Source organism: Dermacentor silvarum, chromosome 8 (assembly GCF_013339745.2).
Source record: "Dermacentor silvarum isolate Dsil-2018 chromosome 8, BIME_Dsil_1.4, whole genome shotgun sequence".
Classification (NCBI taxonomy): domain Eukaryota; kingdom Metazoa; phylum Arthropoda; class Arachnida; order Ixodida; family Ixodidae; genus Dermacentor; species Dermacentor silvarum.
In genome coordinates this window covers 127,199,936-127,272,024 of record NC_051161.1, presented here as the reverse complement: position 1 = coordinate 127,272,024, position 72,089 = coordinate 127,199,936, and the positions used below count along the sequence as shown (strand labels likewise).

The following is a 72,089-nucleotide window of genomic DNA, read 5'->3' as shown; positions in this document are numbered from 1 at the left end:
GTCAACCAGGATAGGGTGGCTAGAAGGGGAGGTGTGAATACCGGCGGCGCAAGCGTGACCCCTCAGCGCACCGATGCCGCAGGGCGGCGCTGTTGACCGAGGCGCGGGAAGGCACGCAACCGAAATGAGCGCATCGCCAGCCTCGGGTATCGCGCGTTGTCTGCGAGCGTCATGGAATATACGTCTTTATCCATGAAATCAACGTTTTATCAGCCCACATCACTACTCCTGTGAGATTTTATGGGCCCAGTTCGCATTGCGTCGATAGATTCAAACGCGTTTTTTTTTTTTTTTTGTCCTCCAGATCAGAATCATAGGGGCTGGGGGCTCTGGAATAATTTCGACCACTTCGGGTTCTTTAACGCGCACTCACACCTTACGGCACACAGGTGCCTTGCACTTCGACTCCCTCAAAATGCGACCGTCGTCCTCGAGGTCAGCAGTAATCACCCTATGCGTGCCGTACGTACGACCTGTAAACTGCAGTCATTACCCGATTACTTCTCGACGTACAAACCACTTTGTGCCAGCGCTTGAAGACGTGTAGCATGTCCTTTCGACGCTCAAATAAGCAATTTACTATGATTTCAGACAGCAACAGATCTGGTCATAAAATAGTTTATTTAAGTGAGGAAAACAACTATGGGAAAATTTGATCTACAACACGCAATATTTCAGTGCTTTTAGTTTATTCTCAGTGCCCTGCTGAATGACACCTTTAAGCAAAAAATGAATCCTTGTTACGCAATAAAAACGTACAACTGATGCTGTCAGGGCAGCAGAATGCTCTAGGCAACCAATTTTGGCACATCACCAATTGATCGACTGCATAAACTTTGCCACAGCTTTGGCATGCAAACGAGTGAGTTTGTTTTCAATAAGGGCATTAATTGACCAGCTTGTAGAATGGTTCTGATAGACTGATAGATATAAAAGGCCCCCAAAGTCCCTTCTGTTTGTTCTTTAGATTCCACAACGGTTTCGTTGTGAAGCTGCCCAGCCAAGTAGATGCTACAGCTGGCAATTGTCCTTCTCCAATGAAGAACACTACCATTTTGGTTAACACAACAGGCGCAGCATTTCGTTCAATGCAAACTCTGCAGTCCAGTAACGAGCAATGTTTTGTTTAAACTTTTGCAGTGACCACAGTTCCAAAGGTCGCTTAAGCTCGATAATGAACAATTCTTCTGCGACTGGACTGGGCATTCCATCCCGCTGTATATTTACAGCCTCCACGTCTGCCGGTGGGCATGCATTCCCCCGTCTTGTCAATAGACAAGCGCCGCTTCTCTTGTAAGATAATAATAATAATAATACTTTATTCGTACTCAGAGAGTCGAATATGTAGTCCAGGCATACAGGGTCATAGTAGGCGGAACTGCCTATACCGGAGTGGTTTGCGTCCCGAACCTGGAACCCGTGGAGCGTGTGAGACATCTCTTCTTTTTCTTTCTTTCGTCAGAGTCCTGCTAATGTATTTTGGCAAGTTCGGAAGTACTGTGGGCACGGCATCTTCTGAGAGGGCAGGAATGTGACGTGGTATCAAGACTGCAGTTCCATTAATAAAGTCGCGAACGATAAACCTAAGGAAACAAAAAAAAAAAAAAGGCGGTGGTGATCAGATTGAGCTAGCGTGAAAGGCCTCGTGAATAATACTAGGATGGCAATTGGCAATGCCACGACGACGCTGTGCAACACGCTATGTATCGCGAGAAACACCACAAACAAGGCGACGAGACCAAAACTGACGGCGAAGGCACGGAGGCGAGGCGAGACCGGCAGGCCGGCGCGGCTATGCTTCCCGCGCCGCGAGCGGTAGCGCCATATTTCCCCTGGTGGCATCGGTGCGCAAGGGGGTCACGCGCGCCTGCAGGAAAGCGCCGCCGGTATTCACACCTCCCCTTCTAGCCACCCTAACCAGGACAACTGCTAGCCACACTCAAAAGGCCCCGACTTGCACTGCCCTTTGAATTTTCCACACGCTGCGCAAGCCAAAATCATTCCATGGTGATGCTTTCGAGAAAGTCTGGTTGGAGCAGTTGCTAGATTGAACTATTGACGTGACCGCAACCTGTACTGCACAACATCTACTTCGTGGCTCCGCAACGTCTTTATCAGTCACCAGAACTGGGCGCGACTTGGTTTGAAACTATATGGAGCTTCCTTGGCGACCTGGCAGGAGTATATGGTAGGCGAATGCGCGACACCTAGGGCAGTTTAGAACGATATAAATGACCAGAAGAAGCCTTCAACTCCAGTAGTCACGTGCCTACTCAAAAAGAATAGAAACAGGTCATCAACATTGTCGACTCAGTCACAAATAACAAAAGCGGTGAATACACGTCGCAATATTGTATATGCAATTTCGGGAGGTTAAATAAAAGCGCTGGCAGGAAACTTTCTCGTACTTTGTCCTGCGTGGAAGGATTGCTATGCTAGCAATGATTTACTGCTCCACGAAACATCTTTGAGAGCGCTGACAGAGGGCTGGTTTCGCATGAAATGGATACAATGGCTTTAAGCGCTCGTTCATATACTTGTGGCTCAGCTAACGTTAGCCAAGCTGCTCGTTATGACATAGGTATGACAATCGAATACCGTAGGTCTTGAAATTGTATCTTGCACCGTGTTTCTTTTATTCTATCTTTTTGCTGGAGAGCTGCGCTAACGTTAGCTGGGACGCCCTACAGAAACATGGCGTGAGGGATGTTAACCCTAAACGTTGACTGATACTTTTTTGCGCGCTGCTTCACGTAGCGTCCGAGGTGACCTGGATTGACGTCTTGTTCGTGAATTGCAATCACTGCAAAGTCCTGAAAAAAAGAGGAGGTGAGTACACATATACTTCTACCAATGTCAGCGCAGCTGGCAACCTAGGTTGATTGCACTGAACCGCTCAACATTTTGCATGTGGTTAGATATAATACTCCAGTTCGACAGATTCATGTGTAGAAGGTGAGATAGAGGAATAGGCCATGCGTGCAGTCTTTTAATATATCGACGTCCCTGTGTCAACCTAATGTGCTGCACTGAGACCGATACACCAGTTCAGAGTGTGCCTCTGTATAAACAATTGCTGTAATAGGAGAATGCCTCCGCTTGAACCACATAACTGCTCTTGTACCAATCAAGTGGCAGATGTGCACATTTACTTTAAGCAGGCTTCATTTTCGAGTGGTAGTTTCAGCGTAACGTCAGGCACTAATGGATAGCGACAACACGACGACCCTGCATGAGGTGGCATAGCCAGAATTTTTGGGGGGAGGTGGCACTCACTAGACCGGGGACGGGAAAGCGACGGAGGGGGGGGGGGGGGAGAGGCTTGGCAGGCCGCATACCAAGCCAAAAGGTTGAAGGGGCGGGGGGGGGGGAGGGGGAGTGTGAGGCACGTGGCCATGGTGTGCCCCCCTCCTTCCACCCCTGTCTACGCCACTTATTTCATGTCTGAAGTTAAGCTAAGATTAAACATCGTTATGTAAGTTTGCCCGGTATTATTTTGTCCGTTATAAACCCCTTCCGAACCTTCGTACAAGAGTGTACTAAACCGCGGTACCTGCTAGAAGATGCTTCGTCGCATACGCTGCACGCCGGCAGAAACGTCCCCCGCGCGTAATTGTCCTGGATGCCGGTTCAATAAAAAGACCCTAAAAGTAAAACGTGTTTCGACTTCTTTGCTGCTTGGCTAGAAGCCCCCGTTTCAGAAATTTCCTCCAGGCGAATCGCGCTAATTTGGCCTTGGAACATAGTCTCATAGACACACACTGCCAGTTTTTGCCAGCAGCTTCAGCTTCGAGCGAACTTTCTAAGTCTTGAGTGGAGACGGGACATGCCGGGCCTCCTGCGCGTAGCGAGGTCCCGAAAGCGACATAACCTAATCGAGACAGCGGGCACTAGAAGGAGATTATAATGTTATGGGGAAAGTCGGAAGAGAGGGGCGACCTGGAGGAAACCTGCGCAAGGACGAGGAAAAAGCATTTCGCATATCGTTAGCATGTGTGAGATGCCCATGCGTACTAAGCCTTAAAAAATAAATAAAGGGTCAACCAAGTATTGACGCTAAAACGACAAGGTCGACGTACATGCTGGTTCAAATGATTCGACAAATAAATATAGACTATTTCTTCTATTCGATTTTTCATGTTCATTATTCCCTCATGTCATACCTTATTCGTATCGTATCTTACGCGCAGATTCTTTTTTTTTTTTTTTTACCAAGAGGCCACGTGGGCCGATCCCGGAGAATGTATAGTCTGTGGTGCAATGTGGTAATGTTTCGACTATATTGGCACTAATTAAGACCGTGCAGTTCATTTGATCTAATACGTGACTAATTCTCGCTTCTTGCAGGCTCCGTCGTAGTCGCCTTCCAGACACCATTTCGTCGCGCCAGCCCAGCTTAGTCCAAACAAACTCAGTCCATTTCTCAGATGTGTGCCGTATGGCGGCTTTTCCTCAGCATCTCTACATCTGCGGCGGTGCACCCTTTACAGGGGCATCACAATGTTGGTAGTTAGCGAGTATATTGGCGCTAAATACGCCAGCACAGATCATTTTACCTACTACGCGACAAGTTCTAGCTTCTCATCTCGTCGAGAACTGCATTTTGGTACATTTTTCGACTCAGTACGACACTCTGGAGGTGCGAAAAGGTCGGTTTTTTTTCTGTAAGTGGTAAACAAGATACCCATACACAGATACACCAAACCCGTCTGTAGTCAGATAAAAAGACCTTGACTTCAATACATGTTTCGCAGGAACTAGGTCTCATGCACATGCGTGCCACACCAGATGCGTGCCACACCAGATAGAACTGTGGGAAAAGAGAAAACCTGGTTGTTAAACGATGTGAAGTGTGAAACCGCTATCATAATAGTACAATTATGATTGGTTGACTCTTTTTAACACACTAAAACAACAGTGGGGCTATGAAAAATCACGTAGAGGGGAGGGCTGAGGATCAGTTTTCACCACCTCTATTTTCCAAGGATTCATTTACTCTCCTTTCATCGAATTCTTATCATCCTTGGCCCAAATTGCCGATATGGGGATAGTACGGGGTTCTGCTTCATGCCAATCAGTAACTCAGGGCAAAAACAATATAGAAAGCATTAGAATCGTTTGAAAATATGGCAGTTTGAGTACTTGAACGTGTACTTAAATCTAAGTATGCGAGAGTCTGTGCATGCTATGTTTATGTTGAGTCGGTTGAGATCTGGGAGGGGAGGAAGACTGCGGGAGTAAGGTGGTTACAGTCTTCAAGACCCTCGCCTCCCCCCCTCCCCCTCCCCTTACATTTCTGTGCGTCAGTGGACCGGAATTAGTTTGCATACCATGATACTACAACCGCAAAGGTACGGGAAGGGATGGCAACAAGCGCTTGTATTCGCCCCTTCTTCTCGGTTTGTACTTCGTTGTACGATAGCACATACAGACCAACAATTCCGCCTACATTTCCTTCCTTTTTTTTTCTACAGTTGCCGACACACAGTGTTCCCTGTGGGTGCGCCCGGCGTCTCTGCGGCGAGGCGTGCCTCAGTACTGCCATTTCGTGTACGACCTGCTCTGCGGTTCTTCTCCGAAGTACTGGATATCGGACGCCGGGTGCCTCTATGAAGACTCCAAGGTGGCCTACTGATAATCCAACGGCATCGATAAGTGGCCAACCGCCGCGGAGGAGCTGAATGGCGACGACGAGACTTTTGCCAACTGCTACGTGAACTTGGCTACGGGTTCTAAAGACAGCCTTGGAATTTCTTTAAGTCCCAGTGCGTTGCATATTTCTGTGCGATCGCGGGCTATCACGCGCACTAGGGAGTGCGCTTTCGTATGGCAACTACGTGTATTCCTGTTATTGCATTGCAAATAAAGCCCAAATCCATTGAGAATATGAGGCTTCACGTCCTATAAGAACGCATGGATTACGGGGGACGCCAATGTGGGGGGCTGTGGATCAATTGCGACCACCTGAGGCTCTTGCACCTAAGTTTATGCACACGTTCACTTGTTTGCATTCCACCTCCATGAGAACGCGGCCGCCGCGGCCGAGAATCGACCTCACGACCTCGAACAGCCCAAAGCTATATAAATGTAAGAACGATTGCTAGGTGGCAATGAAGAAAAGTGAAAATGTATTGAATGGCTCGCGGGTCCCCTCAGTCCCCAGTTGTTGAGGAGCACCTGACCAAGGCGGTGGTCAGACCTGCGACGCGGCAGAGGGTGCTAAGAATCTCTGGGTCCGGTCAGGCCGCCACTGGAAACTGAACCTGGAAACGTTCAACACGGGCACCCTCACGAGTGAGGGTAGCTTAACAGTGCTGTTTGAAGAATTATCAGGCATTGCCTGGGACATTATTGGACTTAGTGAGGTTAGAAGAACTGGTGAGGCTTGTACAGTGCTGACTAACGGCCACGTTCTCTGCTACAGAGGTCTTCCAGGTAGGAGAGAATTCGGGGTATGATTTCTAGTACATAAGGACATAGCAGGCAACATTGATGAATTCTACAGCATTATTTCGTCGTTATAAATCTGAATAGGAGGTATAGAATTAAGGTAGTACAAGCCTACGCCCCAAACTCCAGTCACGATGATGAAGAAATAGAACAGTTATGTGAAGATGTTGAATCAGCGATGAGAAAGGTGCAAACTCAGTATACTGTACTTATAGGCGACTTCAATGCAAAACTGGGGAAAAATCAGGCTGGTGAGCAAGCAATTGGCAACTACGCATTGATTCTAGGAACTCTAGAGGAGAGATGTTGGTAGACTTCGTGGAAAGGAATGGGCTCCGAATAATGAATACCTTCTTCAGGAAGCGCAGCAAGAGCAAGTGGACCTAGAAAATATCTAATGAAGAAACAAGGAATGAAATAGATTTCATACTCTCTTCCGATCCCAGCATCGTGCAGGATGTAGAAGTGTTAGGTAGAGTAAAGTGCAGTGACCATAGGTTAGTGAGGGCTAGGATTTCTCTTAATTTGAAGAGAGAAAGAGTAAAATTAGCCAAGAAGAAACCGGCCAACCTAGACGCAGTAATGATAAAAGCAGACCAATTTAGGCTGGTGCTCGCAACCAAATATGCAGCTTTAGAACAGGAAGATAACGACAACATAGAGGCAATAAATGAAACCATAACTATAGGCTGATCTCAGAAGCAGCAATTGAAGTGGGAGGTAAGGCACCAAGGCAACCAGTAGGTAAGCTCTCCCAAGTAACAAAGGACCTAATAAAAAAACGGCAAGACATGAAACTATCAAACTCAAGAGATCAGATAGAATTCGCTGAACTGTCGAAACTGATCAACAAGAAGAAAGTAAGGGATATCCGAAATTACAATGTGGAAAACGTTGAGGAAGCAGTAAAATATGGACGCGGCATGAAATCAGTGAGAACAAAACTTGGCATAGGACAAGGAAAAATGTGTGCACTGAAAGATAAGCACGGTAATATTATCAGCAATTTCGATGGCCTAGTAAAAGCATCAGAAGAATTCTATACTGATCAGTACAGGGCCCAGAGGAGCCAAGCTACCTTCATTCGAAGTAGTGATGAACAGGATACAGAGGTTCCTTCTATAACTAGCGATGAAGTTAGAAGGGCCTTGCAAAACATGACCAGGGGAAAAGCTGCCGGAGAAGATGGAATAACAGTCGATTTAATCAAAGATGAAGAAGATGTCATGCTTGAAAAGCTTGCGGCCCCTTATACGCAATGCCTCACGACTTCAAGTCTACCAGAAAGCTGGAAGAACACCAACATTATACTCATTAATAAGAAGGGAGACGTTAAAAAGTAAAAAAAATCATAGACCCATTAGCTTGCTTTCAGTATTGTATAAAGTATGTGCCATGATAACTTCCAATAGAATCAGGGCAACACATGACTTCCGCCAACCAAGAGAACAAGGCTGACTTTAGGAAGGGATATTCTACGATTGATCATATCCATGTCATCAATCAGGTAATCGAGAAATGTGCGGAGTAGAATCAAGCTCTCTAATGGCTGACATAGATTATGAAAAGAATGAGAAGAAACGGAACCAAGGGGCCCGATTTTTATTAATCATAACATATATATATATATATATATATATATATATATATATATATATATATATAGAAACTTTATTTGGTTGGAAAATATTTGAAGTATAGCGGTGGTCGGAGCCCCTCAGTCCAGGGCCCCACTGGCCTCTGCCGCCTGCCTGACCTGGCTAATTAAGGACTTTTGTCCTGCCAAGTCGGAACGGGCGAGCTGTGCCTCCCACTGCTCCATTGAGATATTATTAGTGGGCCTATGAGGGTGCTTACTACACTCCCAGGTCACATGTATTAGTGTAGGTATGCCACCGCACCAAGGGCATGTGGCCCTATAGCGGGTGGGATACATGGCATTTAGCAGTTTTAGATGGGGGAATACCCCGGTCTGTATTTTGCGCCAATCGGCGGCCTCTTCCCCGCTAAGTTGTGGGTGAGGCGGCGGGTATTTTCTGCGGACTCCGCGCTGATGAGCAAGGATGTCTTTTGCATTTAAATTGATGGGATTTTGTGAGGGATAGTGTGAGGGGTTGGGGTTCGAAGAGGACGCCATCGCTCGGTTAGTAGACGCTCGAGCTAAAGCGTTAGCCTGTTCGTTCCCCTGTACCCCCGAATGTCCCGGGCACCAGAGTAGGCGATGGCGGTGGTTGAACGATTTGGGGATTATCGCGAGGCTAGCCGCAGTCACGTGCCCCTTAAGAAACATGCAACATGTCTCCCGGGAGTCAGTGACCACGACTGAGTCCCTTTCCGAACGCTCCGCGTGAGCGAGCGCGATCGCCACTGCTAACATTTCGGCTGAGGTGGGGGAGCCCGCCGTGGTCGACGCGGTAATTTGCTGCTGGCTGATCGCGTTCACGACTGCCAGGGCGTACCTCCTTTGGTAGCGCTGCCCGGTAGCCTCTGCATACGCAGCTGCGTCCGTGTAGTACGTATTGTACCTAGCGTTATTGGAGTACATCGATTGAATATGTTGTGCGCGTGCTTTGCGCCTTTCCTTGTTGTACTCGGGATGCATATTCTTGGGAATTGGAGCTACTGTAATTTTGGATCTCACCGAAGGAGGGAGAGGTATGGCCTCTTCGGTGAGATGAATCGGGTATGCTGGGATATTAAGTCGTGCCAATATTGCCCTACCAGTTTTTGTGAAGCTGAGGCGCTCCCTCTGTCGCATCAGAGTGGCCTGCCTCAGTTCGTCGAAAGTTGTGTACTCCCAAAGCTAGCATGCGCTCCGTGGAGGTAGATTTAGGCAGGCCCAGAGCCGCCTTGAAAGCTGTTCGAATTATCGTGTTGGCCTGCCTCTCCTCTTCCCTGTTCAGGATTTGGTAGGGCAAGCCATATGTGATTCGACTAATCACTAAGGCCTGTACGAGCCTTAGGGTATCGATTTCTCGCATTCCCGCCTTTCTATACGTCACTCGACGTATCATTTGGGCTATGTTGTGGGTTGCGGATTTGATGGTTTTGAGCGTCTGTGCTGCTCTCCCGTCGCTCTGAAGCCACAAACCCAGGACTCGCATCGTAGGTACCTCTCGGACCTTTTGGCCCTCAACCACAATGTTAATCGACCCTCTGGATTTGTAGCCTTTCGCGTGTATCCGGATGACCTCGGATTTTTCGGGCGCGCACTTCAGCCCGCTCGTTCGGGAAAATTTCTCCACCGCTAATACCGCGGTTTGGAGCGTGTATTCTTTTTCCCCTAGGGAACCTCTGCTCGCCCACAGCGTGATATCGTCAGCGTAAAGCGTGCAACCTAGGTCGGGTATCCGATCGAGATCGCGCGCGAGGCGACACATCGCCATGTTGAAGAGCAGAGGAGATATTATCGCTCCTTGAGGGGTTCCTTTGCTCGGCATTTTAAATATCTGCGATGTGATTTGGCCAATACTGATGCTGGCCTCGCGGTTGGAAAGAAATGCCCTAATGTAATTGTAGGTGCGCTCACCACAACCCGAACGTTCGAGTTCCTCGAGTATTGCGCCGTGAGAGACATTGTCGAAGGCTCCTTTGAGGTCTAGTGCTAGGACTAGTCTCTCGTCACCGTACGGAATATTGGTTAGAATCTCGTCCCTTAGTAGGAGGAACGCGTCTTGACACGATAAACCTGTGCGAAATCCTATCATGGAGTCTGGGAACCAGCTCCGCTCTTCCAGGTATCGCTGTAGTCTGCTGTGGATCACCCTCTCATAGAGCTTACCGAGGCAGGACGTGAGCGATACCGGCCGGAGGGTATCAATCGAGGGATTCTTTTTCGGTTTGGGGATCATGATTATTTTAGCCAATTTCCATTCTTGGGGCAAATCTCCCTTGGCCCAGTACTCGCTATTGAAAACCTTTGTTATTTTCGCTAGGCCCACCGAATCCATGTTTCGAATCATTGAATTTGTGATTGTGTCTGGGCCCGGTGCCGAGTTTTTAACTGCGGCTTGCGCCGCTTCGTACACTTCCGCGTACGTTATTTCTTCGTCTAATTTAGGGTTGGCCTCTCCCGCGTATGGTCTCGCCGTGTAGGGTGATGCCGTCGCGGGTGAGGGTCCTATGTATTTGTTCTGAAGGACGTCGACTAGTTCTTGATCTGTACCCTCGAAATTGTCTGCTATAATTTGGAGCTTCTTGTTATTCTCAGTACGTGTGCTCATTGGGTCTAGCATACTCCGGAGTATTCGCCACGTACTGGCCGTTCCCAGTGTCCCAGATAGGTTTCCGCAGAAGGTCGCCCACTCGTTTTTAGCTAGCTCGTTGGCGTGGCCTTGGGCTTGCTCTGCCAATAGAGCGATGCGTTGTCTTAGGTGTTTGTTTAGGCGCTGTCTTTTCCACCTCTTCACGAGTTTCCGCCTCTCTTCCCATAAGCTGACTAGGTGAGAGTCTATCACCGGCGCCTCCGCTGTGCGCTCTATGGCATTGGTGGTGTCCCCGTGCACTTGTTGAAGGAATTTAGTCCATTCCCGCATGTTGGTCGGGGCGGTATCTGAATCCTCCTGTGCCCTCTGGAGTTTTCTATAACGAGGCCAATCGGTTAGCTTGGTGGTTCCTATTGTTCTACGTATGATGGGTGTGGAGAGCGCTATTCTGATTATGTCATGATCGCTTCCCAGGTTTTCGTCGAGGGAAACCCATTGTACGTCTCTGACATTAATTGTATATGCACGGTCGGGCGCCGTGTCTCTGCTCACGCTGTTACCCGTGCGCGTCGGTTTGCCAATTTGATTGATTGCCGGTAAGCACAAGGCTGTGGCGGTACGCTCGAGTAGGAACCCTTTGGGCGATGTTTTCGCGTATCCCCATAGTATATGGGGCGCGTTAAAGTCCCCCACTATCACCGCCTTATCCCTGGTGCCCGTTAAATCTTTTGTTGCCGAGAGAATTTGTGGTAGATCGTCCCCTTTGCTTTTGGGAGGACTGTACAAGTTTGTGATTATTGTGTGTGCTTTACTTCGTTTCTTTGGCATCAGACTGATAACTATGGAATGAGTATCTCCCTCAATTTGTGGAAGTGTTAATAATTGAGCGTTTATAGACTTGCTCACCAGCGTGGCGACCTTCGAATTTTGGGGATCGCTCAGGGTGTAGTATCCCTGCATTTTGGCCGGCTTGGCTCCGACCTCCTGCAGACATATCACGTCCGGAGCGATTTCGAAGTTTTTGATAAACTGTCGGAGCGCTGCCGCTTTCCTGGAGAAGGAGCGGCAGTTCCATTGCCAGATCTCCAATTGTTCTGAATTTGTTATTCGTTGTGGTTTCCTAGTTTGATTAGCCATGTTGCCCAATCTTGTTTTATGCCCGTGACGTTTCCGCGTCCGAGCTATCAGATTCTGTTATGCAGTGGCTTATTTTAGCTTTTGCCGAACCCGCCCCAATCGCAATTGCGCGTTTTTTGGTCGGAACAGCCTTCGTGGCTGCCTTAAGTTGTTCTGCCACAAATACCTTATGTTTTTCAAAATCATTCGTGCATAGCTGCTGAAATTCCATTAGTTTTTGATTGACTAACGTCATCATGTCGTGCATGAATATTTTAGGTTTTCCGTTATCATTGTTTGGATTTGCACTGTTGTTGTCTGCTCGTTATTTGCGATTGAAGTTGTCGGAGACGGCGCGGAGCCCGAGGTTATGTCTGTCGCCGCGTTCGTTTCGGCTATTTCTTTAGTCTGACGCGGCGTTTCCAGCTGTTCTATTTTGTTATTTAGTCGCGCCTCTAACTCTGACATCTGCTTCTCTAGTGACTTTCGTTTGCGTTCTTCTTCTAAGAGCTGTTCTCTAAGGCGCGCGTTTTCCTTTTCCAATTTCTGAATGCGTTTATCATTTTCGCCAGTGTTTTGTTTTGGAGCAGTGGGAGAAACAATCCTCGCCCAGCTCACCTGCTGTTTTTTAGGCAGTGGCGAATTCGACCGCTGCGAAGCCCTGGAGCCTGAGGGGTCCCTTGAAGGGGTACTGCTCTTCGCTGTGCCTCTTTGTGACGATCTGGATCTCGATCGGCGTCGATAGAGGTCCTCCTCCTCCGTCGACTCGAACCAGCGCCCCGGTGCCTTTTTGGTCCTCTGTTCCGACCGCTCCCGCGATCGAGACTGGTGAGTCGTCTTCCCGCGCTTGGCGGCAATCAGTTTGTTCGGGCACCGACGGGTCTCGTGCCCCGCCTCCCTGCACACGGCGCACTTTACTTCACATTCATGTCCTTGTGGTGGTGGATTTTCGAGTCCGCAGCCCCGGCATATGTTCTTGGGGTTCGGACACACGTCCGAGCGGTGTCCCTCTTGCATGCACTCCAGGCACATTTGGACTGTAGGCCTGTACTCCGTACACCGCATTTCTACTCCATGTAGTACACGCATTTGGGGCGCGTGCCGCCCGAGAAGGTGAGGAGAGCGGTGTTTGAACTTCCAAGCATTCGGGCCCTTTCGATGGTCACTCCTTGGGTCCTTACTCGCAGGTGTTGCTGGAGATCTGCTGATTCGGTGTGTGCTGGAAATCCGTGCACCACCCCTTTGTAGCTATCATCTGGATCCGCTACGTACACGTTGAAGGGGTGTTGTTTGCCGCGCAGCTCCATGCATGTTATTCGACGAATGACGTCCGCCACTTCCAGTGAGGGTGTGGAGACGATGATGATATTCGTCCCCTCTCGGATTCGCAGTATGAAGTCCTCTCCGGTAATTTTTCATTGGTTCGGTCCGCTTCCTGGGATTATCGACCCGGTAGAGCGAATAATCGCTTGTGGTATTTCTGTTTTCAGGTATTCCTTGAGCATTAGTCCTTTGTGGGGTTTCAGTATTATTTTTATGTCATTCTTCGGTAATGGTGGTAGGGGCTTCCCCCTCGCCGGGCGCATGTTGCGACGACCAATGCCCGTTTCGCTGTTTTGCCCGTCTCCTTTCGCGCCGCCAGCTGATGGCCCTCCATTAATGTTATTCTTGGTGGAAGCCTTTTCCTTGTCATTGTGCTTGGCAGCCTCTCGCTGTCGCCGCGATAGAACTAACTGCCAGCCGTCCGTCGCCTGGTTGTGGGCGGCGATCCCCTGGCTTTTGCTAGTCCCCGCTTCGGAAATTCGTCTTGTGTCCCCGTTTTCGTCCGCGTTGTTATTCGGATGCGGGGGGGTTATTTGGAGATCCATATCTTCTGATGAAGTCATCTCCTACGCTCGGTAGGGGCGATCCGGGTATTAGCAAGTGGGGCGGTCGCTCACGCGTTAAGCCTATCAAGGCCTAACGGGGCTTCCGCCGCTTCGAATTTTCAAAGTCGCGCGGGATGACGAAATAATCACTCACGGACTTGAACTTGGTCTTGAAACGCAGCTTTGGTCGAGTGGAATCCGATGGGATACTCGAGGCAGGTGCACTTGACGAGCTTTCGGCTAAAACGTTGATAGTCGGCGGAGCCCATATGAATGAGCGCGTTCTGCCGGAACTTCGTCTTCGTCTCCTTAATCATAACATAATAAGCCAACAAACATTGACACCAAGAACAACATAGGGGAAATTACTTCCACACAATAATTGAATTAAAGAAATGATAAATTAATGGAAATGAAAACGGATGAAAAAACAACTGTCCGCAGGTGTGGAACGAACCCACGTCTTCGCATTACGCGTGCGATGCTCTCACCATTGAGCTACCGCGGAACTGTTTTCCCATCCGCTTTCTGAGGTATTTATGTTTTACAACTAGAACTAACTCTGGGAGTGTTAGCCAGTGCCACCACTCACAAGCCTAAGGGCGGATGTGGAACGTGCTTTCTGCCGCAGGCGTCACGAGCACGTGATCTTTTTGGGTGATGGCAACTGGTCAATAAACCTACATATGCTCCCTGAAGGCATCAATGTTGCCGGATTCGAGCCCTCGTTATGTGCGGTTGCCTAATATCGTGATTGCACATCAAGCGTCTGTAGTTGAGGCTATGCTCTCCGGACAAATCACAGCACACCCCTAATCGACAGCTTCCTTTTCCGGGCGTCTGCTGGGGAAAATCTGACCAGGGGAAAAGCTGCTGGAGAATATGGAATAACAGTTGATTTAATCAAAGTAGGAGAAGATATCATGCTTGAAAAGCTTGCGGCCCTTTATACGCCATGCCTCACAACTTCAAGTGTACCAGAGAGCTGGAAGAATGCCAACATTATACTCATCCATAAGAAGGGAGACGTTAATAGACCCACTTGCTTGCTTTCAGTATTGTATGAAATATTCACCAAGATAATTTCCAATAGAATCAGGGCAACACTTGAGCCAACTAAGAGAACAGGCTGGCTTCAGGAAGGGATATTCTACGATGGATCATATCCATGTCATCAATCAGGTAATCGAGAAATCTGCGGAGTACAATCAACCTCTCTATATGGCTTTCATAGATTAGGAAAAATCATTTGATTCAGTAGAGATACCAGTAGTCATAGAGACATTGCGTAATAAAGGAGTACAGGAGGCATACGTGAATATCTTGGCAAATCTCTACAAGGATTGCACAGCAACCTTGGTTCTCCACAAGAAAAGTAGAAAGTTACCTATCAAGAAAGGGGTCGGGCAAGGAGACACAATCTCTCCAATGCTATTCACTGCATGCCTAGAAGAAGTATTCAAGCTCTTACACTGGGAAAGCTTAGGAGTGAGGATCAACGGTGAATATCTCAGCAACCTCTGATTTGCTGATGACATTGTCGTATTCAGCAACAATGGAGACGAATTACAGCAAATGATTGAGGACCTTAACCGAGAAAGTGTAAGAGTGGGGTTGAAGATTAATATGCAGAAGACAAAGATAATGTTCAATAGCCTGGCAAAGGAAGCAAGAATTCAGGATCGCCAATCAGCCTCTACAGTCTCTAAGGAGTACGTTTATCTAGGTCAATTACTCACAGGGGACCCTGATCACGAGAAAGAAATTTACAGAAGAATAAAATTGGCTTGGAGTGCATACGGCAGACATTGCCAAATCCTGACTGGGAGCTTAATACTGTCGTTGAAAAGAAAAGTGCACGATCATTGCCTTCTACCGGTGCTAACATATGAGGCAGAAACTTGGAGGTTAACAAAGAAGCTCGAGAACAAGTTAAGGACCGCACTAAGAGCGATGGAACGAAAGTCTTAGGACTAACGTTAAGACACAGGAAGAGAGCGGTGTGGATCAGAGAACAAACGGGGATAGCCGATATTCTAGTTAACATTAAGCGGAAGAAATGGAGCTGGGCACGCCATGTAATGCGTAGGATGGATAACCGGTGCACCATTAGGGTTACAGAATGGATACCAAGAGAAGAGAAGCGCAGTCGAGGTCGGCAGAAAACCAGATGGGATGATGAAGTTAGGAAATTTGCAGGCGCAAGTTGGAATACGCTAGCGCAAGACAGGGGTAATTGGATATCGCAGGGAGAGGCCTTCGTCCTGCAGTGGACATAAAATATAGGCTGATGGTGATGAATTTTGCGTTCGCAAGTTGGCATGTTTAATGGACGGCACGCGACTTGGGCGCCATGAACGTACATTGAACGCATGAATTAAAAGGGTATAATTTTGTTTACAGAGTTGATTTTTACCATTGTCGTGCTCAGAACGTCATACGGCCCACCGTTGCCGGACGCCCTTCGATTTTCCTGGATGAATATGTGTGAGAGCACATTATCCAGAAGCATATCAAATGGTCGATATCACATGTAATTGGCTACGCACTTATGCATTTTCCCACGGACATCTAGGTCCTCATTCAGGGCCCCCAATAAACGCAATCACCACGTAGTGTTATAGACCATTCCTAAATCATAAAAAGCAGAGGGACAGTACTGTTTGTGTAGAATTGCATCACGTATGTCGTGCTCCAGTTGGGCTAGGTCATCAGTTGCTGACAACATTTTTTCTTATCCACATTAAGGAATGTATATCGTAAGTTTTTTTTTTCTTTCAGTGGCAAATTTCAGTCTCGTATTCATAATGCGTTCGTACGACCGACGCGCAGACTCTCGCTTGGCCGCGCGACGCGCTTCAAGATGAGCGGCTTCTTCTTCGGGTGTCGGTCGTCCCATGTCAAGGCTACATGTAGTCTCCACAGAGTCAACGAGAGCTCTGCCGCCGTCACTGCGGTTTGGAGCTTTATCTCCCCGGTGACGTCACGGCCAAGCTGCACCTCCACACTTCCCGGGGCGTGACTGGTCGAAACCTGCCGAGCCGCCGCCAGAGGCGCCTGCTGCAGCCACGGACACCGCGCGCGTTCGGCGCGAACGCTGGGAAACCGGGAAACGCGAACAGCGTCGGCAGCAGCTCTGCGCGTTGCCTCGTTGGTGCTGCTACAATTTCTTTCTTTCTCTTTCTCTCTCGCTCTCATTTTCTCCTTCTCTCTCCCGACCATAGCGGGCGCGCGCGCATGCTCTCCTTCCCTCCTTAACGTTCCATGTCAAGACAGCATGTGCACGGCAGAGAGAGGAGGCGGAGCTCACTCCGCTCCGCGAGGTGTTTGCAAGGCAACGCTCTCACTCGGCGACGGGGTTTCTTTGGATTCAGCAGATACATTACGCCCGGCTTAAATAGCTCCGCTATTAAAAAGGTGCTAACGCCGCAGTAAGACCTGGAATGGGCATGCCGCATGCTTGGACAATGTGATATATAGAACAAGCGAATCCATAACCAAACATCTAGCACGACTTAGGACGTTCGCGGAGTCCCCAGAGGTTCATTCGAAAACTCGACAAGTGGGATCCACACTGTACAACTTTATTATTCATTTTAAACAGCACCTAACAAACGGACAAGGAAGAACACAGGACGAGCGCTGATTCTGTGCTCTTCTTTGTCCGTGATTTTTGGCACTGTTAGAAGAGGAATGATCCGTAGTATAGCTCGCGCACAAGCCCTTCTGAGACAATTTTATTCGTTGGCGAAGCATCCTCCAACGAAAGAGGTAGTCGCTCAATGTACCTACAGATAACACACTGAACGCCTGTAAAAGTAAACACCACAACCTGTTCCGTAGCAGAAGAGTACCCACGCTGTTGGTCTCGTCATGTTTCGTAACTAGTCATTGCTGCTAAACCACAGCTTAGAACTACAGTTAGGTATTCTGTAAGTGAACTCCTAGTGGAAAGGCCCATTTCGTCAGCTGCTGAAGTGCTGATTGGCTGGGGGTGCCTGTTTCTTTGTCACGCGTACCGCAGCCCAGTTAATCACAAATTCCGCAGCAGACAAAATGTACATGTAAACCAGGTGTACACTTACAGAAAAAGTAGCCTAGAGCCAAAGATATGTGCACGCAATCCTCGTGCAAACGGTTTATTCTGTGCTGTTTTGCGTCCAAGGGGCTGTCCTAGCGAGATATTTGTCGTCTTGAACTCCTTTAGCCCAATTTCGCACCAACGTTGAGGCAGCTGGAGTCCGAGACCTGGTACTTTGGCGATGTCCCGCAGAGCAGGTCGTAGAGAAAGTGGCAATGCTGGGGCACGCCATGCCGGAGGGAGGATTCTCGCACCGAAATCAGACATTTGGAGCCTGCGAAGTGGAGTGGGATAATTTAGGTCAAACAGTCGTCTGTTTTGAGCTTCCAGTCATATTTAAAGACAGATGATCTTGCCATTAAAAACTGGCAAGACAACAACTTAGGGTAGGATTCCAAGTTTTATTCGATTCTCTCACGTCCGTTGTACTGAGTGGTTCCAGCGCGACTAAATAGGACATAACACACAAAACAGACACTCGACGTACGCAGACGTTAACCTAATTGTTTGTTATAGGAACCTCACGCCTGCTTTGTATGCAAAAGAGGCGAACAAATCATTGAAAGACTTCGTCAAAATTACCATGCAAAAACTGCATTTTCATGTGACGATCAGACACAATGGACGCATACGCACACATCTGTCCTTAGGTGAGCTGTCTGAAAAATATTCGACATTTCTTTCTGAAACCGAACTTCTGCAGCTCGAAAATACAGGACAGAGTATAAGACAATTCGTGTAGGACCTTCGCCTAGCGCAAGTGCGTTATTGAAGTGATTGAACTTCTCAAAGTAAAATACGTGAGAAAATTTGTAAAGTACGACTCACACACAACCTCCAGACAAGATATCATCATCATCATCATCATCATCAGCCTATTTTATGTCCACTGCAGGACGAAGGCCTCTCCCTGCGATCTCCAATTACCCCTGTCTTGCGCTAGCTGATTCCAATTTGCGCCTGCGAATTTCCTAACTTCATCATCCCATCTGGTTTTCTGCCAAGAGAAGGGAAGTGCAGTCGAGGTCGGCAGACAAGATATTATCGGATTGTAATTCGAATATACGAGAAAAGACAATTCTTTTACGCGGAAACTCAAACACAAGGCCTTCCAGCTGCCGTGTTTTTTTTTTTTTTTTTGACGTTCCGCCTGGCGCAAGTGCGTTATTAAACTAATTGAATTTATCAAAGTAATATGTGTCAGAAAATTCCTAAATTACGACTAACATATAACCTACAGACATGACAGCATCGGATTGTGGTTCGAATATACGAGAAAACATAATTACATTACGCGGAAACTTAAACACAAACGCCCTTTCCAACTGCCGTTTTTTGGGTGATCGAGCACGCCACGAAATATGCCTACCAGCTAGAGGCTTAAAGCTTCGCTGTAAAAGAAAAGGAAAGGCGCGGTGAATTCGTGCGCGCACGTGAACGTGACGCTGAGGCGGACCGTTTACAGAGGTATCTGCAGCCTTGTGGATCAAGAATGCCTCATTAAGACAAAAAAAAACCGCATTATCAACTTTGTTTTTCCTTCATATTTCTTATATATTATTATCTCACCAATAAATCTAGATTTTAAATCCAATAAACCGAGATCCAGATCTGATTCCAGAAAGAAATGTCGTATGTCAGTGTCGTGTAGGTTTAAGGCCATTACTATGTCCTGGGGCGCTATAACGTAAAGCTATTCCAAACTTTTCTATGGACGTCTTGCGCTGGAGTTTGAGGTATAGTAGCGGCGCCTGGTGGCGGCGAAAAACGTCATCTGGGTAGTACCAGCTTGGGTAGTGCTGAGCACTCGCTGTGGCGAAGCACGTTTCGAGCCCGGGTTTTGCGTCGATTCACGCTTTTTTCTGCCCTGTTTGGAGCGTGAAAAGGCTCGTCACTTCTCACAGACCACGCCGACCACGCTGCGAGCTGGCCGCAGCCTATAGTTTAACGAAAACGGACTCTCCGTGTGCCGTGGGACGTAATGCTGGAAGAGGAAGTCATCGCGACGCCCATCCGGAGCTATAGTTCAGCCTCGAAAAAGCGTCACTGTCCTTACGGCTGCGTCGTGGGATGCCATGAGCAAGAAGGCCTGAATCCCAACATCAGATTCTATCGTTTTCCTTCAAGGCCTCACGCTGCGGAGCGTCGGGCGTGCTGGACAACTTCATTACCCCACTATGAGCAGCACAGGTTTGAGAGTTAAATGGGCTCATCCTTGACCTCAAGCCAGCACGTTGAGGCAGCGCATCAAGGAAGTATTGATTAGAGCACATCGATGTTCGAGCACTGTCATTAAAAGCTACATCAAGCGAGCAGCGCACGAGCTCGCAGCGCATCGCGATTCGCACGCAGTACGTTACTGCGAGCTCATATGCATTGCATCAGTTATTTATCAGTTGCTAAAGGGACAGATGGCCGTTACTACAGTGCAGACATGGCTACTTGTTTAGCGGCATGCAGTCAACAAATATTGCAGGAGGCCCGCCATTTCGCGGCATGGTGAAGGAGCGCTGCCTTCGCGGCGCGTACGATCGTGCGCTCGAGCAGTTCCGTACACATGATGTCTGCTTATCGCTGCTGTGAATTCATTTATAGCAAGCATTTCCTCGCATTTGTGCGCCTGAATCTAGTAGCGTGCAAACCTTACCTGAACTTCAACTTCGTACGTGACTCGCTTCACTTGCGATTGACACCGCGCTAAAACTTCGCAGCTTATTTCTTGAACGGCGTACACGTATAATGCGTTGCATAATTTCTTGCCTTTACGCAGCGTGCCACCCCTGAAAAAATCTTCGGCGCCCGATATTCGCTGCAAGCCGTGGTACAACACAACCGAAAGTGGCGGGTCCATATTGTAAACGTGCTTCCCGAAGCAGACGACCGAGCTTGGTACTACCCAGTTTCGGATTGAGGGCGCTTTTTAGCACCATTTTCGCAGCGCCCCCTGGGCAACGCAGGAGCCCCATTCCAATTCTGCAATCAGCCCACCACAATTGGTCAAAACATTTTCGGGCCACTCCCAACTTGGCCTGTCTGTCACGCGACGTCATGAAAACTGCGATAGCTCCCCTTCTGATATAACATGTCCACATTGATTATGCATGATTAAACCGCACAAAATAAAAACAATTATTCCTGATTCGACGCACCATTAGCCTTCTGCTATTGGTCCAATGTTTTCGTGCTGCGCCCACTTCGCCTGTCTGTCACGCGACCTCACAAAACAGCGAAAACTCACCGCGTCGAAGTGACGTGTACGCAAAAAATGCATTAATATGGCGAACAAAACTGAAAATTTTTCTGAATAGCCTGAGACTGCCCCGTTCCGAAAGAAATAGAAGATGCCTGCCCGCCGATCGCTCAGGCCGTCGCTACTCGCACCTGCCGGTGAGCATCTATTTATTTGCGCATGATAAACCTTTTTGCGTGGCAGTGATACGTTATCGAGCCCTTTCGGCACGTACACGACATTGCTCTGCCAACTCTTCCTTGCTGACGTTCCGTTTTAGCGGCATTCTTATCCTTCCGTTGCACGCCGCCGCGATTTTCGACCAGCCACCGCAAGCTAAGTAAGGCGAAGCCGACCAATCGGAGAAGCTGGCACCACCCTCTTCATGGGGTTATCTATTTTCACTGTGTTGGCTGGGCCCCATCGAAACCCTCTCCACTAGAGCGCGCTCCTCACCTCTTGTCAGCCAATTAGATAAGGAAAACCGCTGAGTGTTGACAATGTTATTGGTTTTGAAAGCAAACAAAGGTGACCTCCTATAAACGAGGAGAGTGTTTGATTGGGTTGTTCAGACAACGCTGCGGGTCACCGCCCGATGCTTGAGTCGGTGGTTACGTACATTTCACGTCAGGAGATTGGAATAAAAACAGTTTGGGGGGGGGGGGGGGGGGATAGCTTTACGTTATAGCGCCCCTGTATGCTTGTGCTGTACCAAGTTGCTTTCAAAAGATGAACTAACCAGAACAAGGTCGCAACTCTTTTGCAAGTGACCATACTTAGGACTTCCGCCTGAAGCGGACACAGGGCTTTCCTTTATTTTTTTTCAATAAACATTCGTCTTCCTACTGCGGCTTCACTTACGTAAGCAGCGGCTTGGCTGATTCAATATCACCGCGTTGCTCAAAAAACACAGCGAACACCAGTCGGAACATAAGTAGCCTTTGCCTACCTAGCTCATTCGTATCTCTTACTATACTTGTACCACAGACACTGATGTTTCCTCCTTTTGTAGTGCAGATGCGTCATGCGACGTAGAATGTGATGCACGGCACAACATTCTTAAGTTAAAGAAACAACCACCTTTCATGCGAAATAGGTCAGATATCTTCAAGCCTAATTGTATAGAGCCATAACCAGTGTATACTCACCTGTCGGGTCCTTCACGATCTTGCAGTGGGCACAGTCCACGTACAGCAGGTCGTACTTCGCCACACCTGAAGTTACGCGAAACGAGGCAGAACACAAGCATGAAACCTACAGATGTCACGCATCGCCCCCCCCCCCCCCCCCTTCCGCTTTTTATGAGGTATCGTTCGGACGCCCTGCAAGGCTAAACGTTTGCAAACCTAAGCATGCTAAGCAAACCCAAGCACAGGAGATCACATACCGAAGATAGTGATCCCTCTCTAACAAGTGGGAAAATGAGATGTTGAGAAAGAAAATACGTAAAGTGAAGGCCTTCCCAATTGCAGTAAGCTACCAAAGAGATGGAAATTAGTTGAATGGGTACGAAGACCCAGAGAACTGACTTTTTAAAAATTGTTGCTGGCAGTTTTCATGACGTTATCGGTGGCCAGGATTGAGACTAAAAGGTAACGCCGCTTGGTGGCTCCAGACCAGCTACATGATAGCCTATAACTATAGACACACTGTGCGAATTGAGATATATTTGAGGGCATGCCAGGTGATGCAGGTATCAAGAATAGACGCGGTCAGAGTAAGGATAGGTGGCGGTAGAGACCTTGTTTGCCTCATACCACCAAGGAGAGTAGCGTCACAGAAAATGATACTAAAGTCTAGCGTTGCTGCGAAGGTGTCTCGAAACGCTAGTGTGATCCTGGCATGAAGAAAAAATTGAAGGACACTTTGTAAATTGCAAAGTGTGTTCGGCTAAAGCCTGTGGCGATTCGACTATGCCATGTCTTTTTTTTTTTGTCGTCGCAGTGACCAACTGTAACGCTAGTGAAATTTGTAGACCACTGACAAATGCATGTCTGTTCCTAGCGTCTTGGTTGAAATCCCCGACAACAACCATCGGCCGATGACTGACACTTGTCGGTAGGATGCGATTCACAAAAGCAATGGATGCTTCTTGTCCGACGTTTGGGGTCAAGTACACACAGACTACAAAGTGCCCAGTCGACGACCTGACTGCACACGCTTCTCCAGGCGACAGCTGGCACCATTCCAGGGCACGGACGGACGGATGGCCGAACGCCGCCGCTGTGCCATCACGTGATTTCTGAGAGAACGTAAGGGGGAGAGGCCACAGCTGTGGCGGCGCAACTGTTGCTATGCGCCACTGTGCCATCACGCCATTGCTGAGAGAGTGTGAGGGGGAGAGGCCACAGCTGGCACCGTTCCAGGGCACGGATGGACGGACGGATGGTCGGACGCCACGAGTATGAGCCATTAAAGGCTTTCGCCTTAATAGACGCGGTCAGAATAAGGATAGGTGGCGGTAGAGACTATGAACACCTGATACCACTAGGAGAGTAACGCCACTGAAAGCGATAGTAAAGTCTAGCATTGCTCTGAAGGCGTCTCAGACCGCTGGTGTGAGGAGGAAAGCGGTCAGGGGCATTGCATACGTCGCAACTCGGTGCTGCACGAAATGAAACCGAATAAAACCCGACAGCGTTTGCGCGCACCCAATGAAAGGATTAGATATTTTAGCCGGAAGTTTAGTCTCCGTTCCGCTCGGGCCAATGTTTGCAGCACCGTGTGGTATGCACACAGCTGCTCGGCAAGAATGTTGATGCGTGTTCGCACAACGCTGGTGCCAGCAGCGAAAGCCATAACACTGCCCTGCGCAGACTGAGCCAATTGAGCGTGCCGTGACGGTGCATCCACTTGGTTTCGTCATTTTTGCTGCCAAACGCACTGCGCGCCCTTGGAGACGTGATAATCGTCCACGCACAGGCTGTGTATGCGCGTCGACACACCGACAGCACGACAGCACGAAACGCACCTCAAGTTTCCGTATCATTGCTATTGCAATAATAAAAAACCGTGACGTTCACGCCTCTGTACAGGGTACCCGAGCCAAAGTTAGCAATGCTGTTAAACAGTGCCGCAGTTCCGCCTCAAATGCGAACCATCAATTGCGATAGGAAATGGTTAGACAGCTATGCGAAGTAAAGCTATTAGTTCGTTTGGCCGCAGAAACTTGTAAGCATTCGCTTACTAACTAAACTAGCATGGTCTCACGCGCGCACAGCAGAGCAAGAGCTCACATCTCACTCGACCACGGACACTCGCTGTTAAAACGCTGGCGTGAGAAAGAGCGGCCGCATCAGCGAACGAATTGCCCTTCGTGCTGTCTCTCGCTTCAACGCGACCTAATGGGCGAGAACACAGCGCACACAAGCCATCAGCCCTCTGCACACCTCGACTCTCTACTTACCGCAGACCGCTTTCAAGATACGGTCCGCGCGGCCACGATCGGCCGCGCCATACGCAGCCGCCGCCAATGTAGTACTCTCCCCCCCCCTCTCCCTGGCGTTCTCTCTCATCTCGCCCTGGTGCCTTATGATGGAACAAGGCGCGCTTCCTCATCACTTTCCTCCCTCGCGCGCGCGATATCGAGCCACCATCCTTCTCGGCTTACCCTCGAACGAGTTCGCTTGCGCCCACACCATACGGCGCGCGGCGGCGATGTTATCACACTTGTACGCTATGCGCAACATCATGGTGACGGCGACGCCGTTGACGACAGCGGAAAGGCGCCTGTCTAATCTACCTGGTGTTCAAAATTAAGCTTTACGGAATTTTTAAAAATCGCCTGTGGCAGGTAGCATAATTCTTATCGTTGAGCTGGGTTATTCGAAGAGGTGGACTTTAGTAGCCCGAGAAATTGAAACACATATTCAACTAATTAACAAAAATTGACTAATGAACTTCTAAGTTAATTACTTTACGACACATATTGCAATTTACTAATTGTAGCCAGTGTGTTTGCAAGACGCATCCACATGAAATAAATTTCCAGGATGACACCAGTTTCGAGATAATATTATTGCGATAGCAATTATATGGACACTTCTACCGTATTTCTGCCGTCGGCGTCGCCGTCGCCGTGAGGTTCCGTATAGATTTCAAGGACGATAAAATCGTCGCCGCGCGCCGTATGCGCGAGCGAAAGCGCGCGGGGGACGCGCGCTATCACGGAGGGCGAACCCCCCCGCCCCCGCGCGCTATCACGGAGAGCGAACGCTCGGCGGAAAGCAAACGTGACCGTCACGCGAAAGACCGTGGGGGTATGGGATGGAGGGAGGGAGGCGGGGCGGCGCTGTGCTCCGGCACCAAAGGCGTATCTTGCCACTCAATCTCCCACGCGAAAGCAACAAAGCGGGAAGAGGGGGGGGAGGGGGGGGGGCAGCTTCTCCTGTGCCAACAACTTCTCCTTTGCACTTTGCCCGGGGATGCCGGTCGTCCGCACCGTCTCTTATCTCAACACGGCTCTGACCTTTGTATGCGCTGTGCATTCGCCGCTCAGTTTCCGTTGAAGCGATAGACCGCGCGACCCTGCGCTTGCTGCCAGCGTTTTGCCAGTCGTTGTCTGCGGTCATTCAGTGTGATCTATTCATGTTTGCTTGTGCGCGCTGACACCACGATTGTTAATTCAGTTAGTAAGCCAATGTGTCCAAGTTTATGCAGCCGATAAAACTACTATCCCTACTCCGAATAGCTCTCTACTAATTTGCTATCGCAATCGATGCTTCGCCTTTCGGGCGAAACTGCGACATTTTCCCTCCAAGTGTAGGACGAAATGCATCGGCGTTCCAGTTACTTTTGTGCTTCAATGTATAAAACAGCATTTTGGTGAGAAAAAAAGTAAGTGGAACAGCAGCGCATTTTTACGCCGAGTTTGATGGCGCATATCTCCAAACTGGTGTCATTCTGGAAATTCATTCCAAGTGGGTACGCCTGACCTTTGAGACATGTCGCGCATGAGCATGCAATCACGCGGCGATTTTCGTGTTCGATCGCTACGAGTAAAACGCGGAGAACATAACAATGCAGGATGCAATGGGTAATGGTGCAGAAAGCGACTGAATGGGATGTTTTAAGGCCCGGTAACAGATTTATCATCGAAAATCACCCCCCCCGCCCCTTATTTGCGAAATGAATACTTTGTTAAATTAAATTTCTCTAATTGGCCAGATAACTAGTACATGGAAATCATCTCGATAACAAAAAGGACTAACGAAACAACATCGTAGGTCTCATAATCACATTGCAATGTTTTTTTTTGTTCTTTTGTATAGTTTGGCTAAAGTTAACGGTGGACACACTGTACAGGGCAGAAGTAATTTGATCCATACCTTACCGAAGCTAAAATAAGAATGACGCTGCGACACTCGCGCAGTAAAACCATCGAACTGCCATTGATGCAATTGCTTTCATCGAACTTAGCCTGCGCTGACATTGCCGGGTGCTGCCTGCATAGAGAGCAGGTAAATTGTTTCTATCACAGTGCTTCAATCAAGCCAGTTAAGGTCTCATCTTTCAATTCACTTTCAATTATTGTACGCTCTCATCGACTTCGGTGCACGATGGCTTCGTTGAGACTAATGAGACTAATAAACGAGAGCAACTTGAAAAATAGCTTTAAGTATTTTACAGGGCTAACCAATCCACTAGCAGATCATTTTCTTGGCCTGCTCTATTCATTGACAGACTTAATGAATAGTGTCATTCACAATGCTCTGCCCCTCTCCCTGCTCCCAACCACCACGCTGCGCGTGTTACTCACCGCCATCCAGTTGAACTTCGAAGATGTTATAATTTCGCCCGTCAGAAGATTTGAATGTGAATGTAGCATTCCTGGAAACATGGAAACGAAGGGCGTCAAGATCTGAAATTCACGGCACTACAAGTGGGAGCACGTGCTTTGCAAAGTCGGTACGAGAACCTCACATTCAGACTAAGATTTACAAAACAAATTTAGTGTTAAGCTCAAACTTAATGCGCAGGAAATCAACTAGTAGCTTGTTGTCGGGTGACATGGAATGACAAAGGGGCAACGTATGACGAAAAAGATTATTTCTGAATTTAGCATGTAAGTTTTTCGCTTTCTTTCTTTAAACTTGTGTTATTTGAAATGCATGCCGCACGTTTTTATAAATAAAGGCTACTGTTTTCTCGGCTAAACTGCAAACACTTGATATATTGTTCACTGTACCACTGGCACCCGCCGTGGTTGCTAAGTGGTATATGGTGTTGGGCGGCGAAGCACAAGGTCGCCGGATCGAATCCCGGCCACAGTGGTCGCATATCGATAGGGGCGACATGCGAAAACACCCGTGTACTTAGATTTAGGTGCACGTTAAAGAACCCCAGGTGAGTGAGTGAAATAACTTCATTGAAGTCCAGAGAAGACGCAGGGGAGACCCTGCGCCACCCGGCTAGTCCCACGTATGGTCAAAATTTTCTGGAGTACCCCCCCCCCCCGCCCCCCTACGGCGTGTTTCTTAATCAGATCGTGGTTTTGGCACGTAAAACCCTATTATTAATTATACTGTACCACTGGCCACGAGGCTTCATCCAGCGCTTCCTTACTTATATTAACTGTACTTTATGTACAACCAGTATGAGTAAAGGAGCGTGTGCTACAATGCGGCATTTGCGCGTTTCATTGTCATGCCTTGTAACATTAGTTTTGGCGTATTCCATCACAGAATTTGTGCTACGCATGCGGTCACCGTTTCCGTTCGGTGTCGTCACTTTGCCGGGAATCTTCTGATGACTACCAAGCGCTGCAAGAAGTCTCAACATCGGTTCTCAAAGTATATCGCATCGGAGAGACCTGCACTCCATAATTGCGCGATACCTCCAATGAGAACAGCAAAATTATTTCGCTTCAAGTGCGCCCCATATCTTGGTAAACGTCATCTGGCGAACAGAAGGCCTGTTTGAGTGCTTGAAAGAGCTCCTGTCCATCGCCGCATTAATACTGCCGTTAGCGCAAATTTCTTTAACTCTGTAGTGCGGCACATTTCACACGCACATGATCGTACGTGCCGCCAGTTCTACCCATGATTAACTCTGGTCCCCTGGTTTGTGAAATCAAATTAAATGAAAGGTGGGGAAACCCGTTCCCACTGGTGTGCAATAACGGGTATAAAGCCAATGGAAAATAAAAAAGAAGGGGTAAGAAAATTTACCCAAAGCGCTTTCCATTGTCATGCCCTGTAACACTAGTTCTGGCGTATTCCATCGCAGCATTTGTGCTACGGATCGCTTTACCGGGTATCTTCTGATGACTACCAAGTGCTAGCTGAAAGACGCCTCAACACCGGCTTTCAAAGTATATCGCGTCGGACAGACCTGCACTCGGTAATTGCGCGATACCTCCAACAAGAACAGCAAAATTATTTCGCTTCAAGTGCGCCCCATATCTTGGTAAACCCCATTCGACATGCCTCCCATGCGACTATAGGATATTGCGGATTCAGCCACCAGAAATATCTAGGTGCACAATCATTTCTATTCCTCAGCAATCGCGACAAGTTCGGCAACGGATGCTCCCCAGCTTGAGCATGGCTTTTCTCCTAAGGCTCGTTTTCAATCCCGCTTCCTGTTTTGCAGCGAGATGGTTACGACGGAAACGCGTAGCTGATGGGGTTGACACTTCAATGAAGTTCGGTATAACAATAGAAGGCTGCGTAAAAATGTACGGCTGCAGTGAGCTTCTGCAGCGGCTTTCCAAGGCTACAACGAAAGCCGATGCGCACCTTTCATAGCCAGGACCATAGCGAAATTGGAACGGGGCCTTCCCATCGACCACTTCGCTCATCTGGACGTCCGCCAGGCATCTGTCATCTGCTCCGAAGGTACCTTGTTTCTCGTTTCGGTAGAGAGCATACCAGGTGGCACCTCGAGACAGGCACTGCGATCAGTGGGTGCGTGCGCCTATTTCAAACTACAACCTTTTGCCACTGTCTTTAAGGCGTGCAACTTGTCGCTATTTTCACCTGTCGTTGCGAGCTTGCGCAGTAGCAATGGTGAGAAAGAAGTGGGAGGCGCAAGCTTAAAGCGTCAATCTCTCCTGGCATGAAGAAACTACTCACCAAGGGTGAAGAACACTTCGCTCACTCGGTAATAAAAGTTGACTATCTCTTTCTTTCTCTGTCAAGGCAAATGAAGCTACGGCTGCGTACATTGCCTCTCTAGTTCATCCACCTGCTGTGCAGATTCCCAGAGATAGACAGAGAAATCAAATACGAGAGAAAAATGGGGAGGTTGGCCTGAACTGCTGTTTTCCAGCCTAGGAATAGAAAGCGACGAAGGCTGTTATGGTGATGATGATGAGGATGTGAAAAGAAATGGACAGAGTTTTCCGTTTTCTGATGCCTAAGATCCTCCACCTATATACGTTCGTCCGTACTTCGTGAGCTGGACCGACAGGTTCATGTCAAGCTCGGGGCCACCGAGAGCAGAGTTAACGAAGAGGTTGACGTCCCCCAATGTCTTCGATGACCAGCGTGCGTTGCATCACCAAGCGAACAGCACCCGGGGATCGGCTCCGAACAGTGTTAAATTCCGCCGTGTTGTCAAATTTTGCCATGATGGCGTACTGAGCCAATCATAGAGAGAGAAACATGCTTTAATGGTGTGCTGGAGATGTTGGTCTGGCTGCTCGCCTGACATGCCAATCATAGAGATTGTAGTAACCATGTGAACGAAACAAAACTCACAAGATGGCCGATTCAACAAGTTGAACATGTCCAGAATGGCACCCCCTGTAGCATTGCAGTACAACTCGGTGGCGAACGACGCCAATTTGCTGAGCTGGTAATGATGGCCAAGAAACGTGACGTTACGTCCACAACACCTTTCTCTGCCATAGAAAGATTATTCTTAGTTTTTCTTTTACTTCTCTATATCGGGCACTACAACCACCACGAAGATATCACGGCAGGTTGATGTTTCTTTTATTGCTTTTCAGGAGCACAATGCTTCATTTCCGAGTGCATTATAACACCTAGCGCGATCGCTGTATAAACATCGCATCTGCAAAATGTGCAAGTTATGTACTGGCACTTTGTAACACGTCAAAGTAAATTTTCCAATCACTGCTGAGCGGGATAAAGTGTCAACTGACGATTACTTGATTAGCAAAAGCACATAGAATGTACCTACTAATCTACATAGCAAACTATAAGCAATACAAGTAGGCAGTGCAACTTAATACGAAAGAAGTACGTGGCAAGGGACATTATGGATTGATGAACAGCATGTAGACGTCAGGCAAGTGTTTCGAGAACTCGCGCATATGCATTTTCGGCACACGTTGTGAAGTTCTTCTTGAGCCGATGTCTTTAGAAATAGCCTCACTTATTTTGCTTCTGACACCTCACAGCAGAGTATGCTGTTTTGAACTTGCATTCAAAAGCAGATAGAAAGATTTCGCTAAGTGCGATAGTATTTCTTAGGACAGACACCTCCTTGCCGTGATCTCCGAAAACTCGTCGTTCGTAAAATTCATTCAGAAAATTCGCACAAATAAAATAAAATATATTGCGGGCTTTAACGTCCCTAAACTGCTCATTGGGTTATGAGGGACGTTGCAAAGAACGTCTCCGGATTCATTTTCACCATGATTACGTTGCGATGAGTTTTACACTGGCAAAAAAATTACAAAGAAGGGAACAAGGACGCAAACGGACAGAGTTCTCCATTTTCTGCTGCCTAAAATTCTCCACCTCGTGAACATGCATTTTCGCGAACATCGAATCTTTATGGACTCCGACTCGCTACATTACTACAAATGGCAAAATAAAAGCTGATTTCTGCACAGTCGCTTCTTTTTATTTTACTTGGCTCAGAATTTACGTCCCCAAGCTGGGATAATGAATGTAAGTGCGCCGAGTAAACCAGCTCACCTCATTGGTGTTTTCGTTTCAAATTTCACGCTTCAGCGGAAAATGTTTAGTCAGCGCTTTGGTTGCCCTCAAGGCACTTTCACAAGAGCTGGAACGCCGGAAAGTCACGTATATTCGGTCGATTCAGCTATATGTACTTTTTTTTTCGCGCGTGGCTTGATGTCTCTTTTCACCTATAGAATTGAATGATATCGTCAAAAACTGTTGATTTCCCAGTGATCTCACCTTCCCGATGTCCTGGTAGGGGGCCAGATCAGGCTTCAACGATGACTCCGCGGCGACGTGAGAACTCACCCTGCTGGGCGCGCCAAACGCGCACAAGACGGCCAAAAGAAGCCATACCGAAGCCATGCGTGGGAACACGAGCGTATGCGAAGGTTCGAGGAACGGCTGTGGCGGCCAATTTGGTATCGCGAACGCTGCTTCATTTGCAGCCAGCCGAGCCTTATATAACGCATTTAGGGTATAGCGTCCCACACGTGCAGCAGTCGCGGCGAAGGTTCGATGAACTCACTCTCTAGCCATGGCACAGTCGGGCTCACACATGTGGCGCATATCGCCAGTGCCACTTTGACGTATATGGCCCGGGTATATATGCAGGTGCCATTACGCGCCATCTGCATTTTTGGGGCTTGGATTGCATGCACGTGATTGAAACATGGCATCTTCATTTCCCGCGATACAATTGCGCACACGGGTGCAATATTCACAACAGTCAAGACATGTGCGTGATGTCGGGCGAGGTGAGTGACCTCGTGGCACAAAAGTTGTAAATAAACGCACATATATAATGCGGTCTGTTTACGCAGCCGTTTTATTAATTTTCCTGCTTTTTTCCCTCATCCCTCAGAATAATCGTCGCTTTGTTCTTTTCATCGATAGACAGAGAATATTAATTAGCATCATCATCAGCCTTTTTTATGTCCACTGCAGGACGAAGGCCTTTTCCTGCAATCTCCCTGTCTTGCGCCTAGCTGGTTCCCATTTCTACTTGCAAATTTCCTAATTTCATCACCCCACCTAGTTTTATGCCATCCTCGACTGCGCTTCCCTTCTCTTGGCGCCCATTCTGTAACTCTAATGGTCCACCGGTTATCTACCCTACCTATTACATGGCCTGCCCAGCTCCGTTTCTTTCTCTTAATCTGAACTAGAATATCGGCTATCCCCGTTTGCTCTCTGACCCACACCGCTCTCTTCCTGTCTATTAACGCTACGCCTAACATTTTTCATTACATCGCTCTTTGTGCGGTCCTTAACTTGTTCTCAAGCTTCTGTGTTAACCTCCAAGTTTCTGCCCCATTTGTTAGCACCGGTAGAAAACAATAATTTTGTACACTTTTCTTTTCAGCAACATTGGTAAGTTCCCAGTCAGGGTTTTGGAATGCCTGCCGTATGCATTTCAACCCAATTTTATTCTTCTGTAAGTTCCCTGTGAGTAATTGACCTATAGATAAACGCACTGCTTCACAGACTCCTGAAGCCGACTGGCGATCCTGAATTCTTGATCCCTACCTTGCCAGGCTGTTGAACATTATCTTACAGTACAATCAATAAAAAAGAAGGCATCTGCTTACCTTATCAAGAAGCACTTGAAACACTGATCTAACATTACTTGAAAATAAAATAACGAGAACGCACTAAGAAAACTCACTACGCACTTGATGTTTAGGAGCACAGATGTAAAATTGCCAGAAATATGGAAGGCATGCAAAATCCATGAAAAACAGTCTTTCTTCCTGGAAGTTTTGGAAACACTAAAAAGTATTCCAACTTTTCTTAGCATGCTGGAGTGAAAAGGCGTGGGTACTTGCAAAGGCATGGTTTCAGAACAAGGGGGGACTTGCATAAAGCCGATAACTCTGTGCTGCAGTACGTTTTCGGTCACCATTTTAAGGGAGAGGCATGGGCCGGCTCCCGGTCGTCTGTGGCGCCGCGTGCTTAGGAAAGAATCCAGGGAAAATACGGGGAATGCCGGAAATGGAAATTCAAGACGATGAGTAACACGAGAACAAGGTGAGAGCAGGAGCCAACGTTTCTTCAAGTGGCTTCATCGAGGCGACATATGCTCTGCTCGGCACAGTATATACAGGTAGGCTTCTTCTAAAGGGGAGAGGGGGTAAGGCGGATGGGTGAGGTAATGAGTGAGGGTGTGTTAGCGACGAGGGTGTAGAATTGAAAAGAAAGATAATGCGCTACTGATCGTCGCTGGGCGAATTTGAGGCAACGCCGTGCGTTAGCCGGTTGACGTGTCATTGTAAGTTCGTCTTTTTCGTGAAAGGGGCCTAGACGACGGGGATTGAGGTGGGCGGTACCTGCTCCGCTGGAGGTCACTGAACTATCGTGACTCTGAAAGAAAGAATCAAAGTAGCCGCAGAAAAATGGCGCTCGTGGAAAAAGAAGAAAATGTAAATGTATTAATCAAAGAACAAAAGGAATGAATGAAAAGAAAGGGAGGTTGGAATATTATTGACACCCCAGTAACAAAAAAACATAAACAACGTCAAATATGAGGGTGTCTTCAGAGATTACAGAAGGGGGACACAGGAACAGCCATAATTAAGTAGCTTCTCTTGCGCGACCCGGTTGAAACGGTTTACAATCCTGAAGTACTTCTTCGTCGTTTTTAACACGAAAGTGTTTTATGCCGGGGTCCACCAAGACTTCACTGACGTATTTCCGTCACGGAAATACGTCACACGAACATAATACAAAGAAAGAAACCAGAAGAAATAGTTCCACAAACATGCAAAATTTGGAAATCGAACCCACGACCTCTCGGTCCGCGACGATAGATCGCCGAGCGTTTAACCCACTGCGCCACAAACGCATTTGCAGAGAGCTACACAGACGCGCCTTATATATCTAACACTCCTCCGTGTACCCGCGCTCTTGCTCGGGGCGGTGCCGCCGCCTACGAGCAGAAAAGAGAAGTACTGCATTATGACACTAACGCGCACCGACAGTGAACGCTTCGGTGGTCTCAGCACTAAGACGCCTCGATGCCAGCATTCGAAGGGACGCTGGCATCAAGAAGCACTACCAACGCCACCTAGGTGGCGTTCACCGTACTCAGCACAGCGGAGCGTGGCCTCCGCAATTAGCTCTGAAAATGTTTCTGAAGTTGATCGCGGAGGCTGCAATTACGACGCGCTGTACGCGCTGATTTGACTCGGTGACGATTCAGTTACGTGCTTTGTCTTGCGCGTTGTATTAGTGTGTCAGTTACGTGCTTCGTCTTTCGCGTTGTGCTAGCGTGTGCAGCGTAGTGCAGCTTCCATATGCACGACGGTTGCTCATGGTCATCGACGTTGGTAGTCGTGATGGAGGAGACGTGCCACCAGGCGTCAGCGTGGGTGCATCAACGCCTAAGGGCGCTTTAGCCACAAAACACCAATAGACATTATATATCAATGTGCAATAAACATTACACTACTTCTGTGAAGACACGTTTCACTTTCGTGTTCTATACCGATTCCTATATAAGAGGGATCAACCACATTTTATTCATTCTGGGGGTTGTAAAATTTTCGTAAACTTAAGACTGAATAAAGACAAAAGGCGGAAAAATAAAGACCAAAATTTTTTACTAATATCTTCTTCGAAGCCTCAGTGCCTCTACGTGTGACCCGACGAGTTCAGAATGTTTATTCCGAGGTATCGATCTCGTAGGGCTACCAGCCGTGGTTGCTCAGTGGCTATGGTGTTGGGCTGCTGCGCACGAGGTCGCGGGATCGAATCCCGGGCAAGGCGGCCGCATTTCAATGGGGGCGAAATGCGAAAGTACCCGTGTAATTAGCTTTAGGCGCACGCTAAAGAACCTCAGGAGGTCGAAATTATTCCGGAGTACCCCACTACGGCGTACGTTATATTTAGATCGTGGTTTTGGCCCGTTAAACCCCACAATTTTTTTTTGATTTGTAGGACTTTCATTGTAAAAACCGACCTGACCAACCGAACAGTAAACGTCGTAAAAGCACCAGTGAAGCGGCTCGGGTACAACGTGTTACTTCAGTCTGCGGTCGGAAGCAAACGACGGCCGCTCGAGTAGCTAGAGGGAGTCCAGGGGTTCGACAGTGCCGTGACTTGAAGTTCTGAAATCCTCCGACATAGATATCTGCGAGATTGTCGCTTCTCTTCTGAGCAAAACATCCGCAACACGAGGAGACCCCCCGACCATTGAACTGCTCCCCGAGCAAGTGCAGTTAATGTCAAAAGAAAAAAAAAAAAAAAAAGAGCGACGGCACTACTCTGCTAACTTTACGGTGAACTACTGCATATTCTTTACACTGTCGCTTCATGCATACAAGTGCATTCGCAGTCATGGGAGCGTCATCATGCCACCCCAAGCACTATTCAGTCAATATGTTCATCACTCGGAATGAACCCCCATCTATGCAGCAGCGACATGGCTACATGGCCAGTAAGATATTCGAGTTGAATGAGCAGCAACGCTACGTGACCTTGATGGTGGACGAAATTAACCTAAAGCATCTTTAAGCGAACCTTTATAGGCTCACAAGTTTCAGCTTTGGTGGTGGTGGTGGTGGTGTCACGCTGAAAAGTGGGCCGATCCTGGTGATAGTGCACAAAGGGCCCAAGGTCAATGGCACATATTCCTGTCATGGGGGCCGATCCTGGCGATAGTGAAGAAAGGGTCCAAGCTGAATGCCACATACCCCTGTGGGCTCGGGGATCTGTGACGCGCCCATGAACTACCCTTGTCATGCGTAGGACCCAAAGCGACAAAATCACCAGCCATACTCCTGTCGAGAAAATGGGGGTGAGCGAAGCTTGTCCGATTCTAGCGTGAGGGCTTCCGAAGCCCAGGCGAAACGTCAGCGAAGAGCCGCGGACCCTGAGTTTAGGGAAAACAAAGCGGAACGCCTGCGACAGAGTCGTCTTGCCACGAGCTTCGCTTGCCTCCATTTTCTCGACAGGGGAAGGGCTCTGAATTTTTGATTACCATAGAGGCAACATCGCGACGGTATCGCATTGAACAACGACGAAACAGCAAATAGCGCATTTGTATTTATGGTCCACATCCTCATCTGCAAGTTTCAGGAGGTAGCCCACATTGTACCCTTGCGTAGGGCCAATGGGGTATTTCTGGAAAAAAAAACGTTTTCGGAGACGCCATTTGCGGCTTAGAAAAAATTAGATACAAAGCGATGTGCTTTGTGGCTGAAAGCTGTAAATTGAAGCGCCATTATGCCCTTAAAGTACTCTGTGCCCAAGACCCCCCAAACCGTACAAAAAAAAAAAAAAAACTGGCAAGTGATATCGCGTTTCCCCACCCATCAGATCCCGGCAGGCCATTGTTCTTTGCCATCGACCCAGTGCACTTACTAAAGTGCGTGCGCAACAACTGGTTAAAACAAAATTGCCAGTGTTTCTGGTTCCCTGAGTTTGAACCAAGCACGACGGTGCCGCGGCACATGCATTAATGCGTGCTTTAAGACAATCGAAATCTCATATAATTTAGAGAGCGAGCGGTTCCTCCGGTACGGCTACACTTTTTCCAGGAAAGCTGTTTCCCCAAAATACATTGAGAAACAGAATGTTTGGAGGTACTCAGTGAGCCCGGACCAAATGTACATCGAGTGGTTGAAGCCAATAGCCCAACCTAAAACACCACGAAGACACGGCCAGTTTCATAGAAATTACAGCAATGGGGTGGAAAGTTGTAAACGTTAAAAAAATACATTCTGGGGTTTTACGTGCCAAAACCGCGATTTGATTATGAGGCACGCCATAGTGAGGGACTCTGGAATAATTTTGACCTCCTGGGGTTCTTTACCGGGCACCCAATGTACGGTACACGGGTGTTTTTGCATTTCACTCCATGGAAATGCAGCCGCCGCGCCCGGGATTCGATCCCGCGACCTCGGGCTTAGTAGTGCTACGCCATAGCCAGTTCGCCCCTACGGTGGGCCCATTGTCAAGGTCAAAACGCCTTGCAAAGAACTGAGACTAAAGGATGACTTTCAAAAGCCCGTCTACCCTCACACAGAAATCACACTCCAGCGGCTCAGGGACGAGGAGCCTTCAGACTTCGACGTCTGTGAAGAGGGACACACGAGTGAAGTGGTGGTGAAATGTGTGTTGTGGTGCAGCACAAACATTCTCCTAAAAAATTTCTGCCGCCGATTGACCAACGAGGTGTCCGATCCGCCCAACGAGACTAAGAAGCGGAAGCTGCAAAGTCTAACAAATATGTGAATAGAACACCGATTCGTGTAAAGAACATTCGGATCTCTGTTGTCCTTTTCTGCCTTGTTTTATTCAGTGTATTACACGCGTAGCCAAAAAAAAAAAAGTCAGCCAAGCGCAGAAATATTACACGGATTTCCGTTGAAGCGTTCCTATGCTTCCGCCGCACGCCGGCCCCGTCCCGTCTACGTCTCGGAGGCAGCTGGGGAGGTACGGAGGAGCGCGCGGTTAAAGCGGAGGAGGAGGAAAGAGGCGGTACGTCACGGAGGATGCGTGTAGGTGGAGGCGCGCGGGGTTCGCCTCCTCTGGCAGTTGCTACGGACTCTGTGCGCGCAATGGATATAACGGGTTCGTCTGGAGATCGAGAGGCCGAGCGCCGAGCGTGGAAGCACGGAGGAGCAGCGCAAGCGGTGGCAGGCCTAGGGCGAGGCGACCGACCCCCAAGTCGTCGAGAGGCGTCGGGCACGAGCTGAACAAGACCGGCAAAAGGCGCGGGCTAGGCGGGCCCAGGAGACTCCCGAAGACGGAAGAACGTGCGAGGGTGAGTAGGGCAAGACGGCATAGCTTAGAAACTCTGCAACAGCACCCATATGCTTGCGCGTAACCCGCGTTTAGGAAGTGAAATGTCACTAAATTTTAAAGCGAAGCTATATGACTAGGCGAAACGAAAAAGCCTGTGTCTGTTGCCTGTCCACAGAAAACTGTCATCGTCAGCATTGGCTCGAGCGTCGTCGTCTTCTTCCACAGCTGGCTGCGTTTACGCTCCTCATTATAGCGTACAATTTCACTTCTCTTCTGTCGTCGATGGGGAGGCCGTAATGTCGTCGTAATGGGTCATTTGACACTTACGCATAAAATTTCTTTACGTTTGCTGGTAGTGTTTTTTTTCCTTGCCGGATTATAAATTAGTATTATTGCAAATGGTTTGTTTGAGTAGTGTATTGTTGTGCCTTAGCGAGTGATAATGTTATAACATGTATTCTGGTGATGATCGAACCCTATAGCCAAACATCAGTTATGTTCTATGGAAGGCTCGTTACTCTCTGTATAAAAACTGGGAAGAGGCGAAGTTCTGTATGCACCAGTTGCTCGGGGGCGCGCGCAGCCCTTGATTACGCGTTGGATCTAGTCGCCTAAGATACGACTGTGGCTGAACCATAAACTGCGCAACCATAGCGTATTTTACTACGCACTAATGATCGCTATATACGTAAAAGGCATATGCGGTGAAAGCCTCAATGCTTCCATGGCAACATTTTGATAACATTAAATGCATTGTTCACTTTACCTAAAAGTTTGGCGTTTTATCGAATGCAGTTCGTAAAATTTTGTTATTTGTTAGAATGGTAGTGCGGCTTCCTGTAACTTCAGGATGGCAGTCGAATGTAAGCCTACCTTTTTGCAAAAACACCACAGCAACCGTTTTACGGTGGAGAATTTGAAAGCTACTTAAGCTACTGTAAGTTTACTTAAAGGGCTTTGAATATTGCATTCGCAAGTTGACATGTTTGATGGACGGCACGCAACTTGGATGTCATGAACGCATATTGAACGAATGAATGAAGAGAGTATAATTTTGTTTACAGAGTAGATTTTTACCATTCTCATGGCTTAGAACACCATGTGGCCCACTATTGTCGGGCGGCCGGCCATTTTCCTGGACGAAAATGCGTGAAAGCACATTATAAAAGCATTTCAAATGTTCGACATGACATGAAATCAGCTAGGCACTTAGGCTGACACCTAAGTCGCCATTCAGGTACCTCAATAAACCCAATCTCCACCGAGTGTTGTAGACTATTTCTTAAGAAAAAAGAAAGAAAGAAATGTCACAGTTTCGCCCTAAGGGTGAAGCAATGAATGCGATAGCAACACATCAATGTCATACGAATTAAGGTGAGCGGCTTTGGTAGCAATATGAATTGTAGTAAACATGAGCTGATTAAGTAAGCAGGTGTGCTGCGGCGTAAGTAGACCGACATGAAGAGAGACTCGATGACCACGAGAAGGCGCGTGTGAAACGGTGGTGTTGATGAGAAGCGCTGCCCGTGGGCAGCGCGTGCGAAGGGACACACCTGTAGCGCTGCACTGCCGATCCGGGCAGCATTGCATGTGTAGCGTGCGTTGGAAAATGTGGCCCGACTATTACTAACTGAATGAACAAGCCTGGTGTGAGCGCGCACAAACAAACATGAATAGATCACACTGAATGACTGCAGACAACGAATGTCAAAACGCTGGCAGCAAGCGTATATACGCCGCAGCGGGCGAAGGTACGTGCGGTCTATCGCTTCAACGGAAACTGAGCGGCGAATGCACAGCGCATAAAGGTCAGAGCCGTGTGGAGATAAGAGACGGTGCGAGCGAGCGACGAGCGCGGTTGTTGGCAGAGTAGAAGTGCCCCCCCCCCGCTCCCTCCGGCGCTCGCTTCCCGCTTCCTTGCTTGCGCGTGGAAGATTGAGTGCGTTCGCTCTCCGTGACCGCGTGCGTCCCCGCACGCTTCCGCTCGGGCATACGGCGCGCGGCGAAGATTTTATCTATACGAAACCTCACGGCGACGGCGACGGCAACGGCGACGACGACGGCAGAAATCCGGTTGAAGTGTCCATATAATTGCTATCGCAATAAAACTGTGAGACAGTGTTGTTTGTGTAGACATGCATCACATATTTGGTGTTTCAGATGGACTACATCATAAGTTGGTTACAACATTTTTTAAAGGCGAAAACCTTAAGTGGCTCCTTGCGCGATGACCTTGAATATAACGCGGCGTCTAGTCGAGTAGCATGAAAAATCACGTGCACACAGAGACGCGCTCGTGCCAGTGCTCGCGCGTTCGTCGTCTTTTCTACACAGCTGGCTCCGATGCCGCTCATGATGCCAGCGTTGCCATACTGCCCCTCCCTCTGCAAAGCGCTGACGGCACTGGTCCACTGCCAGTCGATGCGGTGATTTCGGTGAGTTCTTGCGTGCGCTCCGATGGACGAACCTTCCACTTCGAATTCTCAGTCAGTAGCTACGCCCCGCTCCTTTGGACGTCCATGCAAGTAGGCGAACGAGGCCGAGGCACGTGATACGAGAAATGATACACGGCAACGTGAAAACAATACCATTACGTTCCGTAAAACGAGTCGCCATCGGGAAGACGTCGCATTGCTTTCGCATTCATTCACGTAGGGACACTTAATTGCCCTTGACTTTCTTACCCACATTGATTAATGTCTAGTAAGCTTTTTTTTTTTTTTTAAGGCGAAAGCCTTATATCTCTCATCAGGCAGTCGACCTTGAGCGAAAACGCGTCGGCGACACCAAAGGTACAAAAAGGCGACACGCGAGTCTATACCGGCTCGCGATGACGATGCACACGAGCCTTTACCAATAGGCGCGCACTATATACTGACGTCATGACGCGGACGGCCGGTGACCCCGCCGACGGAGAACGTGGTCGCCCGCGCTTCGAACTGGACCGAGTCGTGTCAGCTGCGTGCGCCTGCCCCTCATCCGACTGAATTCCCAAACTGTATTCAGTGGTCTATCATGCCATAAACATTATTGCGAGCTTTTGCATTATTTTGCTTCAAAGTGAAGTTACGACGAGGAAAGTTTGCCAAGCCTGGTAGCTACTGCGAGCGGAGGGTGTGTTCGTGTACTGTGTCGCTGTGTTTTTTTGTCGGACGTGGTGAAGTGATGGAGCAAAACCATTCTCAGTAGAAATGTGAAAGCGTACGCGGATGAAACAAACCTCCAAGTGCCTCAACAGAAAATATTTGCGAAAGCAACCTCGAATGCAAATGTTCGTTGCTGCCTTAGCGCGCAAATGATCGTTGGCATCAGCGTTGCAAGATAGCCGAGCGTCTAGCAGCGTCGTTCAAGTGTTGTGTAGCACCGTCGTTTGATTGCTGTCCATCAATGCTAACAATCAGCGACTAATGCGCGCTGCTTGAGCGAATGTCATAGATTTAGTAACGGTCAAATGTTTGGCCACAGTGCTTGTTTCCTTAATGTCAGCCCCAATACCAAGTCGTATAAAATTATGACCGTTAAACTGGTGCCTTTTCAAGGAATCTTGGCATAAATTCCCGTTGCTGTGGTGGTTAGAACTCTTTGCCCACTGCGCCCGCCAGCTGTAGAATGCCTGCTGTGACACAATCACGTATAAGTTGTGCTGCCAGCGCTCGATATGCTTTCTCACAACACCGTTCTATGCGCTGCTTTATGATTCTCGTGATATGTTGCTACTAAAGCTTCCTATGACGGAGTTGGGAACAGTGCAAAAAGAAAAAAAAAGAAAGAACGTACAAGATAGGAACAGCAACTCGCGTATACGGGCGCTCGCGTACGGTGCGATCCTGCGGCACTCCTGTGCCTCTCGAAGCTTCGTTGACCTGCAGTGGTATTTTGGCTGTGTATCGGGTGATTTCAGGTTTCTAACTACCTCAATTTTATCCCTGATTTATTTGCATTCCTTGCATCGGCCATCTTGGGCTGATGTCGACCAATTCTCCTGGCCAGGCGCGATCCGCCTGGTCAGCATCCCTGCGATCTAATGAATTGCCTTCAGATTTATTTTTTTCCCAGAGGCGTAAGCACCCTTCCTGTTGCGCTCGTGCCTACCAATGGAGGTTCCATCAGGCTCACGAACCCACAAGCTGTCCAGAAGGAACTTAAGACCATGTCCAACCACTTCCAGACCATCACTGACGTGCGAGCGTTCGGGCGTGGAGGTATAGTGTGTCGGTAACCGGACCAGACATGTGTTGAAGACATACTGAAATGCACTGCATTAGCTTCCACCCCGGTGAGTGATTTTATCCCGCCTCACCTTGAGTGCACCAAGGGTCTCGTACGGGGCGTACACTCCCACTTAAGTCCAACTGAAACCATTGACAAGCTCTCCGCAGCAGGTGTCATTGCTATTTATCGTTGCAATCGCCTCGTAAATAACGAGACGATTCCAACTGAGTCCGTAATTGCCACGTTTGTGGGCACATCATGTCCATACGAAATCAAAGTGTGGCCTCTTGTGTTCCGTGTAGAACCACTCGCGTCACATCCAATCCAATGTCAGAATAGTTGGCGATTCGGGCACAGCGCAGGAGGATGTAAGTCGAGCTTGAGTTGCCGCACCTGTGGAGTTGGTCATCCCTCAAGTGAATGCTCTGCACAATCTCAAAAGTGCTGCCTCTGCGGGGGAACACACCCAGCAGACTATTCGAACTGCTCAGTTCGCGCCCAAGAAACTCAAATTCTTGAAATAATCGACCGCCGTCGCTGCTCCCGAAGAGATGAAATTGCAGTTGATAAAGACAGGGCCTTCGGATACTCTGGTGTTACAGCCCGTAACACTCCAAATATTAATATTAATTTCTCGGAAGCAATTGACACTGCTGTGGAAAAGGCAATGAATAAAGCAACGGATAAATTGGTATCCAGCCTATCAGAATGCTTACCCCAAATCATTTCCAGTCAGATGATTCAAATGATGCAAGCCACTAAGGCACCGCTACAGTCCTCAGTACTTAACGCCACACCTCGAATGCCTAGCAACGACGTAGAGACGCCTTCTACATTTATAGATCAGTCGACGGACACTACTCCGCCAGTTCAACCAGGCGATGGTGAGTCCTCTTCCTCAGACTCCCTTAGTGTCACAGATATGGAACTTGACGCTCGAGCTCCCAAACGCACGGGATCTACAATTTCTAAGATTATGAAAACAAAACCAAAAAAAAGAGTCAACCATCGCTTATGATCAAAGAAAGCTTTCTAAAGGCGGCAGTTGCTACTGCTGTGCGATCAACACCATTGGACAGTTGAAAGTATCGCAGTGGAACTGTCGCTCTATCTTCTCAGCTTTAACAGATTTGCTTTACCTAGATCATCTGCTTAATCCAGAAGTTATACTTCTGGAAACTTGGCTGTCACCAGAGAAAGAATTTCATTTGAAAGGTTTTCGTTCGTTCCGATTAGATCGTAACCCGCGAGGCGGAGGACTATTGATACTTGTTCCAAATAAAATTTGTCATAAGGCAAACCTTTCTTTTAAAATCATAGACTCCAACTGCGAAATTTTGGCAAAAGACTTATGTCTCCCAGGGTATCAAGCATTTTCAATTATTAATACCTATTTACCCACCGGTGTGCAAAGTAGGCGTCAACTTGATCGGGCTGTGGCTGCTTGTAAAAAATAAATTTTGTTCGCAGTAGATTTTAATTCGCATCTCGTGTCGTGGGGTCTAAAAACAGATTTGTGTGGTAAGCGACTATGGGAATGGGCTATTGAAAGTAACCTTTCATGTCAGAACACCGGACATGTGACATTTGTTAGAGGCCACTTTCGGTCAGTGTTAGATTTAACATTTTGTAGTGCTGGCCTCAATGTTTCATCGTGGTTAACGGTTGACTCAGCAACCAACAGTGATCATCTTCCTGTGTCATTTGAAATCATCTGTCCAATAACATCTTTAGAATGCCAAGCGTGCACGTTTGTCAACAACAATAAATTTAGGACTATCTCACTTGCAGCCGTTTCGAAAGTTGCCAATGCCAATGACAAGGAAATCGCTTCACCGAATGGTTCGGTTCTAGAGCGTTCCCGGAAGCAAGTTGAATTAGTCATCCCTTCGGCCAAACACACCGCTTGTCATTGGTGGAATTTGTGTACACGTGAATATAGAGAAAGAAAAGTCGCTTGGAAAACACTCCTCCATAATCAATGCCCGACAAATTGGAAGAATTATCAGTTTCACTCTGGTGTATTGAAGCGTACTGTCAACTGAGCCAAAGATGCATATGATATTAGGCATTACGATTATCTACCAAAATCTAAAAACAAGCGTGCTCTGTTCGCATTTCTTCCCGCTAGAAAGGTGCTACCAACTCCATTAAACTCCATCGTTTTGACCCCGCAAGAAATGAGCTCCTCTCGAGAAGCGATTGCCAAAGGTTTAGAAAATCGATTTTCAGATCAGCTTCCGGCTATTCATTAGGCTTTAGACTCTTCCGATAGGTTCACGTTCGTGCTTGCCGAATGCAGCCCCTGGCCCGGACGGAATTGCAAATGCAATGCTAAAGATAGTGTTACAGGAATCGCCGAACATTCTTTTAGATCTGGTAAATTATTCGATTAAAAACGCTTGGATTCCTTTGCAGTGGAAGCTTGCCAAAGTAGTAATGATACTTAAGAAACAATGGCGAGTGCATACACGGGAGAACATCAGGCCTATTGCGCTTACGTCAAATGTAGTAAAATAAATTGAGAGGCTTATTCACCTTCGTATCATGAAATTTGTAAACGATAATTCAATTCTTAGTTCAAGTCAGACTGGTTTCAGGGCCGGCTGCTCCATCTGGCATGCCCACGTCGGCTTAGAAAGCCGCATACAACTTGCTCGGCGTCATAAGCAATACGCTGCCTTAGTGACGCTCGATATCGCTAAAGCATATGATACCGTGGAACACACTGTTTTGATGAATCGGCTAACGTCTAGTGGTGTTCCTGGGTATATAGTAGCGTGGATTCATTCATTTTAAGTGAAGGAGAATTCTATTGCTACAAAAGTGGCTTTTCGTCTTCTAGGTGCAAACAAACGAGAGGAGTACCGCATCAGTCCTTTCCCCGGCGCTTTTTAATATTCCCATGAGCCCAATTCCCCTTCATAAAAAAGTCACAACTTATGTTTATACAGATAATATTGCGTTTTTCGCATCTGCAAACGACATTCACACGTTATATCAACGACTGCAAACTTACCTTTGTGCCCTGGAGAGCTGGTTAGATGTTAACCAGTTTTTACTTAATGCCAGCAAATGTGCCATTCTCGTTTTTCCGATACGTAACCGAGTGCACATCTCACACTCTTACCACCTTCAAGGCATACCACAGATAGAGTCTGTTAAGTACCTTGCAATAACCTATGACGCCTCTCTCAACTGGCGGCCACACATAGATCATGCGACTGGAAAAGGTACCCGTGCACTTGACATTTTGCGTAGGCTGAGCAGTCGTCGAATAGGATTGAGAAGAGATACACTTCTAATGATATATCGTATGTGCGTTCGCCCTGTATTAGAATTTGGTTGCGCACTCTTCTCTAGAGCTCTAACTTACAATTCCCGCCATTTGATCCTCTTAGAAAGAGAAGCATTACGTTTGTACCTAGGGCTTCCTAAATTTCTTGCAAGTTCTGTTCTTTATCTCGAAACCCGTCTCCCCCCTCTTTCGTGCAGGTTCCGTCTTTTGACAGTGCAGACGTTCTTGAGAATTTATGAATCACCGCTGCGACGTTTTCAAACAATATTCATTTCCCCGCCTGACTGGTTTTTTCGTGTAAACTGGCCGCGTTCACATCGCACAAATGATTTCCAGCAGAACGTACGGACACGGACAGAAAGGGACGACGACACACGCTGGACTAGCAACTTAATGTTTATTCTTGGTTTCGAACACCTTTTAAAGCAGAACACAGTCAATGCTTCCTTTTTGTCATGCCGGTTATCCTCTCTTATAGAGCGAAATATCGTCTTTGGGCAAGTAGCTTTTTCTCTTTTTCGGTTATTAGTATCGATGGTGTACTCAAGCATTATTGTCCGCTTCTGTCAATGGCCATGGCTTCTAAGATTTCGCGCGTCAGGTTATCTTTACTTTTTTTTCTGAACCCTTGATGTCGTAAAATTGTATGGTGCAATGGTGCTGGCGATGATGAAAAGCGAGATGCCTAGCAGAGATTACTTCTAAAGATACTGCATGCTCTCTTGTCCTGTCATTGACATACCTGTCTGTTTGTCCTATATATCTTCGGCCACATGATAAAGGTATATCATATATCACCCCTGTCTTGCAGGTAGTGTACTTCTTCTGGTTGTTGATTGTGCACTGCTTATGCTTCGTCGAGTGGCTCAATGTCGGACAGCTCGCCGTTAGAGTCGCTTTCTTCAGTGTCATTTTCACCCAATTGGATGACGATGGATTGGATGGGGTCACTGTCAGACGCGTCAAGTCTAAACTTTGCCTCCAGGTTCATCACGTACTGAATGTTCTTCCTGCAGTCTTCCACCGTTACGTGCTTAATCTTCTCCCTCAAGGTGTCTTCGACCGTGGTCAGCTTGAAGTCTCTGTTGTCCTCAGCGACGCCAATTTTAGCCTTTGCTCACACGAGCTCAATTGGATTAAATTCACACTTGTACGGCGGGAGCCTGAGCGCAATGCTACCGGCCCTTTCAGCTGCTTTGCCTACGATGTAGCTCCGAAAGCGTGACTTAACAGATGCCACCAACTCAAGCAGCTGCTGGTTCACCATCCTATCACTTTATTCGATGTTCTTGCTTTTGAGCCACTCCTGTATTTTTCCTTCTTCCTGGGCGTTGTCGGTAATTTCTCTCCTCGCCAGGCATGATAAGGTGCATTGTCCATAACAACGACGCTGCCAGCTGGCAACTTCCGCAGAACGTCATGAAACCATCCGTCGAAGCGATTGATGTTCATCTCTTCGTGGTAGTCGCTTGTTTTTTGGCCTCGGAATACATTGAAGCAGCCGTCGACGAAGCCATTCTCGCTGCCGATGTGCGTCACGATCAGGTGCTGGCTTTTCCCAGAAGGTTGTTTCAGACTCCTCGACAGGTCATTTGCTCGAGCGTACAGACATCCGCGCATCTGCACCCCGGTGTCTGTCCACACGATCAACCGAGTGTGTCAGCCGTCACCCATGTCTCGTCCAAGAAGATGTTTCGACCTTCCGCCCGGTAGCGCTCCACGTCATAAAGTAGCGATTCCGCCATTCGACGATGTTATCCCGGTCGATAACCAGCGAGTTCCGACTCCTCTTCTCGTTCTTGAAGCCGATCCCAGCCAGCAGGCGACGCACGAGTCCACCGCTTCAGTGATGGGAGATCCATACGCTTCGAGAACTCATTCGTTATCTTCTCGACCATCGGTATCTCGTTGCGGCGAAAGAAGTCGTGAACACATGACCACAGCGGGCACAACACGAAGCTGTCAAACTTCGTGCTGCGTATTCTCTTCTCCGGATTCCGTGGGCACTTTCGCGAGGGCCCTGGTGCCGTCGATCTTGCACCGTAGCAGACGACGCCCAGCGTTGTAGAAGGCACGGGGTTATTTTTCTCTCGCTTCCGGTACAGTGCCGTAGCATTCCCATCACGAGATCTCTACCAAACCAGACATCAAAATACAAAAGTCTTATTTATACCGTTAATTATGCGTTTTAGAAGCACTATGTTGTGAGCGGGACTATTTCTTTGGTGGCGGAGGCAATCAGCTGCTGCTCTTCGGTCATCTGGGTGTGGCCTCTCCTGCCTTCTTAAGTTGTACCCAGCTGTAGATATATTTGGAACGCACGAGCTGTCGCGCGAGAGCTTTGGCTTGCCTCAAGCCTATTGGCTGATTGGCTGAGGGCGCCTGTCTCTTTGTCACACGTACTCCCGACCAGCCAATCAAAAAATCAGCGGCAGACAAAATGGACATGTGCACTAGGTGTACACTTCCAGAGTGTCCCGCCCCCCTCCCCAAGCCCGCATCCATCCGGAACGTCCCTCTGCCCCATTACTGGTCGAACCATGCACTCCATCTGTTTTATTCAAGTCCAAGCCCGGTTCCGTTTCCAACACATTACCAGCCAAGAAACGATGTTTTTGCACACGATCTCGCCTCTATATACCTCCTCATGGCGCAATATATATCCCAGATGCCTCCTCCCGCAACGTCCCTTCCAGCCGACAGAACCATACAGTAAACAGGAAGCAAAATAGCGTAAAGAGCCGAAAATACGTGCACGCGATCCTCGTGCAAACGGTTTATTCTCTGCTGTTTTGCGTCCAAGGGTCTGTGTTAGCGAGAAATGTCTTGTCTTGTAATCCTTTTAGCCCAACTTCGCACCAGTCGTCGAGGCAGCTGGAGTCCGAGACCTGGTACTTCGGCGATGTCCCGCAGAACAGGTCGTAGAGAAAGTGGCAATGCTGGGGCACGCCGTGCCGGAGGGAGGATTCTCGCACCGAAATCAGACATTTGGAGCCTGCGAAGTGGAGCGGGATAATTTAGGTCAAACAGCTGTATGTTTCGAGCTGCCACACATACCGTAAAATACCGCGGAAGCGCCCAGTTTCACACAAGCGCCCAGTATTAACATTTCCAAAGCTTCAGAGTTCTGAAAATTATTAGTATGTTAAGCGCCCCAAAGCGCCAGTATGCTTCACCTCAATACTTTTCGTATGCTTCACCGCGTAACAGTGCTGGAATAAGGTGAGGCTGACTTACGGAAACCGGCATTCTGCAACGCGCCGCACTTGTTTCAATGAAACAATTGGCACCGAACTGCAAGAAACTTGGCAGCGAACATCGAAGTAGCTAGGCCTAGCTTTGCTCCGGGGGTGGCTACAGCTGCGAGTGGATCTGCGTGCGAGATCGCCAGTTCGAGGCGGCGAGATAATCAAAATTGCGACGGTGGTGGCTTCAATGAATGCCGTTTCGGACTTGTGGTTATGGCAAAAAGTCCGCTAAATCGGACGGCGAAGGTTTTTTGCGTCCGAAATTTCAGACGTTCATGTGCATGGGCTCTGTGGGGTACATGGCGGTGCCGCGAAAAGTCGGGCGTCCGGAAAATCGGACGTTGACTGTAATGCAGAGTGACAAATCGTTGGCCGCCATCTTGGTTTTACTGCTTTGATCGCACAAGCGCCCATATCCTAAATTAACCCAATTTTAAGTGAAAGTGGGGTGGGCGCTTCCGCGGTATTTTACGGTAGTTAATGGAATAGCCGATTTTGCCATTTACAACTGGCAAAACAACGACTTACAGCAATATTCCAAGTTTTATTTTTATTCGATTCTCTTACGCCCGTTGTACTGAGTGTCTCCAGTGCGACTAGATAGGAGATAACACACAAACACAGACACTCGACGTACAGCATATATACGTTAACTTTTAATTGTTTATTATGGGAACCTCAACCTGCTTTGTTTGCAAACAGGGCGAACGAATAATTGAAAGCACGTAGCGATTACAATCCAAGATCTGCATTTTCACGTGATGAACAGACACTATGGACGCTTACGCACACATCCACATCTTTCCTTAGGTGAGCTGCCTGAAAAACATTCGACGTTTCTTTTGGAAACAGAACTTCTGCAGCCCGAAAACACAGGACACAGTAAGAGACAATGCGCTAATTTAGAACCTAACATGAGATTGTATTCCTCACAGAGAGAGAGAGAGAGAGGCAAGAAAGGAAAGAAAAGGCGCGGTGAATTTGTGCGCGCACGTGAGCGTGATGCTGAGGCGGACCGTTTACAGAGGTATCTTGTGCCTTGTACCCGCATTAGACAATGAAACACAGCATTCTCAATTTTGTTTTTCCTCCATGGTTCTTAAATATCGTTACCTGACCAATAAAGCCAGATAATTTTATGTCCGTGGTGTGTAGGTATATGTGCATTGCTATGTCTAGCATGTTTGCTCCGTACTAAGTTGTTTAAAAATGTACTAGCCACAACAAGGTCGGAACTCTCCTGTAAGTGACAATACTTAGCACTTTCGCCTGAAGCGGACACAGGGCTTTCCTTCACTTTTTTTAATAAACGTTTGTCTTCGTACTCTCACTTCACTTAGGTAAGGAGCGGCTTGGGTGATTCAATATCACCACATTGGTGAAATGGAGTGAACACCAGCGGTCACATAACCAGTCAATGCATACCTACAATTACCTAGCTCTTTCGCATCTCTTACTATACTTGTACTACAGCCACTGATGTTTCCTCTTTGTGCAGGTCACGAGGGTGACCTGCACAAAGAGGAAACATCAGTGGCTCCAGCAACAACTGGTGCGGTGGGCCCGGGAGACAGCAAGAGCCGCAGGAGCCCTGGACTGAGGGCACCTCCCAACACAAGCAGGAAGACGCCTGCTTGTTTTTTTTTTCTCTTAATAAATGTTTTTCCTCCTCCTCCTCCTCCTCCTCCTCCTCCTTCTCTTTGTGCAGAGCAGACGCGTCATGTGACGTAGAAGGTGATACACAGCACAAAGGGAAATTTCTATTTCCTGTAGAAACAACCATCTTTCATGAGAAGCAGGTTAGGGCTCCTTAAGCCTAATTCTATAGAGCTGATCAGTGCATACTCACTTCGCTGGTCCTTCATGAACTTGCAGTGGGCACAGTCCACGTACAGCAGGTCGTACTTTGCCACACTTGAAGCTACGCGAAAGGAGGCAGAAAACAAACATAAAACGGACAGCTGTCGCACATTCATCCCCCCCCCCCCCCCCCCACTCCCGCTTACTATTAGGTATCTTTCGGACGCCCTGCAAGGCTGAATGTTGGCAAAGCCAAGCTTGCTTGTACAGGAGATAACATACCGATGAAAGTGCGCTCTATCAAGTGGAGACATGCCTCGTTCGGAAACAAAATAAACAAAGTGAAGGCATTCCTAATTGAAGCAAGCTACTTAGGAGATGAAAATTAGTTGAACTGGTCTGAAGACACACAGAAGTGTCTTTTCACAGTGGAGCTGTTTAAGCTTTTCGTTTCCACTTCGCAAAAACTCGCCTAGCGAAGACGTCAATGCGCGTTGCCCAGCAACCATCAGCCACAGCTGCGCCTCGCTTTTCCTAGGTCGGGCAACGCTCCTCCGCCGCCGTGCCAGCGATGACGCCACTACGCATTGCATAGCCCAGCTTGCAATGCGCAGCTTGTAATGCATTGTAATGCTTGCAGCTTGCATGGTGCAATGCCGACACAGTGTTCCACCAGACCCGCTCCGTCAATGCGGCCCCCTAGAAATCACTAGCCAAGCTTCGCGCAGCCATGTCATTGCTTCACGCCGCAATTCTTGCTTTGCTTAGTCATGAAAACACTTTGTGAAGTTTGTCCATGACGTCACACTGATTATTAGGATCATGTCGCCGCGACGGTGACACACACAACTCTCGTAGACTTCGCACTGAGGAAATGTAACATGGGACGGCCGAAGAAGTACAAGACTCCCAAAGAAGAAGCCGCTCAGCTGGAAGCTTGTCATGCCGCCAGCTGAGAACGAATGCGGCGGTTGCGTGCTAATCCGGAGCTGGGTCTGACCTGGAAAGGCTCGACCTCACTTGGAGAGTGAGGCTCGTTCGATCGAGAGAAGTAAAAAAAAAAATAGCGAAGCTTGCACTAAGTTGTGCAAGGCTGGAGAAACAGCGGAGCTGGTGATCACCTAGCTTCTTCCAGTAGCTTAGCATGACCCAAAAACTGCTTAGTAGTGTGGGTAACCGAACGGAACAGGAAAATATTGTTACGAGCATAGTAGTACTTAGCATTTCATAGCAAAACTTAGTCATGCCTAGAAAAACCTTAGCCAAGCCGAGGGAAACTTAGCCGAGCCTAGCAAACCTTAGCCGAACCTATCAAATCTTAGCCAAGCTAAGCAAAACTGGAAGAAGCTAGGCGATCACCAGCTCCGCTATTTCTCCAGCCTTGCACAACGTGGTGCAAGCTGCGCAAATTTTTTAAAGGATTGTTGCTGGCAGTTTTCATGGCGTTATAGGTGGCAAGTATTGACAGTAAAAGGTAACATCGCTTGGTGGCTCGAAGCAAGCTACATGATCGCCTCTAACTTTAGACACACGGTGCGGTTGGGGATATATTTGAGGGCATGCCCGGAGATTCTGTTATAAAGAAGAGACGTGGTCAGAATAAGGATAGATGGTGGTAGATACCTTGAATACCTGATACCACTAGGGAGAGTAACGCCAATGAAAGCGAGTGATAGCAAAGCATATCGTTGCGCTGACGGCGTATCCGAAGCTGGTGCGATAAGCAGCGCCACCAGGGGGCGTCGCAGACGTCGCAACTCGGTGGTGCGCGAGATGAAACCGAAGGAAAACCACCGGCGTTTGCGCGCACCCACTGAAATGATTAGATATTTTAGCCGGAAGTTTAGACTCCGTTCCGCTCAGGCCAGTGTATGCAGCATGGTGTGGTATGCACACAGCCGCTCGGCAGGAATGCTGATGCGTGTTCGCACAACGCTGGTGCCAGCAGCGGAAGCCATAACACTGCCCTGCGCAGACTGAGCCAATTGAGCGTGCCGTGACGGTGCATTCACTTGGTTTCGTCACTTTTGCTGCCAAACGCACTGCGCGCCCTTGGAGACGTGACAATCGTCCGCGCACGGGCTGTGTATTCGCGTCGACACACCGACAGCACGACCGCGCGAAACGCACCTCTAGTTTCCGTATCCTTGCTATTGCAATAATAAAAAAAAATGTGACGTTCACGCTTCATACAGGATGTCCGAGCTAGTTAGGAAAGCTGTTAAAAAAAAGAAAGAGATCTGGTACAATATACGGTTATGAGAGCTGCTGGGTCCGGTTATCAGTCCTCTTCCTCCACAAGGATAAATGCTGTGCACTAATTGCCTTAGAATTAGAAACGTTTCACTGAACGTGTTTAAATAGTTGAATTAAGAGTATGTGATTTGATGGGAAAGCTGTTAATGCGCCCTAAAGCATAACATTCAGTCGTTTATAGCGTGTTTACATCAAACCAGTTCAGGTCTCATCTCTCATCGACTTCGGTGAGCGATGGTTTCGTTGAAACTAACAAACGAGAGCAAGTCGAAAAATAGCTCTGACTGGTCTTGCAGGGAAAGCCAATCCGCTAGCAGTTATTTTTTTTACTTTTTACCTATTATATTCAGTCCACAGACTTATTGATGAGTGTGATAACCTAAACCACCAGGTTACACGTATTACTTACCGCCATCCAGCTGAGCCTCGTACATGTTATAATTTCTCCCGTCAGAAGATTTGAATGTGAACGTCGCGTTCCTGCAAAGATGCAAGCGAAAGGCGTCAAGGTTTCAAAATCACGGCACTACATGCATATGGGGGAGAGCGCGCTTTGTAAAGTCGGTATGTGAACCTAGAATTCATTCTAGATTAACAAAACAACTTTAATGTTAAGCTCAAACTTAATTCGCAGGAAATTAACTATGAACTTGTCGGGTGACGTACACCGAACTCCTAGCCTACACGACCTTCGTGAGACCTATTTTAGACTATGCTAATACAGTATGGTTTCCGCATTCGAAGACTAACGTTAAAAAAACTAGAAACTGTCCAACGTAAGGCTGTGAGGTTTATTCACAACAAATATAAACGTACGGATTCCCCTACTAACCTGTTGGTTTCCTCTGGCCTTCAGATATTAGAAGCTAGAGCGATACAGTCCCGATTAATATTTCTTTTTCAAATTCTCCATAACACTTATAAAATTGACCAGTCCAAATATGTCGCTTATTCACAGTCACGTGAAAGCCGACATGTAAGCATCTGCATACATTGGTAGAATATTCTCACAAGGTCGACGCATTTAAACACTCATTTTTCCCATCTACAATACGAAAATGGAACCAATTCGATAGCGATATAACAAGCGCTAACACTCTGCCTGAGTTCCGCACCAAAATGGAGGCACTAACTTTAAATTGACAAACAGCATGTTTACGCAATTGAACAGGCTGACCGTCTCATCGTAAAGGATATATATATATATATATATTTTAATAACTTGGTTGCCTTTCTTTCTTTCTTTTTTGCGTGTTAATTTTTTTCGTACGCTTTCTTGTTTTTATGTTCAAATTAAGTGTATACGTACTAGTCAGTGAAACTTTTTTCCGTCATGTATGTTGCAATTGCACATTCCTAGGCATATGTATGTATATTTTTTTTCGTCTCACGTTTACTGTACTCAATATGCCCACCTGTTATGCTCTCGATCGAGAGCGGCAGTATTGTAAATAAATAAATAAATAAAAATGGCATATGGGCAATATATGACCAAATATATTATTTCTTAACTTAGCCTTGAGCTCCTTTTTTTTTCTTGTTCTTTTTCTAAACCCGTGTTATTAGACAGTAATGAAGCACGTGTTTAGAAATAAAGGCTAGGGTTTTATCGGAAGCACTTGATACATTGTTCACAGTACAGCTAGCGACGAGACTTCATACAACGTCCACCCACTGTACTTTGCGTAGCGGTGGCACCTGTGGCGAGACGTCTCTCCCTCAGCTATCATCAGAGGCAGTTATTGGGAAAAAGTCACTATATATAGGACACCGCTTTTTGTACATAAGTCATTCATCCTGTTTGCATTTAAAGAAAAGTATTTGTCGGCTATAGACGCAAATCTACTAACGTCATATCAAGTGCACGTGAATTCAGCGATACGAATTATAAACGGCAAAATAGTTTCGTCGTCTGCAAACGAACATATGGCTCGGCTACGTTCGATTTCTCAGACGCCTGCAGTCGATAAAGCGGTCCACAGCACTTTGTGCCTTCTGTAGTCGTATTTTTCGAATGAAGTGCCTTGGCTACGCAGTAGAGGTAAGCTTCTCTGAACACCGCCTTCGATATACGTAGAGTGTGTTACGGTGCAGCCTTCTCGCTTTTCACGCATTTCGCCCCCATCGAAATGCATTGTGTATAATGATATAAGACTGCGTAAACATGTATGGTTGGAGTAAGTTTCTGCTGCGGCTTTCTGAGGCCACGAAGTTCGAGACACCGAAGATGAGCCGATACGCACCTTTCCTGGCCATGACCGTAGCGGAAGCGGAACACGGCCTTTCCGTCGACCACGTCACTCATCTGTTGTCCCTCAGGCATCTGTCATCCGCTCCGAAGGCTCCTTGTTTCTCGTTTCGGTAGAGAACATACCAGGTGGCACCTCGAGACAGGCACTGCGACCAGTGGGCGCGTGCAGCCATTACAAACTACAACATTTTGCAAGTGTCTTAAGGCGTACAACTTGTCGCTATTTTGATCTGTCTTTGCCAGCTTGCGCAGCAGCACTGGTGAGAAAGAAGTGGGAGGCCCAAGCCTAAAGGTCAATCTCTCCTGTAATGAGGAAACTGTCCATCACGGGCAAGGAACAGTTCGCTTGCTCGATAATAAACGTTTACTCTCTCTCTCTAACTCTCTGTCAAGGCAAATGAAACTACGGCAACGTAAATTGTTCCTCTAGTTCATCCTCCTGCTGCGCAGCTTTACAGAGAGCGAGAGAGAAAGATTTAATGTGGGAGAAGATCCGGGAGGGCGTCCTGAACTACTATGTTCCAGCTTGCTGCTCAGTGTTGGATAAGGAGAAAAGAGGAACAAAAGGAGAAGGCGAAAGTGAAGAAGACCTTGATGATGATGATGATGATGATGATGATGGTGGTGGTGGTGGTGATGATGATGATGATGATGATGATGATGATGATGATGATGATGATGATGATGATGATGATGATGATGACGACGACGACGACGACGACGACGACAGCGAAAATAAAAGACATGAACAGTGTTCCCCATTCTACGCTGCGGAATATCCTCCACCTGCGCGTTCACTTGTACTTCACATGTTAGACCGACATGGCAATGCCAATTGCGCGGGCGCCGAGACCGGAATTGAAGCAGAAACTGAAGTCCTCCGAAAATTTTCACTGACGAGAGCGGTTTGCACGACAGAATGAGCAAAACATGGGAGCTCTACTGTGGACAGCTTCAACTGCCACCATGTTCTCGAATTCCGCTATGCTGGCGTATAGTGAGCCAGTCAAAGAGGTTGTAGTAGCCCTGCGAGCCATACAGAGCTGTCAAGAGGGCGAATTTGACAAAGTCCTTAATCGCAACCCCGGTAGCCATTCCTTATGACCCGGTGATGGTGAACGCCAATCATATAGAGCTGCAATTGACAGCATGCGTACGCTATGCGACCCGACTAGCACAATTTCAGTTGGCATACTCTAAGCGAGAACCCAACGCGAACGACAATTCTGATTGGTTGCGCGCGTGGAGCTTTATTATTAGCTTCGACGAACGTCATGCACCACTATTACCGGTCTTTGATTTTTTCATTGTGACGTGTTTTCTTGAAGACGCAACGAATGTGGGGAAATTATATCACAAAGCTTGTTTTAGAGCCTTGACGCGAAAATGTGAGAGTGAGTTATCAATTTTTTTGTGGCATTTAGTTTAAGCACGAAGCGCACGTCGCCGCAGAAAGAGGCTCATTGTAGGTTTGGGTTTCAAGGTAGCACGCCTCTTGCGAATGCCATCCGGGCGATTGTCCTAGGGTGCAAAAACCCACTGGCGTGGCTATTCGTGGCAGCAAAGCAAATCTTGCCGTCCCTAAACGCTGAACGATAAAGAGGATTGTTCGGTTTTAGGGTCCTGAATAACAGAACGGTAACGATGATCGAACCTTGCAGCGTACAGCGACCTCGAAACTAGGCCGTCAGCAAAATGGCGAACGCGACCAGTGTTGCCAGGACAATGCATTTTCAATATCTCCTATTACCTAGGCTCGAGTGTATTTAGTTTTCTCGAGCAGAACGAGCAGAAAACGATTTTGTTGTTGCGCTTTTATTGTCGTCAAGGCACTTTAGCAAGGAGCTGGAACTCCGGAAAGTCAAGCAGGCTCGGTAGGCGATATGTTCAGCTATATGTACAGTTTTCTGGGTGGTTAGATGTCTCTTGTCGCCTAGAAGGCAATCGCAACCGTCAAACTGTTGATTTCCCAGTGTTCTCACCTTCCCGATGTTCTGGTAGGCGGCCAGATCAGGCCTCAACGATGACTCCGCGGCGACGTGAGAACTCACTCTGCTGGGTGCGCCCACCGCGCACAAGACGGCCAAAAGAAGCCATACCGAAGCCATGGTGGGGAACGCGCGCGTATGCGAAGGTTCGAGGAACGGCTGTGTCGGCCAACCCGGTAGCTCGAACACTGCTTAATTGCAGGCTTCTGATGTTTATATAACGCATTTAGCACGGCACCTCACACGTGCCACAGTCGTGGCAAAGGTTCGATGAACTCACTCGTTAGACATAACACAGTCGGGCTTACACCTGTGGCGTATCGCCAGGGCCCCTTTCACACACATGTTCCGCATGTTGGAAACATTTTCGGGGCACCGATTGTGTGGGCGTTCCTGGAACATTGCAGCTTTATTTCAGGCGATACTATAGTGCGCCCACGCGTGGAAATTCACAACATTCGAAACATGTGCGCCATGTCGTGCGAGGTGAGTGACCCCCGCGAGACACAAATTGTAAATAAACACACGCATATAACACGGTCTGTTTACTCAGCTGCTTTATTCATTTTCAAGATTACTTTGAATTAATGAAAGGAAGCCTAACAAACATTCCTTTTCATTGGTCCCACCAACTACGCAGAATTTTTCTTGTGCATGATCGCTATAAAAAATAGTAAGTCAGTAGATGCAAGTTGCCTTCAGTTCTTCTAACATGTTCTTCATTTCATATGCCCGGCTATCACACACATTTATAATCTGATATTATCTACCGCTGTATTTCCGAAGGCATTACAAAATGCTGTAGTGATACCTGTCTTTAAAGGTGGCAACAAAAAATCGGTTAAAAACTATCGCCCTATACCTATACTACCGGTATTCTCAAAAGGTATCGAGAAATTATTGCATGGTAGGGTACTATCATTTTTTAATAAACATAACCTTCTCCTTGATTTTCAACACGGCTTTCGAAAGAATCTATCCACAGAAACAGCATTACTGACTCAAAAAGAAATAATAATAGAAAAGTTTGAAATTAAGGAGATAGTTGCAGGAATATACATATATTTTACCAAAGCTTTTGATTTAATAAAGCACGGAATTCTGCTACATAAACTTGAATCCTACGGTGTCCATGGTGAAGCACAAGACCTTATGAAATCCTACCTCTCACAGAGGACAACATATGCAGATTCTAAAAATTCAATCTCTTCAACACAACACATTAGCGCAGGAGTCCCTCAGGGAAGCATTTTGGGGCCGCTCTTGTTTTTAATTTATCTAAATGATATTGTGCTATGTGCAACTGGCAGTAAATTTGTGTCTTACGCTGATAACGCTTCAGTGTTCATATCCGGGAAATTACAAAGTGATATCGAAGAGAAAGAAAGTAGCACAATAAATGCGTTGAATAAATGGCAAACGCAAATAGTCCGAAGATGAATTCTGAAAAGAATAAAAATAGTATTATACTTTCCAAAAGGGAAGGTACTATCTATGCCGCTCAATGTATTCTTAGGCCATGATCTTGTAGAGATAGTAGATTCTGTCAAAATCTTTGGCGTCATATTTTCTAAGCACTTGACTTGGAATGATCACGTTGATTAAATCAGATCAAAAATATATTCAGCAGTTGGTTTATTTCACGCCTGTGTGATATTCTTCCAGTTACAGTTAGGCTGCTGGTTTATAACTCTTTAATTATTTCCCTCTTACAATATTGTAGTACCGTTTGGGGTACTACGGGTATCACTAATTTGTCCAAGTTGCACCTTCTTCAAAAAAGAGCTGTGAGATGCATTGCTGGTGTGCCTTACTGTTTCCCAACACGTGACCTTCTTTTTTTAAATATGAAATGCTACCAGTCTCTGTCTTATACAATTACAGACTTTTAATGAGCTTCAAATCCTCTACACGAAATGATGAAAATCATATTGGTCATCTGGCAGAACTTGCAAAAAACACACAAATTCCACAGACCAGACAAAGAACTGTGGTTAGTTCCGACACCTAGAGCATATTACACCGAGCAATCTATCTCTTATACTCTGCCAGCGTTAATAAATAAGTTAAACCAAGAAATGTTTGACCCTTTAGAGTATTCAAATATTGTTACTAAACAATTTTTTCTGAACAAGTTTATGTGATGATACCGCATGCATTTATAATTATATTGTTTCTTTCTTTCCCATAGCGTTGTTGCTATTATTTATTGTAGTGCAATGAGCAGCGCTGTTTCTTACCTAGTGCTTTCTATGTTTGTTTGTGTGAAAGATTACCTTTTGTCGTTGGTCTGCTGTACTGCTAAGTTGAAAAGTGGGCAGGACCTCTGCCAAGCTTGCGAGCTTTTAGTCCTGTCTCCTTCGCTATTTCAAAGAAAATAAACGACTGATTGATTGATTGATTGATTGATTGATTGATTTCACAACAATTGAGACAAGTGCACGATCTCGTGCGAGTTCAGTGACCTCGCGAGACACAAATCATAAACACACGTGTAACACATACATACATACATACATACATACATACATACATACATACATACATACATACATACATACATACATACATACATACATACATACATACATACATACATACATACATACATACATACATACATACATACATACATACATACATACATACATACATACATACATACATACATACATACATACATACATACATACATACATACATACATACATACATACATACATACATACATACATACATACATACATACAAACATACATATAACATGGTCTGTTTACTCAGCTGTTTTACTCATTTTCCTAGTCTTTTTCCTCAAACCGCAGGGTAACGTCGTTTTGTTCTTTTCGTGGAAAGACAGAGTATACAATACAATTTATTAAAAAGAAAGCTTGCACTCCGCTTATTAGCAACCACTTATAGCACTTATCTAGCATTATTTCAAAATAAAATATTGAGAAAGCAGTAAGAAGATACATTACCCACAGGATGGTTAGGAGTAAACATGTAAAATTGCGAGAAAATTTGAAAGCGTGAAAAATGAATTAGCAAAATTTTTGTGTGGAAATTTAGTAAACACTTGAAAAATATTCCGACCTTTGTTAGCATACGGAAGTTAAAAGGCGTGGGTACTTGCAGAGGCATGCATTCAGAACTTACGGGGGGACTTGCGTAAGGCCGACAACTCTGTGCTGCAGTAACTTCTCGGTCGTCAATGTGAGGTATATATGCACGGACAGGCTCTTGGTCGTCTGCGACACCGCGTTCTTGCATTAGTTTTTTTTTTTTTTTTTTTTTTTTTTTTTTTTTTTGCTGCTGTGCAAGCAGTGTGTACAGTTCCGGCCATAACTTGTGCACAAGTGTGAAAATTCAATACGGCGTTCAATGCACCAACTTCCCTTTAACCATGGCCGCGCATAGCCGTGCCGACTGTTTAACCGTATTTCACCCATAATTTTCACACAGTTAAGCGCAGCAGCTTTAATTAGCCAGTCACTCGGCGAGCTTAAAGTTATGTGTACAGCGTACACACGACAGTCATCCGTTTTCCCCAGAAATGAGCTACAGTACTGAAGTAATGATGTCCTTCACTCGCTTAAGTCCACCTAGGCGACACCAATCACGCTTCGAGTCAAGGATTCGAGGGAAACGACGCGGTCATAGACCACGACACTGGCGTGACCGGCGTCGACCACGTCCTGATCGAGATTATCCCCACGCGCAAAGGAAAAGAAAGTCGCTTCATTTTAAATCTATATAGCAGCCCTCGACACAGTTCGTGTTTGTCTTCGTTTTCCTTGGTGGTGTGTTTCATAATGCCAGCTTAGTTTCTTTAACCACGTGACCGAACTCAGCACGAGTGTTTTGAATGAGCATGACCGATGGTGGAGGCCCCTCGTCGCCGACGAGGAGGAGGTTCACTACGCTTTTAGTTAGCGAGGGAACACGTTACTATACATAGCGAATGAAATGGATCGGGGTCTGTAGTAATACAACCATTACTTTACAGAACCTCAACAGCACAAAATACAGCCAAAGATGAAGACACAGTTATTCAGGATCAGGTGAAGTGAAGTGAAGTGAAGTTTATTCTTCTTTTCAAAGAAAAGAGGGGACCGGGACAAAAGACGGTAAGGCCTGACGAGGCCCCGTCACGTTGGTCAACACAAAAGGTCCAATCACGACTGGAACCACGAACATCACAGCATTTAGACAAGGCTTGCAGAACTTCGTGAAATCCAAAGCTCTATCGAGACCATCCACACGGGTTATCGAACTGATGGTGGGCGTGTGAGACCAGGCTAGTTGATATGGCGTATTGATATGACCAGCGCAAAGACAGACCCGGAACACAAAAAGATGCGACGAGGACTAGCGCTGTAGGCGAAGAATAGAGCCTGTAGCCGTGTTTACATGAATGCGACGGTGGCGCATCGCATCGCATTTCTGACGTATCGCATCCATGTAAAGGGCGGTAATGCGCTAGGAATGTGAATCGTATTCATGCGTCAAGAGAGGGTAAATCGAAACGAGTAAGTCGACTCATGTGGTGCGTGTAAACGGTAGCCTATCGCATGGAGGGAGAGAGTGAAAGCAAGATAGCTTATGCCTTCTGACTCTCCTCCACTCACCGGCGAAACTGGTTTCGGATTGGTTCAGACGAATGGTTTAAATATAGTTTTAATGCGAAAGCATTATACTTGGCTCATTGTGCGACCCCGCCGTCGTCAGAAAGCCTTGGCAGAAAAGCCGTGGCAAAAAAAAAATCGTGTCAGAAAGACGGCACCCATATTACGTCATCTTCATGTAGCTAAAGAAAAAAGTGGTCACGCTGAGGATTCGATCCTCTGCCCCACCGCCACCGTTCCGTAGGCGAGCGCGCTAACCACTGCGCCATTATTGCTTTTTTGTTTTGTTTTTATTGCGATATCAATTATATGGACACTCCCTTTCCTTCATGATATTTATTACGAATCTAAAACATACAGGCGTAAGGTATTTATACAGCGGACGAAACAGCGGACAAAACAAGCAGAAAAAACACCTCGCAGCACAATTATTAAACAGTTCTCTAAAAGGGAGGCGAAAGATAAACTTCATCAACAATGGATACCAGTCTGGTTGGAAATCTTTGATCATAAAGGTCTTTCAGATGTGAAATCATCTGCATGAAATGTAACTGCGATGATACAATTAAGGGGGGGGGGGGGGTTCTAACCATTCCGATTTAACATGCGAGTTTTCCATAAACTGTGCAACGCCATAAGTAGCCGCATGTCAAAAGGCACATGTGCACATTTAGGTGGCGTAAGGTACCGTATCCTATGAGCATTTACATCAAGAGCCTTTTTAAATATCCTTTAAAGAAGGAAGGAAGGAAGGAAAGAGTGGAGAAGGAAAGGCAGGGAGGTTAACCAGTTCAGGACAACCGGTTTGCTACCCTACACATGGGAGCGGGGTGAGGGGGAATGAAAGATGGGGAGGAGAGAGAGAGCACATAACGTACACAGCACACACATCGTCAGTCACAGTCCGTCACTCTTGCGTGGTACGTGACATCACTGTCATAGCCGCTTGTCCAAGCCCGTTTCCTTTAAAAACCTAAGCAGTCCCTTCGTTGCTTTCAGCTGCGATGTCTTCTGTCGACGACACGCGAGAATGGTTTCAATTGACAGTGGTCGATTGTCCAGGTGTGCTAGAACGGACGCCAGGGACTGTCTCGGAACATTATATTCAGGACAGTCGCATAGAATATGTTCTAGCGTCTCCTCGCAAAGACAGGCATTGCAAAAAGGGTTGTCGGCCATTCCAATGAGGAATGAATAAGATTTCGTGAATGCCACCCCTAGCCATAAGCGATAAAGCATAGTGGCCTCTTTTCGGCGGAGTCCAGTTGGCATACAGAGATGCATCAAAGAGGGCAGGTGGTAGTGACGATTCATCCGGTTGGTCTGGCTGCTTGGTGTGCACCATAGAGAGAGCGTGATCTCCTGTGCAAGCACTCGAAGTGTGCTGGCTGCGTCGGACCGTGAGAGCGGTATGGCCTCTTCCTGTGTGTCGTCAAGAGCTGCCCGAGCGGCATTATCGGCGTTTTCATTCCCTATGACGCCACAGTGACTTGGAAGCCACTGAAACGTCACGTGGTGTCCTTTCTCCTGTGATGTATGGAGTAAGTATCTAATATCGAATACGAGCTGTTCGTATGGCCCGCGACGCAGAGCTGATAGCACAGATTGTAGGGCTGCCTTTGAGTCACTGAAGATTGACCATTGTCGAGGTGACTCCCGATTGACGAAACGAAGTGCCGCACGAAGAGCAGCTAGTTCCGCAGATGTCGATGCCGTTGGGTGGTCAGTCCTGAAGCTAATGGTAATAGCTCTTGCTGGGACAACCACAGCACCGGACGAACACTGGAGGTTTGTGGAGCCATCAGTATAAATATGTACACTGTCCGCATACCTCTCGTGTAGAAGAAGCAGAGACAGTTGTTTCAGCACAGGTGACGACAGCTCAGATTTTTTCTTGATTCCTGGTACACTGAGATGTACTGTGGGGCTAATAAGACACCAAGGGGGTATCGATGGTTTAGATGCAGCGGTGAAGCCCGAGGGAAGTTTGTCGTTGTACTTGATGATAGTTTTAGAGAACGATGCTTGGCGCCGCTCCGAAGGTAGTGTTGCAAGGTGGTGATAGGGGGCACGTGCAAAATGTCTGATGTGCGTTCTCAGGGCTTCCACCGTAATGTGAGTTTGCATCGGATGGTCCCCGGCAATCGCAATAGTTGCCTCTGTTGACGTGCATCTGGGCAAACCAAGGCAAACTCGGAGTGCTTGAGCTTGTTCTGCCTGCAGAACACGAATATTTGTCTTGCAAGTGTTGTTCAGTACAGGTAGACTATATCTTAAAAACCCGAGAAAGAGAGCTCTGTAGAGTTTCAGCATTGCGTCTACTGACATCCCCCATGTCTTTCCTGTCAAGTATTTAAACAACTGGGAAGTTGCTGTCAGGCGCCGTTTCATGTAGGCCACGTGTGGGCTCCAACAGAGGTCTCGGTCAATGATTACGCCAAGAAACCTGTGGGTTCTGACATAGGAAATGGTCCGCCCACTGATTGAGATGACATAAGGCGTCATTGGTTTGCGAGTAAATGCCACTAGTGCGCATTTTTCTGGTGATATGCTGAGACCTTGTTTACACAAGTAGCTCGCTGTCAAAGTTGCTGCTCTTTGAAGCCGCGCACGTACCTGAGGACGTGTGACTGCCGAAGTCCAGACACAGATGTCGTCTGCGTATATTGAAATCTTGATGGTAGTTGGTAAGTATTCAGCAAGTCCAAGAAGAGCGAGGTTGAATAGCGTCGGGCTGAGAGCACCGCCTTGAGGAACGCCTCTGCTCGTATAGCGTCGCGTAGTCGGGCCATCGTCAGTTAACACAAAGAATGATCTTGCAGATAGGTAACTTGCAATCCACAAGAAGACTCGACCACCTAGGCCAACCGTCGCAAGAGCATCGAGAATAGACTCATGTAATACGTTATCGTATGCGCCTTTCACATCTAAGAATAAAGCTGCAGATAAACGCTTACGGGACCTTTCGTGCTGAACATACGAAACGAGATCAACTACATTGTCGATGGAAGAGCGGTCACGTCGGAAACCAGCCATGGAATTCGGATAAATCTTGTAGTGTTCAAGGTACCATTCTAGGCGGCCAAGGAGCATCCGTTCCATTACCTTGCCTACACAGCTGGCCAGCGCTATTGGGCGGTAAGAGGTGAGCTCGAGTTGGGATTTGCCCTGCTTCAAGAGTGGCACCATGCGGCTTACTTTCCATTCGTCAGGAACGTTTCCCTCCTGCCATGAGGAATTGTAAAGGCTCAACAATTCTCTCCGTGCAGATTCTCCAAGATAGCACAAGGCTCGGTATGATATACCATCTGGACCCGGAGATGAAGAACGCCTGCAGAGAGCTAGTGCCGCCTCGAGCTCCTCCATTGTAAATGGAAGGTCCATGCGGCAATCCCGGGAATGGGGGACGTCACCTCGGGCTGGAGGATCTGGACGAGTCGCTTGGTCGGCGATCATAGCACAAAAGTCCTCTGCGACATCGATGTCTTGCCGCCCTTGGAAGAGCGCGAGTGCCTTGAATGGAAAACGCTGTTCCGGAAGGCAACGCAGACCTTGCACCGTTTTCCAAATGTGAGACAGTGGCTTGCGGGGGTCTAGCACGTGTCTGGCAAAACGTTGCCCAACGTTCCGATGCTAATCTATCCATGCGACGTTGGATCTTCTTTTGCATCCTCCTGGCCGCCCTAAGGTCATAGATTGATTTCGTACGCCGATATCGACGTTCCGCCCGGCGACGAAGTGCTCGTAGTCGCTCTAATTCTATGTCGAAGTCGTTTCGCTTGGAAGAGATCGTCATCATGCGGGTGGCGTTTTGCATCGTACTTTTAATTGTTTGCTCTAACCCGGATGGTAGGCCCTCGCGGCAAGCATCTTCCATATCAGATTTGAAGGTGGCCCATTGAATGGTCCGAATGGTCTTCCGTGGACCAGATCTAGACGACAAGCCTTTGATGTTAAGATAAGTGGGAATGTGATCACTCCCATGCGTCTCAATGTCTGGAAACCACTTCACACATTTGGCGAGAGAGTTGGAGACGAAAGCAAGGTCGAGGCAGCTGCCGTATGTGACGCCTCGAAGAAAGGTGGGGCTACCATCGTTCAAGAGAGTAAGGTCATAGTTGTAGGCGATGCTTGCTAATCTTCGTCCTTTTGCATTGGTTCTTGTACTTCCCCATGCCGGATGGTGTGCATTGAAATCTCCTATGATGACCCATGGGGCAGGACACACACTCAAGATATCTGCTAATCTTTTCGTTTCAAAATTGCTTGAAGGCGATATATACACGCCTATGAGAGTAAACAATAGTTTGTTCTTTTTAACTGTGATGCATATATATTGATTGTCGTCGTGAGGCGGAATTGGTTGCAAAACATAGGTAAGTTCACGACGAACAAAAACGATGATTTTGCTGCATGCACCATTTGTTGAAGACCTAATAAATTCGTACCCTGACAGTCTCATTGGTTTCGACAGGTTGGGCTCACAAATGACGATGAGTGGAAACGCATTGGTGTACACAAACTGACGAAAATCTGAAAGGCGTGATTTTAGCCCTCTGGCGTTCCACTGGATGACGGACGCTGCCTTGACTTCTTTTCGGAAGGATGGGGTATGGGTAGCCATCTTTCTAGTTGAGGGATTCAAGCACTGGGCTTAAGGCGTCCAGCACTTTAAGTGCGCTTCGAGCAGATGTTGTCCCCATGTCGACTAAAAGTGCTCGGATGGCGTCCATGAGGGAACGCAGAACCGAAATGACTTGACGATCTGTTTTAGGTGCATCATCCATGACTGGAGAAGGCTCCGGTTGGACGACGACCTTCTGAGGTTCCTTGGCAAGGGAGCGGCTCGGTAGCGTAGGCCATTCCTCTAAAGAAAGAGTCTTATCCGCTTCCTTCGTGGAAGTGGTGGGCCCTTTTCGCGGCTGCGACTAAGTGGTGCCGCAGTGGAGTGGGTACTATCAGCTTCGAGCATGCGCCTTCTTTGAAGACGTACGATGGTGCCGACGTCGACGCCAGACTACTTCGGCTGCCTCCCTGTGTGTCGAATTGTCTCTGGACATTTGCTTGAGAACCGCGCGCTCCGTCTTGATGCGGGGGCAGTCTTTCGAAGAGGCAGCGTGAGGGCCATTACATTTGGCGCACTTCAGAACCGTGGCACCGCAGGTCTCTTCTGCGTGAGGTTCAGCACAACGGGGACACAGTAGCGGGTTGGGACACACGCCCTTGACGTGTCCTAGCCGGAAACACTGATGACATTGAAGCGGCTTCTGGATGAATGGTCGAACCGGATGACGGAAATGTCCGACTTTAACGTGGGATGGTGTACAATCCCCCTTAAAAATTACTTTTACGCAGCGCGTATTCCCAAGGCGGCGCACTTGCGTAATGATAGTGCACTCGTTTGCCGGCTTGATGAGGCTAGGTAAGTCATCATTGGGAATGGCAATGTCGATGTCATAAATTACACCGGCTATGGATGTATCGTCGGTCGGGATAAAGGGGCGCATTTTGATGCCGCCTAGCTCCGTGATTGCTTGAAGTTTTCCAAGCGCACTCACGTTGTACACGTCTATGGTGAGTATATTCTTCCGTGGATTTATTCTGATGTCCTTAATTTGATCTGGCACCGCACATTCCAGAAAAATGGATAGGGCTTGCCTGTTCAGTAGTCGTAGGTTGCTTGAGGGTTCTTCCGGCATAAAGATGATGACGTGTGGCCAGCGCGCAGGCCTTGACTTCATAGTCGTTGTACTCGCAGGAGTTGACGGCGATGTGTTGACGATCTTTCTCTTCGCCCTCTTGCTCCGGACGGGTATGAAGCTGTCGTCGGATGAGTCGTCTTCCGACATAGAGTACAGCTCGGTGTCTTCGGTGTCGCTGGGGGAGCCAACTCGCTTCCTTGCGGTTGACGGCCGTGATGACTGCTGGCCAGGGGGGCCTCTGGAGTGCTCCGCGTCCATGGCCGCAAGACGAGGAGGCGAGGCACCTCGAAAGGCGAAGATTTCCCCAAAAATTCAGAGAGCACAGAGATGATGATGATGATGATGATGCCTCAATACTTGGCACAACCCACTGAGGGGGATAGGCCACGAGAGACAAGTGTTCTATCAAGAAGACACTTCGTCGTCGTCCTCCTTTAAAGAACGTCCTAAAACAAACCGGTGTCCTTACAGTCAGTAAAGCAGTGTTCTATAATCGCCGGTACATTACAGGGACTACCATTAATCGAACAAACAAAATCACCTTTCCAACCAGGATTTAACAGGTAGCGTTTCAGTATGCACTTTGTCGAAGAATGTTTTGAAGTGTGAAGAAATAGACATTTTACAGACCCGTACAAGCACGTCATGTCCAGGTAAGACGATGTATAGCGATCGGTATAACGGAGATTTAAAAAGCATGTCAACTAGATTTTTATACAGATTTTCCCGTAAGATAGAGAATAAGCATTAATTTGAGAACCTCACTGCCAGAAAGCGCATTGCGACGTACTCTTCACGCATGAATCCCTGCAAATATGGACGTGAAGTAAAATTTGCCGGAATAGCTAAATTTGGTAAAACATTCACGAGATTAATTTGCTAGAACGGCCGAAGTAATGGATGAGAAGAGTATCGGAAAAAAGAAGAAGAAACGAGACACTAATTCTCTCAAAGGTGAAACAGGACAGGTCCACCTCCACTGACTGGCCTGAAAATATTGTCACGCCTAATTGGCACACAAGTTGATGACCAAATAAATAAAAACCGCTGAATGTAAACCCTGGAAGAATGAATTACGTGTTTGCAACACATAGAAGGGTTTTGTTGCCACAAATAAATTGCATGCTTTAGCTCTGCCAAAGATTGAGAGAGTATGCGGAACAAATGTTTGGGCATACCACCTTAGGTAGACGTTCTCTCCAGTAATGTGCACTTTACTTATATGCATCCAATGGAACACCCAGGTATTTTGATGGCTTACAAGACCATTCAATACCGGCAAACTGTGTCGGCCTAAAGATCCATGAGCTGTAGCACAGCCCCGAACTTTTCGAACAGTTCATTATTACACCAGAGATGGCGTCGAATTCCTCTATCTTGGACACCACAGCTCTGATACTGAACTTGTCCGTACAAAAGAAAGTGAGGTCATCTGTATATGCCAGCACTTTTACCTCTGTTCCAAAAACACTGCAACCTAAACACTAGAGTGAAATACGTTGAAACACAGTGGTTCTAAGTAAAGGTAATAAAGAATTGGCGAAAAGGGACAACCTTGTTTCACAGAGGAACAAATGGACAGAGCCCTAGACATGAGACCATTAATAATCAAACGAGTCGAACGATCGTTATAGCACCGTTTCACACCTTAAAATAGAACGAACCCGACGTGAGCATGCTCGAGCAGAGAAAACCGAAAAGAATGGCAGACCCTACTGAATGCCTTAGCTAAGTCTGCTTGGAGCATTACTAGTTGGTGATGAGAAATGGAACAATGTTCCAATACTGTACGGGCTATGTGTACGTTTGTTTGTATTGAGCGGCCTTTTAGACTGCAGGTCTGGTGAGAACCAAAAAGAATCGACATTGCAAATTGTAGTCTGTTTGAGAACACCTTCGTAAAAATAGGTCCGTAGGCTTCAACAGATCAAAATTTCTCTCTGTCGGTGTATTTTGGAATGAACACTGTGTGGCTTCTAGTGAATGATTGAGGAAGAGTATCCAGATCAAAACCAAGTCTGAACATCTTGAGTAACACGGGAGAAAGTAGGAATTTAAAGGCTTTATGAAACTCCCCTGAAATGCTATCCAGGCCCGGCACCTTTGATAGCTAATTCAGTCAATATCTAATTCGATTTCTTGTTGAGAGAAAGTAGTAATGACATCACACTCTTCTTCACTTAAAGGGGTCACAAAGGACACAAAACGTGCTACCAGTTCATCATATTGTTCATCAGAAGGGGCGTTAAACAATGCCGTGTAGTAAGCCTCGAGTTCAGAGATAAGTTCCCTTGTATTGGAGACTGATGATCCGTCGGCATAAATATCAGGTATCAGCCTGCTTTTTGCATTGCGGTATTCATCAAGTAAAGTTTGACGTGTGGGTTCCTCAGAATGCAAAGCACGATTATCAAGCGTCCGAACACGGGCACCTCTTTGCGTTATATTCCTGAAGTGCACAGTTATCGTTAGTAATTTCGTCTACATAAAAGCCAGGCGACTCACATTCTAGGTCATAGATGTTATAAAGACTTTTCAGCAAAGTATTTTCTTCAAATTTCTGATAAAACGATGTCACAGATCTAATTTCAGTCGGAATTGAGCCAACACCTTGTTTGAGAAGCTCTTAAGAGGAAAATAAAAGCATATCATAAGCCAAACAAGTTTCACGTGCCAACCGCGCACGAGAAATTAAGTCCCCATCATTCACAAGTGATGAGTTAAGTTTCCAGAGCGTCCATTGCGGTATGGAATTTGAACGAAAGTTTTTTGGATAGTCTGCGCGAAAACAATGCCATGGTCTGAAAAATAAACTGCGCCGCCGTTGCAAAAGTTTACAGTGATGAATATCTTCGAGGCTGTATACACGTGGTCGGGCTCTGCCTGGCGCGCGATTGACTAGATGGCGCACGAAAGCGGTGGCGCCACAGTGGGCGCTACGGAGTCTTCATCGTCCGAAGTTGACTCGCTCACGTGGTACATCATCAGTCGAGACAGCAAAGCGTGGCCGGAGGCGCCAGTTCACTGCCGACGAAGTACGAGACCAGCGAAACGTGCGGTGCGAGCTGGTGCAATCAAACCACGTTCGCCACCCATGTCCCCGATAACGCGAAAGGCAGAGCGAGCGTCAACACCATGGTGGCGCACCGAAAAGTACTGTCATCGCTCGGCAAAATGATGCCATCGTGCTTAAAAGTGGTGTCATCGAGAAAGAGCAATCAGCGCAATGTGCATGAAGCAGTCTATTTTAATGGGAACTCCGCAAATAAAACTGAGCTGAGAGATGGCAATAAGGCTGGTTTGTTGTCTTGCGTTCTTGCTACCTCAATAGCAGCAACATTGCGCTAATGTGGTAAACTCAGCAACATTTCGCCGCAACACTAAACTCAGCGACACAACTCAGCGACAAGTAATGTTCTCGCATTTACACGTCATCAGAATTGCTTAAGTGCCCCCCTTAGCCTTAGCCAGAGTTATCGCAGAATGAGATGGGTGACTGATGCTGTGGTAAACTTACCTTGTCTAGGCATGGTAAGTTTCATTGGCATGGTAAGAATCATTGATTCTGTTCCCTGAGCAGAATCAATGATTTAATACTCTCTGACCCTCCACCTTGATTGCTATTATTTCTTGTTTCAACTTTTATGTGCAAGTTGGGCCCTTTTCTTGCTATGCTATTTTCTTGTTATGTTATGTGTTTTATTGCTGTTATTTTACATAAACGCTGACACGTAGTTATGCGTTATGACACGTAGTTATGCATTATGAAATGTCATACGCTCCTCTCGCATTCATGTAAGCACGGCTTACGCCCCAGCTTCTTCCTGATAACTCTTTTATTACTCCATCATAATTTAATCCTTCGCCTAGCTCGCATTGCTATGTCTTCTTTCTGTCGCTTTTAACCTAAGCTGACCAATTCTTCTATTATTTTTTGACGCAATGAATAATTCAGCGATAAAATCAATAAGTCGTTGGCTAACTGCATTTGGAACGTCGCTGTTCGGACCTCCTTTAATGTGCGCTTGCTCGGGCATGTTAGCAACACTATTGATTTAGGAATTACCTGCGTTTCATTTTTTCCGGACGTTTATTGCGTGAAATTTTCGAGCATAAAGCTCATATATACGTATGGGCTTATAGTCATTATTCGTTGGCGCTTGCGCGCTGTTTCACGTGCCACGTGACCCGGTGACAAGAAGAGGAAGAAGAAGAAGAAGCATCGTGGTGGGCAAGCAGTGTCTTCTAGTAGCACCGCGGAGATGCGAAAAGCCTCGTCCGCCGGGTGGTCGACGTTCGTGGAACGCGACGCGAGCCAGCAGCAGCCGCGTCGTTCCCAAGCGCGTGCTACGCGCTACTCGCACAGCCCGCCATCAGGCCTGCCTGACGGCTGCAGAGAAGGGCCGGAGCACGCCGACCCACTGGCACCACGCTCCACAGCCGGCAACGTCCATTCGATAGCGCCCGACCCGGTGAGCTGTCTCGGCTCGCATTTTTCTACGAACACCTGCGAACCCTGCAGATGGTCATCACTCATCTTGGTCATCATTCATCACTCGGAAAGTTCACGCAAACACGGCAGTAGCGGGTCGAGTCAGCTTGGCGGGCTGGAATGGGCCCGTCGCGTTAATTTAAACGCCATCGCGTCGCGGTGAGCGAGCGTCGAGTCGGGCGCGCACATGTAAGTCAAATGGGACGAGTCCGGCACAAGCTGTCGCAGCAATCGTGACGTATACGTAGTTCATGTAAATGCTGTCCAGTTGTCCAGTCGGGCTGTTTGAGCCTGACTTCTCGACCCGCTCCTGTCACGTCTACGCCAATGCATAGCCACTGCGTGATTACGTCACCAACTCGCTTAACGCTCTGTTATCGGTAAATTAATACAGTCAGCGTCATGTCGTCAGCGCAGATTAAGTGCAGAGATAGTGTTTTCTGTCGTTGTCGTCATGTTTATAGCATCATTCATCAAGTTTTCTCATCGTGGGAAGTCATCTCCACTCAATTTTTTCTGTGCTTTCAGCGGCCATAACACTAACATTCTGAGCTTCAATCATGAATTGCATGTTAAACTGCATGCGGCCTACAGCAAGCAGTCTATATTATAGCACATTCGGGGCGGTTCGATTACTTAATTT

General features: G+C 47.4%; 1 protein-coding gene across 1 annotated transcript; it reads right to left on the bottom strand.

Moving 5' to 3' along the window:
* Positions 1 to 17,797: 17,797 nt before the first annotated feature.
* Positions 17,798 to 54,782, bottom strand: LOC125947352 (uncharacterized). Its single transcript, XM_049671888.1, has 4 exons — positions 54,632 to 54,782; positions 52,798 to 52,868; positions 50,182 to 50,253; positions 17,798 to 17,994 (listed from the first exon to the last, which is right to left on the bottom strand). The coding sequence occupies exons 1-4, from the start codon at positions 54,709 to 54,711 to the stop codon at positions 17,843 to 17,845; spliced, it is 375 nt and encodes a 124-aa protein (XP_049527845.1). The 5' UTR covers positions 54,712 to 54,782; the 3' UTR covers positions 17,798 to 17,842.
* Between the last annotated feature and the right edge of the window lie 17,307 nt (positions 54,783 to 72,089).

Bases quoted from the DNA above. Each gene is read 5' to 3' on its own strand.
- LOC125947352 (XM_049671888.1), bottom strand. From the start codon at position 54,711: ATGCCTGAGGGACAACAGATGAGTGACGTGGTCGACGGAAAGGCCGTG. The intron at 52,869-54,631 runs GTGCGTATCGGC...GCATCTTTGCAG, and splicing joins TACGGTCATGGCCAGGAAAG to GAACGCGACGTTCACATTCA. The intron at 50,254-52,797 runs GTAAGTAATACG...CCTTTCGCGTAG, and splicing joins CGAGGCTCAGCTGGATGGCG to CTTCAAGTGTGGCAAAGTAC.